The 72,089-nt window shown below is 36.9% G+C and overlaps 2 protein-coding genes and 1 pseudogene across 6 annotated transcripts; 1 reads left to right on the forward strand and 2 right to left on the reverse strand.

Annotated features, from left to right (window-relative positions):
* Positions 1–335: 335 nt before the first annotated feature.
* LOC149169363 (protein trichome birefringence-like 24) lies at positions 336–4,426 on the reverse strand (annotated as a pseudogene).
* Positions 4,427–9,454: 5,028 nt separating this feature from the next.
* On the forward strand, positions 9,455–17,984 carry LOC149169364 (pleiotropic drug resistance protein 1-like). 2 transcript variants are annotated; one of them, XM_089428677.1, is made up of 21 exons: positions 9,455–9,965; positions 10,084–10,204; positions 10,297–10,385; positions 10,532–10,616; positions 11,291–11,450; positions 11,548–11,624; positions 11,725–11,778; positions 12,195–12,587; positions 12,695–12,976; positions 13,217–13,533; positions 13,636–13,796; positions 13,895–13,998; positions 14,090–14,234; positions 14,352–14,611; positions 14,750–15,082; positions 15,197–15,487; positions 15,787–16,004; positions 16,211–16,438; positions 16,542–16,713; positions 16,805–17,059; positions 17,418–17,984. In XM_089428677.1, the coding sequence occupies exons 1-21, from the start codon at positions 9,607–9,609 to the stop codon at positions 17,685–17,687; spliced, it is 4,374 nt and encodes a 1,457-aa protein (XP_089284803.1). In that variant the 5' UTR covers positions 9,455–9,606; the 3' UTR covers positions 17,688–17,984. The 2 variants fall into 2 exon arrangements, with proteins under 2 accessions (XP_089284803.1, XP_089284802.1); XM_089428676.1 differs by having other exon boundaries at positions 13,217–13,796.
* Positions 17,985–22,430: 4,446 nt separating this feature from the next.
* Positions 22,431–27,545, reverse strand: LOC149169365 (uncharacterized). 4 transcript variants are annotated; one of them, XR_016259382.1, is made up of 4 exons: positions 27,159–27,545; positions 26,985–27,067; positions 22,868–22,964; positions 22,431–22,770 (listed from the first exon to the last, which is right to left on the reverse strand). XR_016259382.1 is itself a non-coding variant. In XM_089427075.1 (4 exons), exons 1-4 carry the CDS (start codon positions 27,293–27,295, stop codon positions 22,727–22,729), a joined length of 348 nt encoding a protein of 115 aa, XP_089283201.1. In that variant the 5' UTR covers positions 27,296–27,543; the 3' UTR covers positions 22,431–22,726. The 4 variants fall into 4 exon arrangements, 3 of the variants coding, with proteins under 3 accessions (XP_089283201.1, XP_089283200.1, XP_089283199.1); XM_089427075.1 differs by having other exon boundaries at positions 26,985–27,054; positions 27,159–27,543; XM_089427074.1 differs by having other exon boundaries at positions 22,431–22,964; positions 26,985–27,054; positions 27,159–27,543.
* Between the last annotated feature and the right edge of the window lie 44,544 nt (positions 27,546–72,089).

Consider the following 72,089-nt stretch of genomic DNA (forward strand, 5'->3'; position numbering starts at 1 on the left):
AAAAAAAACCCACTAACAATTTTACTAGTAGTTGTTTTCTACCATAAACATCCATACAAAGCTCTTTTCTACATAAGTTTGATACCTTATTATAGTGACAATATAGCATTAATAAATTCTTTGAACCTTCTAAATAGGAAATTTAACACATGTCCTAGGAACAAGATAATCCTAGAAGCATATTTCCATGAACATAATGAAATAATGGGTTCTTTGGAGTTTAGCTCCTATTGCTATTTATGGAAAAAATAAATGATGGACTAATGCTAAGGTAAAAACCATTTTAGATAGAATAAAGTCAAGGAAACATGGATAACATTTATGAAGGGAAATGATTAAATATCCTTTCTCATTTGTAGTAAAATTTCATTTCATGTATCAATTGGGATAGGAAAGCACCAATGTAGGCTTTTAGTTGCAACAAGTTGATTACTTCTGATGTTTGATATAAATCAAAGTCCTTGTATTTGTCTAGATGCCCATTTGACCTAAGTAGATTGCAGTATGTATCAACTAGATTTGTGATTGGGTCATTGGGAGCCTCTTCCTTTGTTCCACACTTGAACTCATCCATAAACATCTTGTGCTTCTTTCTCAACATCGTTGAGACTTACCTCATCCTTTTTGTAGGGCACTACCCTATTGCATGTGCCTCTTGAGTCCCACTGACCATTTTCAAAATGGTCTACTATGAAAGATCGCAGGAAGGAAAAGCCATTTGAATCTCAACAATAAGAAGATCCCATTGAGTACATATTGAATAACATGTATGAAGGAAAAATAAAAGGCCAACTGCTTGGCTTTAATTTCTTGACACTTGTGACAACCCATTACCTCATATTTCATAATGTAGACACCTGATTTTTGAAACCATTATCCAAAGGATAGAATGATGGCATTCATATTTGGTAGCACAGTCACCCACTCTGGGTCTAAAACATCCAAATAAAGCTTGACTACTCCTTGAGGGATGCCCTTAAACTCTGCCTCCGTGTTTTTAGTAGATATGGTGACTAGAGTACCATTAATGTTTTTTAATAGATATGGTGACTGGAGTACCATCAATGTAAATTTATATGATGCAAAACATCAGTGCACATTTACATTAGATTCATCTTTGTATGTGGTTTTAGGATGTTCTACATGCACAAATTGAATACATTTTCAATTGGACATCAAAGCCAAGAAAACCATATGAATATAAAGAAAACAACCCTCCGATTTTGTATGGGTTGCTTTGGTGTTCAAACATACATTAGAAAGCATACACACTAGAGATTGCATCTGATTATGAGCTACAAAATCGCCCACAAAAGCCCACAATTGAATCAGTGGTCTACGATGGACCCGCCTGAAAAAGGCAAATCATAGTTTACTGTCAGTAATGAGTTGGTATGCACATAATTAATGGTGATAAGTTTCCCCAATATCATTGTAGTGCTACGATTTAGGGTTTAAGATTTTAACAGGATGCAAATAATAATGCCTTATGTCAATTGAATGGATGGACAATCCACATGATGACCTGACAAAAACATTGATTCCACTAATTAGGAACATTACATGCATCATTACACACTTGCTAGATACCCATCAAAGAAGTATGACCCCTGGTATTTATCCCTTTTAGTAAGTATCAATCTTCATTAAATAATTGAGACTGTTAAATTAGGGGATTAGTTAAATCAACCTAGATCCATCTTCTTCTTTATGCACAAAACAAAGATACAATACATGCATGTTGGTGACTCCTTTATAAAAAACACAAAAATATTGTTACTTCAACTGCTTCCCCTCCCACCTCAAATGCTCTCCCAACAATGCAAACCAATTCACCTCACCTTCTTCAAAACCAATACAACCCCCCTAATGATGAGCACCATCACTTTCGTGAAAGGATAGGTAAACTTTCTACTATGCATGTTTGCACCATATGAAAAAAAATCATACCCATGTATCAAAACAAGACTTTTGCATGGTAATATTTGTTGCTTTCTTTATATTGGATCTAAGTCTACTTATCGTATTTATCTTTCAAACAAGGTGGACCTTGATGCACAAATGCTTTCCCTTTCATAATTTAACACAAATTGAAGAAATGCTCACTGCACTTGATCAGGTGCTCAAGTTTATGCTCAAAATTCAAAGTGTCAGAATTCTGATAAACACAGCTTCAGATCGAAGAGCTCGTCATTCTGATTCCAACAGTGTGAATGACACTCAATTCTGAGCTTGTATGCAGAAGTTAGAACAAGTCAAAGTTCCAGTTTGACTTGTCTACATGGCAGGATTGGATGACATGGCAAAGCCCTTCAGCGAATGAGGAGGCGCCAAGTGGTAAGCCACCATTGTCCCTCGCATATCAAAAATAGCAGTCGCATGTGAATTGACGTTTAAAATCGGTCCTAGAACAACCAGGGTTGTGATGCGATAAGGCAATCGCAAATCAGAATCACAATCGGCGAAGGGGAAGGTGTTGCAGAATCGACCCTCGATAGGTTGGGTTGCGATGCGATATCGTAATCGCATATCACAAGAAAAAAAATTCCCGCATATTAAAATCCCCGATACTTCGCCGATTGCAAAATGCAATAGTTCCAGGATACAATGCCACTATAGGTTGAGATTTAATATCCCATCGGGTCCGCGATAAGGTAATCGTAAATCGCCCGTTTCTATTCACAGACCATAAGAGCCTGCAACACTTGCCGATTGCGATTTGTGATAAGAACGACAAGTTATGTCCCACAACGTGACAAAATATTCACCCGGTTAGCGGATTTTGGAGTGGAAATGGGGGTTTTTGCCAGTTTTGGAGTGATAACTTCTTTAGTTCTTATCCAAATTGGATGAAAAAAGAGGATAGATATCCATTTTTTAGTATTTTGCACTCATGGAAACAATTTTCAGAGGCATTTGAGCATTGTAAACACACTTTTGTTGTAATTTTGAGAATAATAGAGAGGCCCAAGCATTGGAAGTTGGACCAAGGAGACATAGCCCAGGACAGGTGAACTCCTCATCAAATGTATGTATTGTGTGTTGTATTTTGATGTTCTTTGCTATTATTTTGCTATTGTTCAACATATGTTTTATGTTAAATTGTTTATAACATTTACATAAGAATCTCTCATGGGAATCAGTTAATTAAGCAAACATGGTGAATCCTTAAGCACTTGATACGTAAATGATAAGCATCTTGGGTTTTATTCTGAATGAGGAATTAGCACATCATTACTAATCTGCTCCATTTCATATCAGCACTCATGAACCCCATTCTACAAGTTACTCATGCCCATAGAGGTCAATACAAATACAATGGACATGCAATAAGCTTCACTAACATATCAATACTATTGCCAACTATTTACCTCATATGGTTTTTGAATTGAACATCCTCATGTCAAAATACACAATTCTATAGAAAAAGATTACAAATTATTTGTTTATATATCGTGTGTAATGGCAACATTGGAATACAAACTAAAAAACGATCCCTACTATGAGGATGTCCACCTCAGCTGATCTGCAATTTATGCTTGCCAGATCAACCTACAACTAGATGTCCAAAATATTATCAAACTCATCGATGGAATAAAGTGATCTATGATCTACTATGAAAAGTTGAAGATGACAAGAAAATAAAAAAAACTATAATTCTTTATGCCTAGTTGTTTTCACCATCATCATTGAGTATACTCCCCACAAGATTTATGATAAACAACATTAGATTTGAGGCTCATGGACAATTGCATCATCAAAAATTCAATCTTCCTTCTTTCTCCATTACTCTATGACCCTTTGGTTTCATGTGGGTTGTACAATTTCATTGATACACTTGGGTTTACCACCTCTAATGTACTACTCATATTCCCCACAACATATAAATATAAATATAATTATTTCAAAACATATAGATTTTACTAATCCAGCCTACCATGCACACTACACGTTCTTGCTTAGTACCTATCCACACATGCACACACATTTATATTTAAAAACTTAAATTTAATATATGAATTAAAGTATAATTTTTTCAATTCAATAATCTTGTCACATTCTTTGCAGCTTTTTTTTGAGCAATTGCTAATAATTATAGTTCACTAAAATCAATTTTGATAAAGATTTATTTGATATATATTTTTCTAAATAACACGTGACAATTGCATGGAAATTTGTATAAATGAATATGCTTGATAGACATTCCTCTATTAGAAATGAGCAGATTAATTATTTTCTTTTTTTTTCAGAGGGAAAATTAACATATGGCCGAAGCTCGCAGATAATTACATATGGCCGAAGCCAGCAGATGAGCAGAATTTTGGCCGAAGCCAGCAGATGAGCAGAATTACGGCATAGCTGTCACAAATACACCATAGCGCGGGGCCTCAACCACGCCGATCCTGGCTGGGGGAGCAAAAACCATCCACCGGAACCATCATGTCATGCACGTCACGTGCCGTTATTTTCCTAATTTCATATTCCAATTTTATAATTGAAAATATAAAATTTCGGCATATTCTAGTCGTTTCACGTGACAATTGCATGGAAATTTGTATAAATGAATATGCTTATAGACATTCCTCTATTAGAAATGAGCAGATTAATTATTTTCTTAATTTCATATTCCAATTTTATAATGGAAAATATAAAATTTCGGCATATTCTAGTCGTTTTTTCTAAATTAATAAGATTTCCAATATTAATTTGAAATTAAAAATTTACAAAATATATTTACCGTACTAGATTCAAGTGTATTGAAGTATGTAATTGCCATTTACATTCTTCCGTACTATCGATGGTTAAAGATTTTTTTTACTCCGTCATTGGCACTTGGATGAGTGGATCATCTTTACACTCATCATGGTAGATTTTAACAATATTTCATAGGTTTTAATAATATTAAGTTTTAATAATGTTTCATTAAATTTATAATAATATTAGATTTTCTTACTTTTGTTTCACAAAAAATATATTTTTATAATAATTTTAATTTTATATTACTTTTAATTTTTATATTAAAATAATGTTTTATAATATTATTATTTATTTATATTAATAATATTTAATATTAAATATTATTGATTTTAATATAACTTATTATTATTATGGTTTTACGGTAAGTTTTATAATAATTTTAATATTTATATTAAAATAATAGTTAATAATATTATTATTATATATTAAATATTTTTTCAGAAAAAGTTACATTGGTTAACGCGTTTCAACAAGTGTGGTTCATCTTCACGATACGATGTTTAATTTGAGCAAAGAGAGGAACAATCGACGAATCCGTACACCTCTTCAAAGAAAGCAAGATATGTCTTCATCTTAGAAACCTGCAAGCGTGCTCGTTCAAAAGTATGAACTAGTATGAACTTTAATAGTAACTGGCCCTCTCGTTCAAAAGTATGAACTTTAATAGTGACTAGTCCTCCTGTGCAGGGTAGTGATATTCGAATTCAAGCTTCTGTGATCCATATCATAATATATGAAGAAGTCACATTGAAGATTTGGGTGGACCCGTTTCAAACAAACAAGTGTGATTCACTAAAGATGAACCACACTTGTTGGTTCGAAATGCCTCAACCAAAATCTTCAATGTGTCTTTTTTCTGAAAAAATATTTGATATATTATGATATGGATCACAGTTGGATTATTATTATTATTATTATAATTTTCACTAATATTAATGTTAATCTTATATAATATTAATAATAATTATATAACACTAATATTAATTATTAGTAATATTTTCCTTAGAAAAATATTGATAAAAATAATATCAATATTGATAACATTAATAACAAGGCTACATAGCTAGCGTTCCTGCGGCTTAGTTCAATAAAATATTTTAATGTCATGATGTGTTGTATGTATTCCAAACAATAATAAAATTGTAAAATGAGTTATATGAATATTTGTTTAACTTTTTTTTATTAATTTTTTAAAATATAATTAAACATTTTTTTGGTAGATAAAGGTTATATATATATATAAAATTGATATTGAAGAGAATGATAACAAGTTAATAATTATTTATTTAATATTGAATGATAACATTTTTTTGATATAATGCTAATATTATAGTACACATGTCATGTCATTAGAGTATAGATTGATATAATGAGAGTTGTATAAATTGTGTGCATGTTATTTTTACATAATTTTTCCGAGTTTATATTTTTTAAATTATTTTTTTGTAAATTAAAAAGTATAACCCATAAAAATTGTCTATTCAATACTTTACACCAATGAAAAAATGGAATTTTTGAATTTAATTACAAATCATTTGTGTTTATGGTACATAGTAATTAATGTATATTGTTAATTTTCAAATTATTTACATAATAATTAGTGATATACTACATAGTAATTAATAATAAAGTAAACAAAAGTTAATTCTTGTCATCATTACACAATAAGAGGGGAGACATTTCAACCAATCATATTTGAGATAAATAAAATAAATTTTATTTAAAAATAATAAATTTAATTTCATAATGTTAAACTTTGAATAGATTTTAATTTTTTTTAGTCAAAAAAAACTAATAGCAAGTCAATGAAAAATTGAATCCCTTATAATAATAATATTATTAATAATTATAACACTAATATTAATTATTAATAATATTTTCCTTATAAAAATATTGATAAAAATAATATCAATATTGATAACATTAATAATAATATATATTTTTTTTATTTAGGCTTTTGTGATCCATAATGAATTAAGCAAAGTCTTTCAGCGGAAATCACATAAGAGAAATTTTCGGCCTTTGGAACCAAAAAGTATGGTTTATCATTAGGACCAGGATTCAAAAAACTTTCTCTTTGTGTGATTTCTACTTAAAGACTTTGCTTAATAAATAATAATAATAATAATAATAATAATGATGATGATATTATTATTATTATAATACATTAATTATAACATAGATATATTATTAATATAAGACTAATATTTGGCATAGTTTAACTAATAGAGGAAATGTTTTTTTAGACATTTTTTTTTGGTTAATTTTAACTAAAATCTTGCATAGATTTTTAAAAATTTGTGTTTAAATTGTTTAATCTCTAGCATTCTAGTGTTTCGGGGTTTTTCCAAGGAGTTGAATCCATTTATGCATTAAAAAGTGTATCTTAAATAACAAAAAATCACAATCTTTTGTATAGTATGATTCTAGTGAAAAAAATCATTTTGTCTATAAGTTAGAGGTCCCATTCATATGTAACAATCTATTTATTCATTGATATATATTTATTATTTTAGTTTTTTTGTATTATTCATTAATTTTTATAAAAAAATTTATCTCTTTAATTTCTTTGATAATTCATGAATGTTTTTAGACGTTTTAAGTAAAATAATTTATATTTTATATCTATTAGAATTTAATTATTATGATCCTAGCATCTCTACATTATTTATTTATAATCTTAGACAAGTCTATCTTTGCCTTAATGATGAACCACATTATGTGTTCGAAACACATTAACCATAAAATTATCTATGTGATTTTTTCCCGAAAAGTTTTTTATAATTCTTTTTTATATTAAATTAATGCTAATAATAACATTATTAATATGTTATATGGAAATTTTGGTTTTCAACTACTAGTAGAGTTTAGACAATTATAAACTCTACATACAATGGAAATCCAAAATTGACAATTATAAACTCTACATACAATGGAAATCCAAAATTTACATAAAACATGATGACTAACCGTCAAAACATATATGCACAAAACATTGTTAGTAACATTTAATAACGCTAATTTAATACAATTGTTAATAATAATAATAATAATAATAAGGACGAAAATAACATTCACATTAATATTAAAACCATCTTGATAATAATATGTTTATGTGATATAGTTTTTAATTGTTGCCAATATAATTTTTTAATGGCCTCCAATCTCTCTGAGCTGCATGGAGGCCTATTACCAAGTGTTAACCATAGTCAAACCATGGTTACCCATCAACAACCACCATTGCAATGATAACCATAGTCAAATCATGGTCAACAATAGATAAACCATAGCCAAAATATGGTCAATCATGGTCAACTATAGTCAATCATATTCAACTATGGTTGAACATAGTCAAATGATGGTCAATCATAGTCAAACCATGTTCAATCATGAGCAACCATAGTCAAACCATGGTCAACCATAGTCATACAATCATCAACCATAGTCAAAACATAGTCAACCATGTTTAAACATGGTGAACATGGACAATTATAGTCAATTGTGCTCAACTAAAGTCAAAGAAGCATTAAACATAACCATGTTCACCTATGGTTAAACCATGCTCACACATAGTCAATGCTTAATAATATTAATATTGATATGGTTTAAAATACATTAGTTTACTAATGTGGTTGACTATGTTCAACTGTGTTTGATCGTCAACACTCCTCAACTTCAGTCAAACATAACCACCTATAAATGTTATATATAACCATGGTTGAATACGATCAACCATGATCAAGGTATCTATGGTTGTGAATGTCGTCAACCATGATCAACCATGATCAAGGTCTCTATGGTTGAATATGGTGGGTGTATATCAACCACATTAGTAAATATAGTTGTGCTAGTTGACAACCCAAGTGTGGGGGGTGGATTCATTGACCATGGTTGACAAAGGTTGATGAGGTTGATCAAAGTTGATGAAATTGACCATGGTCATGCTTACATTAATGTGGTTGCTAATGTTATATTAATAGTTGAGATAGTTGACCATTATTGAAAAAGGTTATCATTATTGACCATATTCAACCATAAAAATCTTGATTGACCATATTCAACCATAGATACTTTGGTTAACTATAATTAATTAACCATTAAAATTCTATAAAATATAAATCTTTTAAATTCACTATAATGGACTAAAAATAATAAAAAATAATCATAATTAACTATGATTAATCTTAATTAACTATCATTAATCATAAATATTACAAATATTACATTATTAAATGTTTTATACTATTAATAATTTTTGATTCGATGATGCATGGTTTTGCCTTTTCTTTTTATATAATGCATTGGGTGAGCGTTTTGCTTTTGCCTTTTTATTTTCTTGGGTGGGTGAACTTTATATAAAGTGGGTGGGTCACTAGAACTTTATTTTTATTTCAAGTGGATTACTCGAACGTCGGTTACATTATTCACTACGCGTTCAAGGACCGGCTGATTCGGTATCGTGTGTTTGACCGACATGTATTTTGCCTGAAAGGGCGGATGAGAATCCCGACTCTGTTTTGACCGTCTTCACAATGCGACCGACGTTCTGGAAAGTGAACTCCCTACAGCAACGAAGGACTGACGAGGCGTGCCTTCCGAGACATGGAGACAACACGTGGTATTTTTCGTTTGTAGTTAAATGAACACATGTGCTATTTTTCGTCCCACCGTTTCTATATATAAATCTGAGTGTTACTAGCAAATACCCAAATAAGCCTCTGATAGCGAAGAGCCATTGCCAGGGATTGATTCATTCACAGCGCCTGAAAATCTCTAAGTGGAATAACAATTTTTCTAAGTTGTTAACAGCATTTGATCTGGAATCTCTTGCGGGCGGGGGGCTAAAATATGAGTTCGTCTATCAGCGAGGAGCCTGATGAGAAAACATGGACAGGCAGTCTGCGGTCGGCGAGTACCAGGTTGTTCGAGCGATCCGAGAGCGTTTTCTCTCTGTCTTCCAGTGTCCGAAAACGCCAGAATGACGAGGAAGCGCTCAAGTGGGCGGCCCTTGAAAAGCTGCCTACTTACGAGCGGTTAAGAACTGCGATTCTTGCAAATGTGAATGACAAAAAAGTCGTCGATCTTAATCAGGTCGACGTTAGGGGTATCGAACTCGAGACTCGGCAGCAGTTAATGGAGAGGCTTGTAAAAGTTGCAGACGAAGATAATGAACGCTTTCTTCACAGGCTTCGAAAGAGGATCGACAGGTTTGAGAAGCTTATTATGTTGTTTGTTACAGAACCCAGATCCGGGATTATTTAGCGTAGCTTTAGTTTGCCTTAAATTAGATGAACATTTGTGGATTTTTTGGGCGGAATTTTGCAGCGTTGGCATCCTTTTGCCCGAGATCGAAGTTCGCTACGAACATTTGAACATCGATGCAAATGCCTACGTAGGAAGCAGAGCGCTGCCCACGCTTATCAACTACACTGCCAACATGGTCGAGGTAGGTTTTGCATACGAAATGAACAGACTATCTACAGATTATTATGAGTTTTTCGGATTTTTGTAACATCTAGATTTTATCTTGATTTCCAGGCAGTTTTGGGGTCGCTTCATTTGTACAACAGCAAAAAGGCAACTATGACAATTCTTCATGATGTCAGTGGCATCATCAAGCCCGGCAGGTAAAACGAATTTCATTCTTGAATTCCTGCCAATTTCATCCCGATACCGCATTCTTTACCAGTTAGAAATAAACATGACTGAAATTCAATCTAAAAATCTTACCTGCAAATCTCTAATCCTTTGAAGTTTTACTTATATTTAACAGGATGACGCTTCTTCTTGGACCGCCAGCCTCGGGCAAGACGACTTTGCTTCTGGCTCTTGCAGGAAAACTAGACAAAAGTCTGAAGGTATGCATCGATTTTATTCTCGATTTTATTCTCTGTTTTTTTAAGTAATCAAAATTATTTCAAATTTATACAAGGTTCGTATGAATTTAGTAACACAGTGAAATTAAAATGGGCGCACAGGGGCGATATGTCACCGGTTCAAATCCTTCATTGTGATAGGTTTAACAGGTCACCTGTTTAAATCCCTCTAAATCCCTCTAACAGTCTCACCTGGATAGCATTAAAAATTTAACACAGTTAGGATAGATTAAGATCCAAGTCACTGGTTCAAATCCCCTGTGATGTCCCAGCTTCGTAGCATAAAAAAACTACAGTCTTCGTAGCATAAAAAAAAATTAACACAGTAAGATGGATTAAGATCACACTTATTCAAGAATCGTATGAATTTAACTTATCCCAGTTTAGATCTATTAAGCACTGGGTTGAGTTTTACAAGCAATCTGATTGGCCAAAGAATATTTTAAAGATACAACCACGGATGTAGTTTATACTCTGTTCTCTAAATTTTTTTGCCAAACTGTTTTAGATGTCACTCTTATTTATTTATATTTTACACTTCTCTTTCCTTTCTTGGCCGTAAGATGCACATCATTTCTGTAAGTGCAGTAATAGATCCAGAGACGCAAGAACCAAGTAATGCTCTGAAATAACCTAATTATATTGTCCGGGTGCAGGTTAGAGGTGGAGTAAACTACAATGGACATACCATGGATGAATTCGTGCCACAGAGAACATCCGCTTATATCAGTCAAAATGATTTGCACATTGGGGAAATGACTGTGAGAGAAACCTTAGACTTCTCTGCACGGTGCCAAGGAGTTGGGTCGAGATATGGTATGAATGCCTTTTCTATTTCCGGATCTTGTTAAATCTAATGCTATGGATTTTGAAGTCTACAATTCGAATAATCCGCTATCTTTCTCTTCTGTAGACGTATTAACTGAACTATTGAGGAGGGAAAAGGATCAGGGAATCAAACCAGATCGCGATATAGATATCTTTATGAAGGTACAGCACAGGCAGCTGCTCTGAAATCCATTAAGATTGAATAAAATTTTAAATGTATTTCAATGAATTTACTGAGAATGGTTGACTATTTCTTGTGCAGGCCACTGCATTAGAGGGCCAGAAAGCCAACATGCTCACTGACTATGTTCTGAAGGTATTTTGCTATAGCTGCTTTCTCAAATAAAATATGGTGTTGTTTTCCTGTTAACTAAAACGAGTCCTTTTATTAGAAAATTTCTAATAAAATTTTGTGATGAATCTGTTGTTCAGATTGTAACTTAACCTTTAGAATAAAAAGTCTAAATTCTAAAAGCAGGTTAAAGTTGCTAGGATTTTAACATTTAGAATTAACAAAAACCATTAGACAGCAATTTAAATTTTAAAATAGCAGTTTAAAGTTAATATTGCAGTATCAAAATGTTAGGAATTGTAAAATCCATTTTCAGACCCCAAAAAACGTGGGAAAAGAGGCCTTTTAGTTAAAATTTAACTTAGGCTTCAATTTGTGGAGAGGATTAGTTTTCTTTGGATGAACCAACAATATTGTATTGATATTGATGATTGGACCAGATCTTGGGGTTGGACATATGCGCGGACACACTGGTCGGAGATGCAATGCACAGGGGCATTTCCGGAGGGCAGAAGAAAAGAGTTACCACTGGGGAAATGATCGTTGGAGCTGCGAAAGCCCTGTTCATGGACGAGATTTCCACCGGTCTGGACAGCGCTACAACATACCAGATTGTTCGATGCCTACGCCAATATGTCCACGTTTTCAATTCGACGATGGTGGTGTCACTCCTCCAACCTGCCCCTGAGACCTTCATTCTCTTCGACGATGTCATTCTACTTTCAGAAGGTCATGTTATTTACCAGGGTCCTCGAGAAAACATACTCGAGTTTTTCGAGTCCATGGGATTTAAATGCCCTGAGAGGAAAGGTGTTGCAGATTTCTTGCAGGAGGTATGCTATTTTTTTCGATCTTCCTGAAATTATTATTGGTCAGCCGTGACATTAAAAAACAGGGTATCTGATGAATGTCATCGAATTGTATGGAATCGATTGAACAGGTGACTTCTCTCAAAGATCAAGAGCAGTACTGGGCAGACAGAAGGCAAACATACCGTTATGTTCCAGTGAAGGAGTTTGCGGATGCGTTCCAGTCTTTCCACATTGGGGTCGCATTGAATGCAGAGTTATCGGTTCCATACGATAGAAAGAAATGCCACCCGGCAGCTCTCACAACAGAGGAGTACGGTTTGAACAAAATGGAACTTTTCAGAGCATGCTTTGATAGAGAAATTTTGCTGATGAAGAGAAGTTCGTTCGTCTATATCTTCAAAACTGTTCAGGTAATATTTCATTGTTGTATTTTTCTTATCAAAACTATCAGATGTTTTCTAGTTATTTCAAAGTGGTCTTTTTGTTTTACTGTAGATTTTGTACTTTCAAACAAATACAACTTGTTATTATGAAATTGTTTTTTATTTTTCAAATAATCCTATGTAAACCGTTTGTCGGATTTACCTATTCTAAACTTCGTTATATTTATTTGGGATATTTAAAGCTGAAATATGATTACTCTTTGACAGATATTTATCATTGCTGGCATTGCCATGAGTGTTTTCTTCCGTACCAATATGCATCACAGAAATTTGGCTGACGGAGGCATTTACTTTGGGGCACTTTTCTTTGGTCTAGTGGTGGTGATGTTCAATGGCATGGCAGAATTGTCGATGACAATAGACAAGCTCCCAGTGTTTTACAAGCAGAGAGATTTCAAGTTCTACCCAGCCTGGGCTTATTCACTTCCAACATGGGTTATGAGAATTCCTATGTCCCTGTTGGAGTCTGTTTTGTGGATCATTATCACATATTATACCATAGGTTTTGCCCCAAATCCTCAGAGGTATAGTTTGATGACCTTGAAGCCCCACCTTCCTCTGTTCTGGTTGTGGTTTTTAATGCTCAAATCTAATGTCAATTTCCTTGGTATTCTCTCCCCCTGCAGATTTTTCCGACAGTTTGTGCTGCTCTTTACAGTCCATCAGATGTCTTTAGGCCTCTTTCGCTTTATAGCTGCCGTGGGACGCAATCGGATAGTGGCTAACACTTTCGGCTCGTTTGCCATCTTGATCATACTCGTTCTCGGAGGATTCATCATATCCAGGGGTATACAAGCTCTCAAGCTCAAATTGAATAGAAAAGCTGTGCAAGCCACTTAGTAACTATAAGTACTAATGTTTGGTGTTCGTGGTTTCCTATTGCAGATGATATTAAAGGATGGTGGATATGGGGTTACTGGATTTCTCCTCTCATGTATGCTCAAAATGGAATTGCAGTAAATGAGTTTACGGCAACTAGATGGCAAAAGGTAAGTAAATTGCAGACTAGATGGTGCTTGCAATTGAAAATCGGTCTTGTGATAGAAGGAACTAATAATTTGCTTATTTAAAATGTTTCAGCCAAATGACAACGTTGGCGTCAACTTAATGAGATCTCGCGGCCTTTTTCCCGATAGCTACTGGTATTGGCTTTCGATTGGAGCCCTCGTGGGGTTCAATATTTTATTTAACATCCTCTACACACTGGCATTGCATTATCTAGATCGTAAGTCCTTTTTAACTTCTGCACATGATTTCGGCTGATTTCAGTACTATACTTTGTATCTTGATCGGAATTCATATTTAGAAAACAAAAATAATGATGTTCTGTTTCTTTTTCCAGCTCTAGGAAAGCCGCAGGCATTAATTTCTGAAGATGATTTGAAACAAAAGCTGGCAGCTCAAACCGGGGTTGTGCAAAGAAACAGTATAAATGAAATGCAGACGATGCCAGGAGAAAACCATGAAGAGATTCAAGCTTCTGGTACGAACAATGCTGCTTCAAATTCTACACGAGAATCTGGAAAGAAAGGAATGGTTTTACCTTTTCAACCTCTGGCGATGGCTTTTGACAATGTCAATTACTTTGTAGACATGCCCCCAGTACGTTAAGCTTCCCATCACTTTGAATTAATTACTATAAGCAAATATTGGAAAACCTTTCTGTTTTCCATTGTAATGGCTGTTAATAATTTGATTTTTAAGCTTGTCAGTAATTTTTACTTGCTGTACATATTACAGGAAATGAGGCAACAAGGAATTGAAGAAAATAGACTCCAGTTATTGCGTGGAGTGAGTGGAACATTCAGGCCTGGTGTGCTCACTTGTTTAATGGGTGTGAGTGGAGCTGGAAAAACAACCCTAATGGATGTTCTTGCTGGAAGGAAAACTGGTGGATACATCGAAGGGTCCATCACCATCTCTGGTTATCCCAAAAAACAAGAAACCTTTGCTCGTATCTCGGGTTACTGCGAACAAACTGATATCCATTCTCCTTTCGTTACTGTTTATGAGTCACTGGTATACTCTGCCTGGCTTCGTCTCCCATCTGAGGTCGACACTGCATTAAGAAAGGTAATCCCTTTTCTCTAATATCGTCAAATCTCTAATTTAACAGCATTGTCAAGTGTGTTTATGTCGAAATGGAGTTCAATTTAACTGATGGGTATTGTGTTCGAACATAAACAGACATTTGTGGATGAAGTTATGGATCTCGTGGAACTGAATAACCTGAGACAAGCTCTGGTCGGGCTTCCTGGAGTGAATGGCCTGTCCACGGAACAACGGAAGAGATTGACAATAGCAGTTGAATTGGTTGCCAATCCTTCAATAATCTTCATGGACGAGCCAACATCAGGACTGGATGCAAGAGCTGCTGCTATTGTGATGAGAACTGTCCGGAACACTGTGGACACAGGCCGAACTGTTGTTTGTACTATTCATCAACCCAGCATTGACATCTTTGAAGCTTTTGATGAGGTATGTTCTGAAAATACACACTCTCAAATCTACGGATCATTATTACAGTCAAAGTTTATCTTTCAATCCACAATAAAATGCTAAATATTTGGGCGGTTTTTTACATCTTAAATTTCAGTATGTGATTGGTAAATTAAACCATATAACTATTCGGAATCTTCAGACACAAATGAAATCCCTCTTTTATAAATAATTTGTAAAAGAAACAAAATCCTTACAAAATAAGGAAACAGCTCCTTATGCTTATGATCGTTAGTGCTGAAGTGGTAATAAGAAGAATGGATTTGCAAAATTTGCAGCTTGTGTTGATGAAGCGAGGAGGGCAGATGATATACGTTGGTCCTCTTGGCCGCCATTCCCAAACACTGATCGACTATTTCGAGGCCATTCCAGGCGTTCCCAAAATCACGGAGGGGTACAATCCTGCGACATGGATGCTTGAAGTGTCTTCTGTGGGCGCAGAATTGCGTCTTGGAACCGATTTTGCAGATGTATACAGGAATTCATCCCTCTACCAGTAAGTCATTATCAGTACAAGTTTTTGAAAATAATAGTAACAGTTTTGTTCTCATTTATTTAAAAATGTGATTACTTATAATATAATTATGTTTTCATCTGCAAAATTCCCGTGTTCTTTCATCCTTATATTTATCCTCTATTTTTATCACTACCCAAATTATCTATTTTTCACATGACTTAACAAATTATCTATTTTTTACACAGACGAAATGAAGCTCTAATCAAGGAACTGAGCGTGCCGGGTCCGGGAATGAAGGATTTACACTTCGAATCTCAATTTTCACAACCTTTGATAATTCAATCCTGGGCCTGCTTGTGGAAGCAGCACTGGTCATACTGGAGAAACCCCGAGTACAATGCCGTCCGTTTCTTTTTCACTTTGGTCACTGCTGTGCTTTTTGGTACCATCTTTTGGAGAATGGGTCAAAAGATGTAAGAAATTATACCTTGCAGCCTTTACAACATTTGGATGCTTGTTATCGTTAGAAGCTGCAATATCATCTTTTTAATTTGTGATATGAATGCATTATTGCAGAGAGGAGCAACAAAAAGTTTTGAATGCTATGGGATCACTGTTCGCGGCTGTGTTATTCATAGGTGTGAACAATGCTTCTTCAGTCCAACCTGTAGTGGATGTTGAAAGGACAGTCTTTTACAGAGAAAAGGCAGCCGGGATGTACTCTGCTATGCCTTATGCCCTCGCACAAGTAAACCCCCAATTTCATTTCATCCCTCCCATTAATGCCTAAAAGCTTTCTGAATTCTTCTCGTCCCTAATGTGTCAATGATGTTATGCAGGTATTGATCGAAGTGCCATATGTATTTGTTCAAGCGGCGGTGTATGGAGTGATCGTGTACTCGATGGTCAACTTCCAATGGCAGGCAGACAAGTTCTTCTGGTTTTTCTTCTTCATGTTCTTCACATTTTTGTACTACACATACTACGGAATGATGACAGTAGCTCTGACTCCTAATGTCAACATAGCTGCCATTGTCTCCTCGGCTTTCTATTCCATCTGGATGCTTTTCTGCGGTTTCATAATCCCTCGTCCGGTAAGAATTCATGGTTTTAATCACTACAAATCCAACAATAATATTCCAAAGTATACAACGATTAATTAATAGTTAAAAAGCTTGATGTAACTTGTTTGTCAGAGCTAACCTGTTTCCCCGATACCTCACAAAACATCAAAATTCTACTTTTACAAAATTCCATCAATTGCATTTTTTTGCCAATCCAAGTCTGCCAAGATTCATGCAATACTTGTTCATTCAACTGTGTATATCTGAACATTACAACCATAACAAACATAGATGGACACATATTGCTTGTGCTGCATTCTATTACAGTTTTTTTGTCAGGATTCAATTCAATTAATACCTCTAACAATACTTAATAAATTTGATGCAGAAAATTCCGGTGTGGTGGAGATGGTACTACTGGGCATGCCCTGTTGCATGGACACTGTACGGTTTGATAGCATCACAGTTTGGGGATTATGAAACTTTCATGACTAGAACAGACGGCACTCGAGAGCCAGTGAAACAGTTTATCAAAAGTTATTTTGGATTCAGACACAGCTTCTTGGGACCTGTTGCAGTTGTGACAGCAGGATGGAGCATTCTCTTCGCATTCATCTTTGCCATATCCATCAAAAAGCTCAACTTCCAGTCAAGATAGTCACTGAAATATCAAATATTAATTTTTCAACGTAACTTGTATATCTTATTGATGGGTGCCAGTAACAAATGTCCTATCCGAATCGATCATATTACAGAGTACAAGAAGACGGATTATAGGTGTGTATATACATATGTATAATATACGACCATATGTCCTATTCTATTTAAAGATATTTCTTTTCCCTAACGGATATAGCTTGTCCCCCTGTATATAAAGGGGGACAGCATCCTGCAAAATCCTATGTCATCAGTTTTTTCAATCAATTTCTTAATGAGAAGACGCTCTATTGGACAATTGAGGGCATGTTTATTTATTCACTATTAATTAGTTAAATACATTTCATGACAATAAGATGATTGATGTCATTAATTTTATTTCGGTCCGAAGTCAGATTTTGACATGAAAGCAGATTATTGTTCAGAAGTCAGTTTTTACATGAAAGCAGATAACAAAATAAAAGTAGTTTATCGAGGCCGACGAGGGAGACGGGCAAAAGTGGTTGGAGACGGCAATAAGTGGTTGGAATCTGGGCAAAAAAATTTCAAAAAATCTTTAGACGTAGTGTTTGAATCATATTTTTGATGATGGAAATGGATTCAGCACCATTAAAAACTTCTAGGGCACCTAAAATTGTGAAGTTTGACCGCTTTTACTTGGATTTACAAAAATCCCTGCCGGATTTTTTCAAAATATGGCCCGAATTTCCATAACTTTCAAGGCAAAAAAGCATAATCTTTACACTACGACACAAAATAATAGACATGAAAGTTCCTTCGTGATGAATGCAAGTCAAATTTTGACAGCGAAATATATGTGGAAAACTTTTAATGGTGATTTAGTGTGAAACATCAAATTCTATATTCAAATGTCTACATACATTTTTTATATTGAATTTAGACTTTCAGCAACTAAAGTAGATATACGAAATATAGATATAAAGTTGCATAATAAATGAGTATAATATGTAGTGTTGCTGTTTAGTACCTGCCTATTATGCGTAATTAATAACAAAACTTATTGCAACTAGGAGAGGAATAATACTATTACTATGCAAAAAAAGCGTTTATATTTATAGTGATTTTTTAACCTATTTTTTAAAAGTATATTTCTATTTTTCACATCTAATGTAAAGTACTAACTCAAACTCAGATTTCTAAATGACACTAACTTCTATGGTTGAGCATAGTTTGTGATATACTTAAAACACAAATTAAAAATATAGATTTTGATGATCACAAAGATACATAGAACTATAGTAATTAGGAGTAATGGCACTAACTTCCATGAGGAACCATTAGGAGTAATGACACTAATTTCCATGAGGAACCATAATAAGAGTTGCACAAATTATGCACATGTCATTTTTACATTTTTTTTATATTGGAACCATAATAAGGGTTGCACAAATTATGCACATGCCATTTTTACATTTTTCTTCAAATTTATATTTTTTTTCTTTTTTCTTTTCTTACAATTCAAAAATAAAGCCAATAAAAATAGTATATTCAATAATTTAGACCAATAAATAAAAATTTAAAATTTAAAAAATGCTAAAAATGATTTTAATTTTGGGAAAAATTAATTTAATATAATAATTTTTTAGAAACTAAATAAATTTTGATTTTGATTTTGATTTTATTTTTTTTATAAAACAAAAAACTAATACATTTTTTACTATAAAATAATTACAATATAACCTTTCATAATCATATATAATAAACGCTAATAATAAACGGTATGTTTTAAAATTTGTTAATATGAAGGTTTAATTTAATTAAAATAAAAATATTTTTTTTAGGTGTTTATAGGAATTGAAAATTGGGTTAATGTCATATGTTTGATATGGGGTTTTTGAAGATAGTGAAGTTTCGTATGGGTGTAATATAAGTTTCAAATACGAAAACACGGATTAACGAGATTTTTTACACTCACATTAATTTTTTTTTTTTAATTTACATTAATTTATTAGTTTGTTAACTAGCATTTGCACCAGATGTTGCAAAAGAAATGTTGTAAGGCATAAATTGAGGACAACATGCCATCTCAATTTGAGAAATAGTACCATTTCATGTTCAAACACAAAACACTTTATTGATAGGATATCAATTTACAAAATCTGAAAATGAAGAAAGCCAACCAATTTGTAAATGTATGAACTTGATTTTACAATCTCAATAACTTGTACCAGATCATTTAATATTGATCTTGTCGCTTCTATAACAATATTTTTACCCTTCAATACTTTGAAGGTGGGCACAATCTTCAGTGCCAACTCCTTTGCCTAAGGCATAAATTGAGGGCAACATTGAGGAAAACATGCCATCTCAATTTGAGAGATAGTACCATTTCATGTTATAACTCCTTTGCTTAAAGCATAAATTGAGGACAACATTGAGGAAAACATGCCATCTCAATTTGAGAAATAGTACCATTTCATGTTCAAACACAAAACACTTTATTGATAGGATATCAATTTACAAAATCTGAAAATGAAGAAAGCCAACCAATTTGTAAATGTATGAACTTGATTTTACAATCTCAATAACTTGTACCAGATCATTTAATCTTGCTCCTGTCACTTCTTTAACAATCTTTTTACCCTTCAATATTTTGAAGGTGGGCACAACCTTCAGTCCCAACTCCTTTTCCAAAGGTTGTAACCAAAAACATCAATTGGAAAAAGCATTAGGGCTGTGAGTATGGTGGTCCTTGCATCTTATGATGTGCGCTCCCTTTTAGCTCCATATTATCAACTTCTTAAAAAATTTATCGACCCTATTGATACTCTTGCAAGGGACACTGTAAAATGGTCTCATTCTATAAGGAACATTATATAATTATCGACACCTAAAATGGTCACCTCAGTTAGTTTAATTTATTTGTCTCTTCTATTCCACAATTGACCTGTGTTTTCCCATTGAATGGTTATGAATTAAGCCACTCTGCTTTCTAATCGGGACAGATCCAACAGAATCTTTACTCATATAACAAATTTTGGTTATGAATTAATACGGATTTTTCCAGTATTATATCCAAAGTTGCGCTTGTTGGCCTCACCTTTGTTGTCCAGAGTTACAATGCATATGACTTAAAATATGAACCAGAGTGACATAACTGCTATGAATTTTTAAGAATAAATATACATCAAACATGTTTGAATACTTTGGCTTTTGAAGCTTTACAGCTTCATTAGCTGGCCGATAACTAGTCCATGTGTGTTCATCTTTATTGTGCAAAGTTTTTTTCCCCTTCATTTTGTTTTTGGGTTAAAGTACAACTTATGTAACTTATATTACTAGAAATATGAATACGAGTTACATACCTGCTATGGTTTTTGTAATAGAATAAAAATACATAAAACATGTTATAATACTTTGGCTTTTGAAGCTTTATAGTGATTGCTACTCTATAGTGTACAGTAAGCCTTTTTTTTCTTTTTTGTTAGTCTATTCCTCTTTTTTTCTTCAATTTTGATTCACTCTTTTTTTCTTCAATTTTGTGAATCAAAGAGATCTTATGAACCACTGAATGTTTATACAATTAGAGCATGTCTCTATATGATTAGTACTGTGGTGTGGAGTCCCCTGATAAATTCTTGGACTTTGTTGGGATATGCTAGATTCAGTTGACACAATTTAGCCTTTCAAGGTTAGATAATTGAAATAAATGGTTCATTTGTGGGAATGCCTTTTACATAGGGCCCAATATGTCCAAATCGCGAAGAACTTGCACTAGAAGAATGAATACATTCTGGGTAGACAATTCTATGAATAGAGGTTCAGAAATTGCATATTAATGAATAAATCAAGTAACTACAATTCTATATCATCTTAGAAATTGAAAGTTTTAGGTACTTAAAGTTCTAGATCATAGAAGACTTGAAATTTCCATTAGTACAAGAAGGTATGGATACCAGTGTCTTAAAACTGAAATACATGTTGTGCAAACAATAATCTAGCCATTCACTTTCCCAGAGAACGATTGAAGAACTGGAAGAGAGGACAAAAAATGGGAAGCAACAACAAACTACCCACCATGAGATAGGGATTATGTGATTCAAATATGGAAACATAGAAGGGGAATAGGGTAGTTAATGATGCCAACTAATTGAAACATATTTGCTGCCCCATGTTGCCCCTGCCAACTGTTTTAAAAAATTGAATGGCAGTAGCTTTTGGAGCCATTCACCAAGAGCAAGTAAACTTCAAATTCATGATGTTAATGAGTTATGTACTCATTTGGTTAATAGTATGATGTTTTTGGACTCTTGAGTCTAGAGGCCATTTAGAAGCTCAATTGTTTATTTATTTTCACTCAGATATGTAATTCCCAAAGCTTATATCATGATTCCATTTTAATATTTTCACCCTTTACCATGCACAAGCAAACTTTGAACATTTACTGTCTAATGGTTTAGATTGACATTGTTACCTGAATATATTTTTTTTAATTTAAATTTGAGTATTATTAACTCAATGATTTAAAAATACATTTCGCTCAATCTCTCTTCATATTTTAATCAAAATCAACCAAAAAAAATTCAATAGATTTCTCTGGAAAAGGCCCCAAAATATCTTCTTTGGGTGACTGTTAAATGAAGATCTTGATTAATGAAAATCTTGAGGAGAAGGATGTGACTAATCTCCAAATCCTGTGTGGATTTCAAGTTAAACAACATTTATTTTTTAGTAAAACAATTCTCTCCGCTTCCTCTCCATACGAAGGTAAGACAACAAAAAAGAAAACGCAAAGAAAGGAATCTGAAATTACTGCTTCTACAGTAGACATTGCCTCTCTTCACATGAGAAGCTACATGTAAAATTGAAATTTCAATGGTTTTTATCCATTGCATATACTAATGACTCTCCATTCCTATGCTAACAACTCTGAAGTTCTAAATCATAATTCCTGTATGATCCACAGAGGAAGCCAATCTCTCTGTCCATGTGCTAATAACTCTCTACCTTTAAATAATAATTCTTCTATGATCCACAGAGGAGGTAATTTCCTAAGTGAAAAAAATCCCATGATCGTCATCACAATCTCTGCCTCATTCTGTGACTGGGGCTGCTGATTTCACCTTCACCAGTGTTGTCATTGCTTGGGTTGGAGATTTTGTCATTCGCTGGATCATCACAATCTCTGCCTCATTCTGTGACTGGGGCTGCTGATTTCACCTTCACCAGTGTTGTCATTGCTTGGGTTGGAGATTTTGTCATTCGCTGGATTCTCACGACGTGCTCGGGCAACAGCCTCATGCCCTAGGTGACGATCCTGCAAAATCTAGGTTTTAGATTGTATTACTATGGCATGCCTCCAATGAAAATAATAAGCATTGGGCAACAGAGTATTAATACAGGTAAACAGAGTATAGATATACTATATACACCATTTAAATATATGTGTATACATATATATCAACATGTTTGGATTTTACTTAATACTGCCCACAAAAACACTATACAAGCCAAACTTCTCGATTCTCAAAAGTTAATTTACTGGAAACTATTAGCACAAATATAGAAATAGAAAAACCCTCAACAACAACCTCTCAATCACACTGAAAAAAACCTTAGAAGACAAACCAGTGCTACAACAAATTCCTAAATAAGACAATGAATGAAAATGAAAATTCAGATCATACCTTTTCTTGAGAAAGAAAACCCTAAACATATACAACAATGTTGAATAAGACAATGAATGAAAATGAAAATTCAGATCATACCTTTTCTTGAGAAAGAAAACCCTAAACATATACAACAATGTTGAAGTAGCCACTGAAACGAAATATCAGTAATTTCACAGTGAATGTCTTAGTTGAATAAGATTCCTTTTTGGCATTTTCAATAGATTTAATGACATGATTTCTGAATAACTCTACTCTAAAAAAAATTAAAAAATATGTAGATAGATGATAAATAGTCTCTAAATTTAATAGGTTTTAAAAATATATATTCTTTATTATTAAATTTAATGAAGAAAAATAACTTTTAAAAATTAATCATTTTCATCTCAATACTAATAAAAGAGTAATTTTGCATAGTGTGGTATTAGAATTGTTGTTATTGTGTTGAGAGGCATTTTACAACATAATATGAGGAGATGTTGTTACATTACCTTACATCTAAAAATAATAATTTAATATTTACATTAACAAATTAAAAAATATTAATAGTGGATAAAATCAATATCAACAATAAATAAAATACTTCAGTTTTCACCTTAATTTTACATTAAATTTTTATAGAGTTAAAGAAATTAAAAATGAAAAAAATAAATCACTTTTTATTATGGGGAGATGTATTTCCTTCACTACTTACTATGGAATTGACAATGACATCATAAAAGAATATTATTGATATAACATGATCTGTAGTTTATTCTATATTTAGTTGATATGTAAACATTTAAAACAAAAATGACTTGTAAACATAATATTATTGATACTAAGTGATTTGTAATTTGTTTTATATTGAGATATGTAACACTTAAAACAAAAATATATATTTTTCTATCAGTTATAAATTTCATAATTTTATATAGAGAAAAATAAAATAAAATAAAATAAAATAATATATATATATATATATATATATATATATATATATATATATATATATTCACTTTCCATTGTAAAATGTGTAATTTATTACATTTTACTATAAAAAACAGTGAAAATTAAAAATTTCTTTATTTAAAATGTTTTATTAAGTGTTGAAATACGAAAGATCCATGTTAACTCTAGATCTAACAAGAGCCAATAGGAATCAAATCTCTTGAGGTGCAAATGTTTCCTCAAATTTTGCACTAAAAAAATGTTGCATCTTGAGAGATTTGATCCATCTGGATCTATGCTAGCTATTTAAATACAAGTAAAAAAAAATATAGTCAAAATATTAATTAAATAATAAAGAACCATCAAATCTATAATATTTTTTAATTATTATATGTAATGAAATAAAATATAAAGAATAAAAAAGAAAACTATGTAATAATAACATAGTCTTGATTGTTCCTTATATTAATGTAATTGTATATATATATAAATATATAAAGTTTTGCGTAAATATAGATACTATTTGATTACAAGTATAATTAAGTGTGACGTCCATAAGATTTTCATGAATTCATGTTATAAATTTAACATTATTTACTTTTTTATGAACTCTGGGAACTAATTACAGAGACTAAATAAATGTAGTGACTCAAACTTGGTTAAGTTTTTGAATATTACAAGAAAAGTTTTTTTAATATATGTCACTGAATAAAGAAAACTCTCGAGACATTTAGGTTAGTTGGATCTCTTTCCCCTCATAGAAAAATGATAGTTCCAAGGAAGGCAGTGCTTCTTTTTTGCTTTTGGGGAGAAAAAGAATGGAGCTGGAGGAACAAGAGGGAAAAGGAAGAGGAAACCCAGACCTGATGGAAGAGGAAACCCATACTTGACATAAGACGATGTGTAGGTGAGAAGAATACTGTTGTTTCTAAGGAGTTCCTGAGCTGGACTTGGGCCAGTGGAACCCTTGAAGTAATCCTTGCAAGTTGGGACTCTAAACTGGACCGGGGGTCTTGAGGTTTGGAGACTAGACAACTCAGGATTGAAACCTATACTATCTGGATGAGTGGAAGCTCGGGGGGAGACTGGATGTCATTTCCGGTCTCGTGGTTGGGAGGAGAGACTTCCTAGTTCTGGTTGGTATAGTTAATACATTTACATCATTGTATTTGTTGTGTTTTTTTTATAGATTTGCAACTCTGACTGAGAAAGTGAAAGAAAATCAAATAGTATATGTATATATATATATATATATATATATATATATATATATATATATATATATTATTTGTTTAAGAACAAAATAGAACAAATCCAATAGTATATATTTCTGTTGAGGACAAAATTAGAATAGTAAATCCTTATATAGGAAAGAGTTGTGCAACAATATCTCACAGCAGTGTTTATGGTTTCTTTTAAAAAAATACAGAAGAACTGAAATAGATGGCATGCTTCTGTTTTCTAAATACAACCAAAAAGGACATATTTCCTGTGTAAGACTAGGGTCAATGTTTATTAATATTAAAACAAAAGAATCATGTTTCCTGTGTAAGAATAAGAGTTGCACAATTTGATATTGTGTGGAAATAACATGGAAATAAGCAGTAATTTTGATACATTCCCTTATGAAACAATCAATAATCAGTAAAGGGAAAATTGTACATGTATGTAACCTAAGAAGGGATCAACAATGCCTGAACTGTGTTTTATTAACAAAATCCTTGCCCACAGAAATGAACTAGTCTCAGGAACATCAACAGAAGGTTGTGCGAGATCATTTGGTCAATACAAAATAAATTAAGCAATATCTTGGTGGTGAACAGGATTTGGAAATTCCATTTCTGTTCACAACCCATTACATGCAAGGCAGTTGGGTAACTCGATAACCTAGAAAAATTACAAATTCTAGCAAAAACCATGGGGTCTTGGTCAAGACAGCTTGACGAAAAAAATAAACTAGACCCAAGGAGAACACTGTGCATTTAAATAGGACTAGATGTACTAAAACTATAAAAGGAATGCACTCACTACATATAGAAATGTGGAAAACCAATAACAAGAACAGTCCTGCCACTGAAGCAATAAATATAAGCCCCTTGTCGGAAGAAAATTGAATTATGAACCCAGATAAAGCACAATACTATCTGCGAAAAGAAGAATGAGAACCATTCGTAAATATAATTAAGAAATTTGATAGTCACAAATGTTCGGACCCATGTGAATGGGGATGATTACTCGAATAACCCCAGGCTTCTATTCAAAAGGATTCAACTCGACCTTGTAGGGGCCCGAGTGGTCCTTGTAACATGAATTTTCTTTTGCAGAAACCTAGAACGACAAAACTTAAGAGGATGTGATATATCTTTCTCTCTAAGTAAATAACAGAGCCATAAACTAAAATATGATAATTATGTAAACAATATCTGAGTATCTTTTACATACAACAGAGCTGCAACCAACGTAACCATATCAACACCGAAAACACTTAAAATGTATAGTTTGATTACAGTTAACAATTCAGTAAATTCAAAATCCTTAGCGATAATGCTCGGAGCCACCCTCTGGCATCTCGCCAGGGAATGCTGGTGGTAAAACAAACCCCAATGAAAAATTAAACAGGAAAATACCATTCTTGCGTATGGGGGTCTTAACCTAGAAGGTTTTCCCCAATCAGTTCATCTACCCAAGGTCCTCTGAGGACGGGTAAGCATAGAAACTAGAGTGACTAGAAGGCCAACCTGGAGATGAGCAACCAACATTTCGCGACAGTGTAAAGGAGCCGACGACCCTGGTGAATTCCCTTCCCACCTGCAGGAACAACCTATATGTTAGGGTCAGTCTAATAGCAAATATGTAGCCCAAAAAATAAGGTAAATGGGAATCGATGAAAAACAAACAAAATAGGAGCTTACCTGAGCCGGTGGTGAAGGAAGAACACCCCTGCGAGAAATATCATAACCGGATTGACAACACAACAACCAAGCCAATGGGAAAAATAGGGTTCCCTGAGTAGTTCGATGTCGGGTAAGGTCAGAATGCTGAGAAACATTAACCTCACCAGGTTTCCACACCTTTGTAGCTTGGGATAAGCAACTGGAAGATGGGGGTTTTAGAGCCGACGAAAAGGAGCCAAATGAGTTATGTCTGCAGTGACCCGACAATGTGGTTACCCTAATCCTTTCGTGGTTAATCACAACCGTAGGATGAATCTTGGGTGAGGTCTTCATCAAACGATTGTCGTGTGGCATCGATAATTGAAGCTTATCTGGAGGTGTGCCTCACAATTATCGAGAGCCGCCCACAACATACGAGTCAATACCATTATTTACTATGGCCTGTGACACCCATTAAATAGTTCTAGACTTGTTTAATAATCTAATTAATCACTTACGGAAGCATGCATTACCAATATAATTCTGTACTATGTGCTAATTAACAGTTATTTTTCAACAGACTGTAATTAATTATATTGTCATGTTGAGATTAATAATGTGTGGTGAAATTAAAAAAAAAATAGTTCATGAATCTACGTACATGTGACAAGTGGTATCAGAGCCCAATGTTCAACATTGTGGCCAAGTAGGGTAAACTAATTGTCAACATTGCTACTGTGCATAGAGAATAAATAAATATGCGGAGCGGAACCGAACCACGAACAAGGGGCCATGTACCTTATATGGAAACCAACCCAAAAATTTGGGTGTAGTTGGGAGAGGAATCTCGAGAGGAAAATGCAACATTGTTGGAGACAGTTCAACAACTGCGTGCAAAGATGACCAACCTCAGGGCTAACAATGAAAGACTATGACAGGAACAAGAAAGGATCCTAAAAAGTCTATCAGACTGACAAAATCACCGGGCACCCAACCCCAGTGCAGGAAATGGAAACCGCACAAAGACATTTCGTCATGAAGAATACAATGAGGAATCAGAAGGGGGACATAATGACGAAGAAAGAAGGTCGGATAATGTCTCGTTTGGCAGAGGTCCTAAGAAGCAAAAAATTGAACTACAAGGGGAATTCAAGAAGATAAGACCTCTGGTGTATGACAAAGAGGTTGAGGAAGTTGCTGAAGCTTGGCTAATTAATTTGAATAAATATTTCCAAGTATATGAATATGATAATAATATGAAAGCTCGATTGGCTATTTTTCAGCTACAGGGAAAGGCCACCCTATGGTGGGAGGAGGTCAAAGCTGTTCGGGGAATTGATGATCAAGAGGTCACATGGAATGAATTTCAGAAGTATTTCAAAGACAAATATTTAACTAAATGCTTCTACGATTAAGGTTGGGCCCATTAACTATTGATGAGTTTATCACTAAATTTACATCCTTGCTGAGGTACGTTCCATACCTTAGGGAGGAAAAATCTAAGATACAACACTTCATTAGTAACTTGCCTATTTTTATGAAGGAAAAACTGGAGTTTGACTACCCAAAAACAATGGATGAAGCCATTCAGAAGGCCCGAATTTGTTACCAACAAATGAAACAAAAAGGGGAAGGTAACAAGGGGGGGCTAAACAGAAAAGGTCAAAGGAATTCCCAGAACTTTCGAGGGACAAGACCCCCCAATGTTAAAAACATGAATCGGAAAATGCAGACAAAAGTGGTTGGGAGGAATCAATAGAGAATGGGACAACAGGCTGAAAACAAGCAATCAGAAGTGGCAAGTTGAACATAAACCATTTAGCAACCAAAACCACCTCTACAGTGTTGGGGCTACAAAAAACCTCATTATTTCAAAAATTGTCCTCACCGTACTCATATCGAGTAGGTTGCTAACATTCAAGAAGCTTCCACAGTTGGGGATGTAGCCAGGAATATTCCACGGATTAACGCAACTTTGGACGATGGCCAGGTTGAATATCAACCTACAATGATAGAAATGGAAGGTAAATTATCTAAACATTATGTTTCCATTTTAATTGATCCAAGTGCAAGCTTGAGCTACATTAGCCCAAAACTGGTAGAATTATGTAACTTACCAAAAATAAGATTTAAAACCCCTTGGCTGGTGCAACTGGCTACTGGGGCCAAGCAAAGGGTTGCTGCTAAGGTGGTAAATTGCTCCCTAGAGGTAGCAAGACAGAAAATCGTAGCTGATTTGAACATTCTGCCTTTAGGTGCATATGATATACTAGTTGGAATGGACTGGTTAGAGAAACCATTAGGGGATTTTTGAGGTCTAAAATGGGCCTCCTAAGGAAATTATAAAATAATAGTGGAAATAATAAATAAGATTAGATTACATCATCAAATTTTAGAGGAAAAATGACAAAATATTTTTTCAACTTATCTCCATATGGGTTTACTCAACTTTCGAGCAGAAACACTCGTTGGATACAGAATTTGATTCCGCATCCAAGGAGTACCCATGTTGCATACTTTCGATGGACCCTGCTACATGAAAAAAGTGTTAGAAAATTATATATTATGGAGCAATGGAACACATAAAATATTGCAGAAAATATAAACACAGAAAGCGCATAAAACAAGAGAGACACAGATATACGTGGTTCACCCAGTTTGGGCTATGTCCACCCCGAACAGCCAGTCCTTCCTTTCTATTATCCAGCAAAATGAAGAGACACAACCTACAGCAGATCCGCTGTAATATCCTCTGTTTTCTCTCACAGTCTCACCTCTCTATTTCTCGCTCACAAAATACACATCTATCACATAGCCTCAAATACAATGCCCTCATACAAAGAGAGGGGTTGCCTTCTAGGGAAAAAAAAAAACCCTAAACTAAACATAAGTTCTACCGTCAGATCATCCGCCTAATGAACGACCCAGATTGACTAGAAATTACTATACTTTTACAAGGCAATTTTACAGCTGTTTTTAGCTTCGGGGGTGCTGCCCCCGAAACCCCCTGCTAGGTGGGGGCTCCCAAAGGTCGCAGCCGCCCCCCCCCCAGACCCCCCCTGCAACGAATATTTTACAGGCGGCGTTGCCGCCCCCATTTCGAACTGGGGTCCAATGTGGCGATACCTTTGAATATAGAAGATAATCAGGCTCCACACCCAACAATCTCCCAATTGGAGACTGATTGTAGCAACTCCACCGTTGCTCCATTTTCTGAACAATGACTCCTCTTTGGACTTGGCTATTTCTCATCTTCATCGTCATCCTTGAAGACCAATTGAAACTGAGCATATTCTCAGTTTCTCCCTGGTTACAACTTTTGTTAGCATATCTGCAGGATTCTGGCTAGTGTGTATCTTTTCCAGCTTCAACTCTCCATCTTCCAACACTGATCATATGAAATGGTACTTGAGCTGTATGTGTTTAGTCTTGGAATGAAATGCTGAGTTCTTTGCAAGATGAATGGCACTTTGGCTATCACTGTATAACGTGCCCATATCATGCTCCTTACCCAATTCACCCATAAACCTTTGTAACCAAATCATTTCTTTACTAGCCTCTGTAGCAGCAATATACTCTGCTTCTGTTGTTGAAAGTGCAACAACACTTTGGATTTTTGAAGCCCAACTGACAGTTGTTCCTCCAACAGTAAATACATATCCTGTAGTGCTCCTCCTGTTACCTCTGTCACCTGCCATATCTGCATCAACATATCCTTGTAGGGAGATGTTTGAACCACCAAAGCATAATGCTTGATTTGTGGTACCTTTCAAATATCTGAGAATCCATTTCACTGCCATCCAATGTTCCTTTCCTGGATTGTTCATGTAACTGCTTACAACTCCCACTGCATGTGCAATATCGGGCCTTGTGCAGACCATTGCATACATTAAGCTTCCAACTGTTGATGCATATGGAACTTTAGACATATAATCCATGTCTTCTTGGGTCTTTGGGCACATTTCCTTGCTAAGTTTGAAATGGCTAGCAAAAGGTGTACTAACTGGTTTTGCATTGTGCATGTTAAATCTTTTCAACACCTTTTGTATGTACTCATTCTGAGACAATGTTAATTTACGATTTTTCATGTCTCTAGTTATTCTCATACCAAGGATTTGTTTTGCAGCTCCCAAATCCTTCATTGCAAATGAATTTGCCAATTTTCTTTTGAGCACATTTATTTCCTGCATGTTAGATCCTGCAACAAGCATGCCATCTACATACAATAACAATATAATATAGCTGCCATCATTTTGCTTTTTCAAATAAACACAATGATCAGAGTGACATCTAGTATAACCTTGTTCAGACATAAACTTGTCAAATTTTAGATACCACTGCCTAGGAGCCTGTTTTAAGCCATACAAGCTCTTCTTCAACTTGCACACTAGCTTCTCCTTCCCTTTCACCTCATATCCTTGTGGCTGCTACATATATATCTCTTCCTCCAAATCCCCATGGAGAAAGGCTGTCTTTACATCTAACTGCTCAAGACGCAAATCTTCAGCTGCTACAAGACTTAAAATAGTTCTGATTGAAGTCATTTTAACAACAGGAGAAAATATTTCATCAAAATCAATACCTTTCTTCTGTGTACACAAGTCTAGCTTTATACCTCTGTTTTCCTCCATCTTCTTCCTTCAGCCTATAAACCCATTTATTCTTCAATGTATTTTTTCCTACAAGCAACCTGACTAAATCCCAAGTCTGGTTATGCATTAAGGAGTCCATCTCTTCTTCCATGGCTACCTACCACTTCTTCTTGCTTTCAACCTGCATTGCTTCTTCATAACATTCGGGTTCACCGGAATCAGTCAACAATAAATAATATAATGAAGGAGAGTATCGTTCAGGGGGTCTACTTATCCTAGTAGATCTTCTAACACCACTTTCAGGTGGTTGGGTGCCTGTTGTTGTTGTGGTGGTTGCTGTTGTTGTGGTTGTTGATTATTATTATTTTCAGGCACCTTTACTTTTTCAGTGATTTCATCAAGAACTGCATATTCCTTGTTTTCCTTTTCCTGTTTCTTTTCCTGCAACTGATTCTTATACAAGACCTTTTCATTTAATATTACATCTCTGCTCCTAATGATTTTGTGATTTTCGTAATCATATAAGCGATAACCAAAATCATTAACACCATATCCAATAAAGGTACATTTCTTTGACTTTGCCTCAAGCTTCGTTCTATTTTCTTTATCAATATGGACAAAGGCCTCACAACCAAAAGGCTTTAAAATAGAGTAGTTTACCTTTTTACCTGTCCATGCTTCCTCTGGAACACCACCATCCAAGGAACTTGAAGGCCCTCTATTTATTAGATAAACAACAGTATCTACAGCATCTGCCCAAAACTGTAAAGGCAATCCTGCATGCAATCTCATGCACCTTGCACGCTCCATGATTGTTCTGTTCATCCTTTCTGACACACCATTTTCTTGTGGTGTTCTTGGCACTGTCTTCTCTCTGCGAATTCCATGCTCTGAACAGTACCTATCAAACTCTTTGCTGCAATATTCACCTCCATTGTCTGATCTAAGACACTTCAATTTCTTTCCTGTCTAAATCTCAACCAAAGCTTTCCATTTCTTGAAAGTATCAAATACATCAGATTTATTCTTAATACAATAAATCCATGTTTTTCTAGTTGCATCATCAATAAAAGTAACATAATAACGAGAGCCACCGAGAGATGATACCTGAGCAGGTCTCCATACATCTGTATGCACAAGCTCTAATTTTTCATTCTTCTTTTCTTTCCCAACTCTGAGAAATCTGACTCTCTTCTGTTTTCCATAAATGCAATTCTCACAGAAGTCCAAATCAACATTCTTCAAACCCGGCAACAAATTCCTTGAGTGAAGAATCTTCATCCCCTTTTCACTCATGTGTCCGAGCCTATGATGCCATAATGTTGCATCTGCTCCTTTGGAAGTTAAAGCATTAACAAAGTTAGAAATACCATTGCATAAATACAATGTACCAACCTTTTCGCCTTTTGCTATTACCAAGGCTCCTTTGGTGACCTTCCAAGCTTTATCTGTGAAAGTTGTCACACAACCTTCACCACCTAACTGCCCTGTTGAAATCAAATTTTTCTTTAGATCTGGAACATGCCTTACCTCCTTTAATAGCCATTGGTTTCCATTCTGCTGTTTTACAAGAACCTTACCCATTCCAACGATTTTATAGGGTTTATCATCACCCATACGAACTTGTCCAAAATCTCCTTGAACATAGTCATGAAAGTATTTCTTATCAGGTGTGGCATGGAATGAAGCCCCTGAATCTACCACCCAGGAATCAGTAATATTTTCGAAAGAAAGAATCAGAGCATCTTGTAACACCTCACCTGTCACATTTACTTCATGATTGTTTTCTTGCTGTGCATCTCCTTCTTTTCCCTTCCGAGATCTACAGTCTTTCTTTAGGTGTCCTTTCTTTCCACATTTCCAGCACACTATCGCCGATCTGGACTTGGATCTGCCTTTCCTTGATTTACTACGATATCCTGAGTTCTTTCCTCTTTCCATTTTTCTTCCTCTAGACTCTGCACTCAAAGCATTTCCCGATGTCTCACCGGAGATTTTCCGTCGCATTTTCTCGCTAAGGATAGCACCGACAACATCATCAAACTTTAAAGTACTAGATCCAGAAAAGGAGTTACTAATGGCCATTACCAAACCATTCCAACTTTCTGGTAATGAGCACAAGAATAACAAAGCTCTAACTTCATCATCAAAGTTTACCCCTACAGAACTTAATTGACTTGTAATTGTATTAAAATCATTTAAATGGTCCGCAACAGATCCACCTTCCGACATCTTCATATTAAATAACCATTTCATAAGAAATACCTTGATTGAGGCCGAGGGATTTTCATATAGTTTCGACAACGTCTGAATCAAATCCTCTGTCGTGGTTTCCTTCGAAATGTTGAAGGTGACTGACGCAGCAAGGCATAACCGTATTGTGCCGAGTGCCTTTCTATCGAGAAGGTTCCATTCTTCGTCTGTCATACCCGTCGGCATCTTTGATTTTCCGCCCAATGGTAGGTATAGATCTTTCTGATATAGATAATCTTCCATCTGCATCTTCTACAGCGAGAAGTTTTGGCCATTAAATTTCTCGACCCTAAACTTACCATCTTCCGCCATTGCTCCCACTCGAACCAGGAACCCTTCTTTCCTACGAGTTTATCAGCCAAATAGACCTTCGGCTTTGATACCAGTGGTTAGAAAATTATATATTATGGAGCAATGGAACACATAAAATATTGCAGAAAATATAAACACAGAAAGTGCATAAAACAAGAGAGACACAGATATATGTGGTTCACCCAGTTTGGCTACATCCACCCCAAACAGCCAGTCCTTCCTTTCTATTATCCAGCAAAATGAAGAGACACAAACTACAACAGATCCACTGTAATATCCTCTGTTTTCTCTCACAGTCTCACCTCTCTATTTCCCGCTCATAGAATACACATCTATCACACAGCCTCAAATACAATGCCCTCATACAAAGAGAGGGGTTGCCTTCTAGGGCAAAAAAAAAAACCCTAAACTAAACATAAGTTCTACCGTCAGATCATCTGCCTAATGAACGGCCCAGATTGACTAGAAATTACTATACTTTTACAAGGCAATTTTACAGCTGTTTTTAGCTTCGGGGGCGCTGCCCCTGAAACCCCCCGCCAGGGGGGGCTCCCAAAGGTCGCAGCCCCCCCCTGGACCCCCCCTGTAGCGAATATTTTACAGGCGGCAACATTTCGAATTGGGGTCCAATGTGGCGATACCTTTGAATATAGAAGATAATCAGGCTCCACACCCAACAAAAAGAGAAATACATGAAAAACATGATTGCAATCATGTTTTTTCATGTATTTCTTATTTTTTTGTGTAGTAGGGTCCATCGAAAGTATGCAACATGGGTACTCCTTGGATGAGGAATTAAATTTTGCATTCAACGAGTACTCCCACTCAAAATTTTAGTAAAAACTTAGGGAGATAAGTTGAAAATACTAGTTTATTTTTTAATCTTTGTACTTTTTTACTCCAAAAATAGTGAATCATCCCCCATGGTTGACATAATCATCTTGAATCCTATTTGTTCTTATAAAGTTTATTTTGGTTGTACATTTTTCTTAGGAGGCCCATTTTAGACCTCAAAAATCCCCTATTCATTGGTCGATAATAGAATGTAAAGGGAAAACTGTGAGCTTCCTTGGAGAGAACGGTGAGAGACAAGAAGTTCAGGGAATTAAAAGAGTTGTTAAACTACGACCTATCACCACTATTCAACTAGGGAAGTGCATTCAAAATGGTTTCCAAATTTATGCAGTTCAGGTAGGTTATACAAATTCCAAGGACAAAAAACTAGTATCGGAAATGTACCCATAATTCAGGTATTCACTCATGTATTCCCAGAAGAAATATATGGGTTGTCTCCTAAAAGATGTTGGAAATAATACTGAGAGGGGGGGTGAATCAGTATTATCAAATTCTTTTCAATATATCTTCCTTACTTATACTTTGAATAATTCTTCAAATATTGATCATTACTTTGTATGTCAGTATCATAAAATAATGAGCATGAACAAGAAAATCAAATAGTCACACAAAAGAACACCAGATATAAGGTGGAAACCCAATGTGGGTGAAAACCACCTGCTGCAATATGTCTCTATCTTCTTTCAATTAGAAACTCCTTTTACAATGATTTTGTACTAGTGCAGTCCTTTTCTAGTACGCAGGCTACAACCTGCAGAGAGCTACAACTCTCTCTCATTTTCCAGTCTCTCCTGGAAGGGAGCTACAACCCCCTACTTGTTTTCTTTCAAGGACCACTTTTCATAAATTTTCAAACTGGATCCAAGAATATCAAATAATCATCAAGTACATGCAAATCACCCAAACTCCTTATACAATCACCCAACTTCTCAGAATGCTGTAAACAGAAAGATAGTACCAGAAATATAAACCCAGAACTCTGCAACAATAGATAAAAGATAACCAACAAATGTTTTAAGATAGATCCGCAGTTTTTCCTTATCTGGACTGTGTGACTCCGTACCTCGCCTTCTGTTTCCATGCGTATCCACGCAGAGCGACTTCTGCTTCACTGCGTATCACCACAAATCACCTTCTGCCTTTATGCGTACATTTACTGTGCCAACGCACCTGTTCCTTCTATCGCGCCGCGTACTTCTATGTACCTCCGTAGGCTTTCCTTCTATCGCGCCGCGTACCTCTGATCTTGTTCTGCACTTCTTCTTCTGTCTTGCTGCGTGCGTCTGTGTTGTGCCCTTCTGTTACGCCGCATACCTCTACTGTATCTACGCACTGCGTCTTCGATCACACTACGATCCCCCACACTGTGCCTTTCTGTTAACCGCGTACCACCGCACTGGACCTTTCACTGAGCTGCGGTCCTCCGTACCTGAACCGTGAAATACCTGCGAACATTTGATTTGAACCGAATTAACAAACTTCCGATGAGCCACTGATAGTCAGATGCCCAGATCTAATCATGCGCCTGAGAGATCACACTTCATAGATTCACTTTCAACTTCACTTTTATATAGATCAAGCTTTTTAAACCGATAACCCAATATTTCAAATCTTAAGATATTCAATTTGCAAAAGGGACCTTGGCCAAGTGATCTCCTTCCCTATTTATAGTCAAGCTCTCATTCACACCATGGGGCAAAACCATCAAATAACCAAAACAAGGGATCCAAGCCGGGGCTAAATTAGATCCTATACCACGGGCCAAAACCATAGGATCATGAACGACGGGCCAAATACCACGGGCCAAACATAAGAAAACCCACGTGAGCGTGCTTCTCTGCCTTGAAGTGAGTGAACTGGGAGACCGCACCTTCTGAACGGGTAACCTGCGGGTATGACCGCATTTCCTGCACGGCGTGCCTGCGGGTCCGTACCTTTTGAACCATTCACCTGCGAACCTCTTAATTTCCAACATTTTGAGAGCCTGAACAAAACATTTCCACTAGAGTGAGTTGCCATCAAGTACAACACCTGTAACATAGAGCCATACCAGAATCATAATGCCAACAATCTCCCCCTTTGGACTTGATGGCAACCTCAAGATCCTCAACATCATTCTCCCCCTTTGACATCAAGTGCAAAGGGTTATGCTCCCCCTGACTATAAACCAGATCTGCAAAGAAGAACCATAATCCACCAAACACCATAAATGACCATGAAAGAGATAGAGACATATTGCAGCAATATTCAGACCAACATCCATGATCTCCTTCTGTACTTCCTCCATAATGCCAACAATGCATGATATGCTCCCCCTTAACCTGTGCCATTCGATCTTTGACCAATCCGCAACCCAGCACATGTATGCATATATTGCAAATGAACCTTGCGTACAACCAACAATGAGAAGAGATTCAACAGCAAGATGATGCATCAACAACCCCCATATTTTGCCTGAGGTATTCAAAGGTCTCCCTAGGCAATGGTTTGGTGAGTATATCAGCAACCTGTTCCTTAGAAGGAACATACTCCAACTTGACCTTTTCTTCAAGCACTTGTTCCCGGAGAAAGTGATACTTGATTGGTATGTGCTTGGTTTTTGAATGCATGACTGGATTCTTTGAAATGCTGATTGCACTTGTATTATCACATAAGATGGAGATAGGTGGTGTACAAGTGATTTGAAAATCTTGCAAGGTCTGCATCATCCAAAAGAGTTGAGTGCAGCAAGATGCAGCAAAAACATATTCTGCTTCAGCTGTAGACAAGGCAATCGAACTCTGTTTCTTGTTGAACCAAGATACTAATCTGGAATCCATAAAGAATGCACCACCACTTGTGCTCTTCCTGTCATCCACGCTTCTGGCCCAATCTGCATCAGTATAAGCATGAAGTGTGAGATCTGTATATCTAGGATACCATAAGCCATAATTTTGAGTCCCTTGAAGATATTTGAAGATTCTCTTTACTGCTTGAAGATGAGTTTCTTTTGGATTTGCCTGAAATCTTCCAACTATTCCCACTGCATGCATGATGTATGGTCGGGTACCTGTCAAATAAAGTAGACTTCCAATCATAGATCTGTAGGTTGGTTGATGTACTGCTGCTGATTCATCATTTGCACTGAGGCTACATCTTGTGACCATGGGTGTACATACTGGTTTTGCATCTTCCATGCCATATTTCTTCAAAATCTGCTTGAGATACTTGGTTTGAGACAAGAAGATCCCTCCTTCCTTTTGTTGGATTTGCAGGCCAAGAAAATATGTCAATTCTCCAAGCAAGGACATTTCGATTTCTTTCTACATCACCAAGGCAAAGCTTTGACTCATAGATTCTTCATTGCTGCCAAAGATAATGTCATCTACATACACAACAAGTATTAGCAATTTGTCATTTTCCATTTTTATATAAAGATTGCTATCTGCTGATCCTTTTGAAAAACCTTGTTGATGAAGATATTTGTCCAAACGATAGTACCAAGCCCTTGGAGCTTGTTTAAGACCATAGAGAGCCTTTTTCAGTCTGCATACAAGATTTGGATCATTTCCAAGAATGAAACCATCTGGCTGCTCAATGTATACTTCTTCTTCTAAGTCTCGATTCAGAAAGGCTGATTTCACGTCCATTTGAAATACTTTGAACTTTTGAAAGCTTGAGAGAGCAAGGAACATTCGGATGGCCTCAAGTCTTGCAACAGGAGCAAAAGTTTCCTCAAAATCTATTCCTTCTTGCTGCGCATACCCTTTACAAACAAGTCTTGCCTTGTTTCTAATTACTTCCCCATTTTCATTCAACTTATTTTTGAAGACCCATTTTGTCCCTATAACATTCTTATCCTTTGGTCTAGGAACCAACTCCCAAGTGTTGTTCTTTTCGATCTGCTCAAGTTCTTCATCCATTGCTTTGACCCAACATTCATCTTTGCATGCCTCTTTTACATTTTGTGGTTCAGTGGAGGAGAGTAATGCCAAATAGCTTGAAGCTTCTGCAATTGTTCTTCTTGTTTGTACACCTGCTTCTTTCTGCCCCAAAATCTGAGATTCTGGATGATTCTTCTGAACGTACCAGGATGGAGTCTTCTCTTCTATCCTTATCTGTTCCTCTGGTGCTTCTTGAGGTTCTTCTTCTTCATCATTCTGTCTTTGAGGGTAGTCTTCATCTTCTTCGATATTTTCATGATTTACTTGCCTAGGAATGTATCCCTTTTCATCAACCACTACATCAATGCTGTCAACAATTCTTCCAAGTCTTTTATTATAGCACTTATATGCTTTGCTGTGTGGAGAATAACCAAGAAGAATGCCTTCATCTGCTCTAGGTTCAAGTTTGCCAAGTTGCTCATCAGTATTCTTAATATAGCATTTGCTCCCAAATATTTTGAAGTGCCTTACCGAAGGAGTCTCACCATACCAGAGCTCATGAGGAGTTTGAGTGCTATTCACTCGGACATTTGTTTTGTTGAGAATAACAACCGCAACATATGCAGCTTCACCCCAGAAAGTTGCGGGAGTTCCAGACTCATCCAGCATAACACGAGCCATTTGTTGGACTGTTATGTTCATCCTTTCCACCACTCCATTTTGCTGAGGAGTTCTAGCTGTAGAGAATTCTCTTCTTATCCCATGTTCTTCACAGAAATCAAAAAATTCATTTGAGGTAAACTCCCCACTTCTGTCAGACCTGAGGCACTTAATTTTGTAACCTGATTCATTTTCAACCAAGGCTTTGAAGGATTTGAATTTCTCGAATGCTTCGTCTTTGTGCTTCATAAGCCCTAACCAAACAAACTTGGAGAAATCGTCAATGAATAATATCAAGTATTCTTCTCCTCGAGGTTTCCTTTTCCTAAATGGACCACATACATCTGTATGAACTAGCTCAAGAGGCATGCTAGCTGATCCTTCCTTCTCTGGAAAGTTAGTTCTGGTTTGCTTTCCAAACTGACATGATTTGCATATGGTGTTGTTTGGAATTTTGATATCTGGAAGACCACGAACTACCTGATATTTGCATGATTTCCTTATTTGTGAAAAGCTTAGATGCCCCAACCTCCGGTGCCATAACCAGTGTTCATCATCCTTGCTTAAATAGCATTGTTGTTGTCCTTCTTCAAATATGTATAGATTATTTGGAGTTCTTCTACCTTTGATCACTGTTTCACCTGTATCAAGATCACGAACACGACATCCATTTGATCTAAATATCACCTCGGTTCCTTGATCACACATCTGGCTGACACTTAGAAGATTATGCTTCAATCCATCAACATACAAAACATTTCCAGCTTTGACCTTTTCTTTTAACTGAGCAGTGCCTTTTCCTTTTATAGCTGCAGGAGTATCATTTCCAAAAGAAACTTTCTTTCCCTTTTCTAAAGCAGAATATGATTCAAGTTTTTCTTTATCACCTGTCATATGTTTCGAACATCCACTGTCAATGTACCATAGATTTTCTTGTCCCTCTGCATAAAATGCTATCCCACATCTTTCTGTTTGTGGTTCCTTTATTCTCCATGTTCTGGTGCTTGAGGCTTGTTCCTTTGTCTGCTGAAACCTGCTCCTGCATTCAGAATCTTCATGACCAAAGTTATTGCAAATAGAACATTCAACTTCATTTTCAAGAGCCGAAAAGTTGTTATAGGTCCTTTTTGTAATCCCGGTCATACTTCTTTGTTTTTGAGCTTCTCTAGTCATGATTGTTTTATATGCAACACATTGAGCTGCTTTGTGACCAAAGTTATGGCAAGAGAAACATTGCCCATTGAAGAAACTTCTGCGATTATCAAATCTACCGACCAAATGATTGTAATTTCTATTGTCATCCATTCTTGAAGCAAATTGAGAAGATTTTACCTGTGGCTGGTTGTAGCTTTTGTTCACCCTTAAGACAGATTGCCCTTGGTTTACCTAATAGTCTTTGTTCGTTCTTGATGTAATTCATCCCTGCTTTACCTGGTGATCTCCATTGTGCTTTTGCTCATTCCTTCTTGCTGCATCAAGATAACTCTTTGAGGTGGATGCTTGAGATGTTTCTCCATTATACCCCAGACCTGTCTTGTTTAGCGGAGAACGCTGTACATTGATGATCTCATCAAGAGTTTCATATCCTTTGACAAACTTAAGATTAATAGCCTTTGTTTTCTCAATTTCTTTTCTAAGGCCAACAATTTCACCTTCTAACTTTTCAAGATATTTTTCTTTTTCATGAATTTGAAATTGTAGAGTATCAATGATCATATTCTTTTCTTCTATACATGTCTTGAGTCTAGAAATCTCTTCATCAAAACTATCCACATCTATAGCATCCATGTAATCATCATCTTCAAATGCCATTAAAAGTTTATAGTCATTACCTCGTTCATCTTCATCACTATTTGATAGACCATCACTGTCTTCATGAGTGTAGTAGCTTTTCTTATTTGCATTCTGTTTCTTGTTCCATCTAGCAGGTTCCTTTCCTTTGTCAATCTTATCCTTATGAGGACATTTGGAAGCATAATGACCTACTCTTTCACAAGCAAAACATTTAAAAGGTAGCTTACCTCTGAACCTTCCAGTACCCCGTTGAAGATTTCTGACAAAATTTGATTCTTCTTCTTCTTCTGGCACGCGACTTGATTCATAGTAGTTTCCTTTGCATGAAGCCTTAAAAGCAGCTTCTCTCCTGTCTGATGGACCTCCTTTTCTCATTTCATAAGCAGTTAGAATTCCGTGTAGCTGAGACATAGTAAGAGTTCGTAGATTTTCCTTTTCTTCTATTGCAGACACTTTAGATTCAAACTTGGGGGACAATGATCTTAGGACTTTTTCAACCACAACAACCTCTTTTATTTCTTCACCCAAGTTTTTCATGCAATTAACAATCTCATCTACCCGAAGGAAATAGTTAGCCACACTTTCATCATTATACATTCTGAGATTCTCATACTGAATCCTGAGGGTTTGAAGTTTTGCACGTTTTACCTGTTCATCTCCTTCGTAGCTCAAAACAATCTTGTCCCATATTTCTTTTGCAGATTTATATTGCATAACCTTCACGAATTCAGATTGAGATAGACATCCTAGAAGAGTATTAACCGCCTTTGCATTTGTTTCATATTTCTTCTTCTCAGCTGGATCTGTAGGAGTAGCTGATGGAAAAGTATACCCTGTTTCTATAATGTCCCATACTTCTGTACCGAAAGATTGAAGATAGGCAGTAACTCTTACCTTCCAATATACGAAGTTTGTCCCATCAAAAATCGGTGGCCTGATTGATGCTTCCCTCTCCTAGTTGCTCATGATGCTAGATCTTCCTTCAAGCGATCAAGCGTCTTCAGAAGGACCTGCTCTGATACCAATTGTTGGAAATAATACTGAGAGGGGGGGTGAATCAGTATTATCAAATTCTTTTCAATATATCTTCCTTATTTATACTTTGAATAATTCTTCAAATATTGATCATTACTTTGTATGTCAGTATCATAAAATAATGAGCATGAACAAGAAAAGCAAATAGTCACACAAAAGAACACCAGATATAAGGTGGAAACCCAATGTGGGTGAAAACCACCTGCTGCAATATGTCTCTATCTTCTTTCAATTAGAAACTCCTTTTACAATGATTTTGTACTGGTGCAGTCCTTTTCTAGTACGCAGGCTACAACCTGCAGAGAGCTACAACTCTCTCTCGTTTTCCAGTCTCTCCTGGAAGGGAGCTACAACCCCCTACTTGTTTTCTTTCAAGGACCACTTTTCATAAATTTTCAAACTGGATCCAAGAATATCAAATAATCATCAAGTACATGCAAATCACCCAAACTCCTTATACAATCACCCAACTTCTCAGAATGCTGTAAACAGAAAGATAGTACCAGAAATATAAACCCAGAACGCTACAGCAATAGATAAAAGATAACCAATAAATGTTTTAAGATAGATCCGTAGTTTTTCCTTATCTGGACTGCGTGACTTCGCACCCCGCCTTCTGTTTCCCTGCGTATCCACGCAGAGCGACTTTTGCTTCACTGCGTATCACCGCAAATCACCTTCTGCCTTTCTGCGTACATTTACTGTGCCAACGCACCTGTTCCTTCTATCGCGCCGCGTACTTCTATGTACCTCCGCAGGCTTTCCTTCTATCGCGCCGCGTACCTCTGATCTTGTTCGGCACTTCTTCTTCTGTCTTGCTGTGTGCGTCCGCGCTGTGCCCTTCTGTTACGCCGCATACCTCTACTGTATCTACGCACTGCGTCTTCGATCGCACTGCGATCCCCCGCACTGGACCTTTCACCGAGCTGCGGTCCTTCGCACCTGAACCGTGAAATACCTGCGAACCTTTGATTTGAACCGAATTAACAAACTTCCGATGAGCCACTGACAGTCAGATGCCCAGATCTGATCATGCACCCGAGAGATCACACTTCATAGATTCACTTTCAACTTCACTTTTATATAGATCAAGCTTTTTAAAACGATAACCCAATATTTCAGATCTTAAGATATTCAATTTGCAAAAGGTACCTTGGCTAAGTGATCTCCTTCCCTATTTATAGTCAAGCCCTCATTCACACCATGGGGCAAAACCATCAAATAACCAAAACAAGGGATCCAAGCCGGGGCTAAATTAGATCCTATACCACGGGCCAAAACCATAGGATCATGAACGACGGGCCAAATACCACGGGCCAAACATAAGAAAACCCACGTGAGCGCGCTTCTTTGCCTTGAAGTGAGTGAACTGGGGACCGCACCTTCTGAACGAATAACCTGTAGGTATGACTGCATTTCCTGCACGGCGTGCCTGCAGATCCGCACCTTTTGAACCATTCACCTGCGAACCTCTTAATTTCCAACATTTTGAGAGCCTGAACAAAACATTTCCACTAGAGTGAGTTGCCATCAAGTACAACACCTGTAACATAGAGCCATACCAGAATCATAATGCCAACAATCTCCCCCTTTGGACTTGATGGCAACCTCAAGATCCTCAACATCATTCTCCCCCTTTGACATCAAGGGCAAAGGGTTATGCTCCCCCTAAGAACATGCTCCCCCTGACTATAAACCAGATCTGCAAAGAAGAACCATAATCCACCAAACACCATAAATGACCATGAAAGAGATAGAGACATATTGCAGCAATATTCAGACCAGCATCCATGATCTCCTTCTATACTTCCTCCATAATGCCAACAATGCATGATATGCTCCCCCTGAACCTGTGCCATTCGATCTTCGACCAATTCGCAACCCAGCACATGTATGCATATATTCCAGATGAACCTTGCGTACAACCAACAATGAGAAGAGATTCAACAACAAGATGATGCATCAACAACCCCCAGCTTTTGCCTGAGGTATTCAAATGTCTCCCTAGGCAATGGTTTGGTGAGTATATCAGCAACCTGTTCCTTAGAAGGAACATACTCCAACTTGACCTTTTGTTCAAGCACTTGTTCCCAGAGAAAGTGATACTTGATTGGTATGTGCTTGGTTTTTGAATGCATGACTGGGTTCTTTGAAATGCTGATTGCACTTGTATTATCACATAAGATGGAGATAGGTGGTGTACAAGTGATTTGAAAATCCTGCAAGGTCTGCATCATCCAAAGGAGTTGAGTGCAACAAGATGCAGCAACAACATATTCTGCTTCAGCTGTAGACAAGACAATCAAACTCTGTTTCTTATTGAACCAAGATACTAATCTGGAACCCATAAAGAATGCACCACCACTTGTGCTCTTCCTGTCATCCACGCTTCTGGCCCAATCTGCATCAGTATAGGCATGACGTGTGAGATCTGTATCTCTAGGATACCATAAGCCATAATTTTGAGTCCCTTGAAGATATTTGAAGATTCTCTTTACTGCCTGAAGATGAGTTTCCTTTGGATTTGCCTGAAATCTTCCAACTATTCCCACTGCATGCATGATGTCTGGTCGGGTACCTGTCAAATAAAGTAGACTTCCAATCATAGATCTGTAGGTTGGTTGATGTACTGCTGCTGATTCATCATTTGCACTGAGGCTACATCCTGTGACCATGGGTGTACATACTGGTTTTGCATCTTCCATGCCATATTTCTTCAAAATCTGCTTGAGATACTTGGTTTGAGACAAGAAGATCCCTCCTTCCTTTTGTTGGATTTGCAGGCCAAGAAAATATGTCAATTCTCCAAGCAAGGAAATTTCGAATTCTTTCTGCATCACCAAGGCAAAGCTTTGACTCATAGATTCTTCATTGCTGTCAAAGATAATGTCATCTACATACACAACAAGTATTAGCAATTTGTCATTTTCAATTTTTATATAAAGATTGCTATCTGCTGATCCTTTTGAAAAACCTTGTTGATGAAGATATTTGTCCAAACGATAGTACCAAGCCCTTGGAGCTTGTTTAAGACCATAGAGAGCCTTTTTCAGTCTGCATACAAGATTTGGATCATTTCCAAGAATGAAACCATTTGGCTGCTCAATGTATACTTCTTCTTCTAAGTCTCGATTCAGAAAGGTTGATTTTACGTCCATTTGAAATACTTTGAACTTTTGAAAGCTTGAGAGAGCAAGGAACATTCGGATGGCCTCAAGTCTTGCAACAGGAGCAAAAGTTTCCTCAAAATCTATTCCTTCTTGCTGCGCATACCCTTTACAAACAAGTCTTGCCTTGTTTCTAATTACTTCCCCATTTTCATTCAACTTATTTTTGAAGACCCATTTTGTCCCTATAACATTCTTATCCTTTGGTCTAGGAACCAACTCCCAAGTGTTATTCTTTTCGATCTGCTCAAGTTCTTCATCCATTGCTTTGACCCAACATTCATCTTTGCATGCCTCTTTTACATTTTGTGGTTCAGTGGAGGAGAGTAATGCCAAATAGCTTGAAGCTTCTGCAATTGTTCTTCTTGTTTGTACACCTGCTTCTTTCTGCCCCAAAATCTGAGATTCTGGATGATTCTTCTGAACGTACCGGGATGGAGTCTTCTCTTCTATCCTTATCTGTTCCTCTGGTGCTTCTTGAGGTTCTTCTTCTTCATCATTCTGTCTTTGAGGGTAGTCTTCATCTTCTTCGATATTTTCATGATTCACTTGCCTAGGAATATATCCCTTTTCATCAACCACTACATCAATGCTGTCAACAATTCTTCCAAGTCTTTTATTATAGCACTTATATGCTTTGCTGTGTGGAGAATAACCAAGAAGAATGCCTTCATCTGCTCTAGGTTCAAGTTTGCCAAGTTGCTCATCAATATTCTTAATATAGCATTTGCTCCCAAAGATTTTGAAGTGCTTTACCGAAGGAGTCTCACCATACCAGAGCTCATGAGGAGTTTGAGTGCTATTCACTCGGACATTTGTTTTGTTGAGAATAACAACCGTAGCATATGCAGCTTCACCCCAGAAAGTTGCGGGAGTTCCAGACTCATCCAGCATAGCACGAGCCATTTGTTGGACTATTCTCTTCATCCTTTCCACCACTCCATTTTGCTGAGGAGTTCTAGCTGTAGAGAATTCTCTTCTTATCCCATGTTCTTCACAGAAATCGAAAAATTCATTTGAGGTAAAATCCCCACCTCTGTCAGACCTGAGGCACTTAATTTTGTAACCTAATTCATTTTCAACCAAGGCTTTGAAGGATTTGAATTTCTCGAATGCTTCGTCTTTGTGCTTCATAAGTCCTAACCAAACAAACCTAGAGAAATCGTCAATGAATAATATCAAGTATTCTTCTCCTCGAGGTGTCCTTTTCCTAAATGGACCACATACATCTGTATGGACTAGCTCAAGAGGCATGCTAGCTGATCCTTCCTTCTCCGGAAAGTTAGTTCTGGTTTGCTTTCCAAACTGACATGATTTGCATATGGTGTTGCCTGGAATTTTGGTATCTGGAAGACCACGAACTGCCTGATATTTGCATGCTTTCCTTATTTGTGAAAAGCTTAGATGCCCCAACCTCCGGTGCCATAACCAGTGTTCATCATCCTTGCTCAAATAGCATTGTTGTTGTCCTTCTTCAAATATGTATAGATTATTTGGAGTTCTTCTACCTTTGATCACTGTTTCACCTGTATCAAGATCACGAACACGACATCCATTTGATCTAAATATCACCTCGGTTCCTTGATCACACATCTGGCTGACACTTAGAAGATTATGCTTCAATCCATCAACATACAAAACATTTCTAGCTTTGACCTTTTCTTTTAGCTGAGCAGTGCCTTTTCCTTTTATAGCTGCAGGAGTATCATTTCCAAAAGAAACTTTCTTTCCCTTTTCTAAAGCAGAATATGATTCAAGTTTTTCTTTATCACCTGTCATATGTTTTGAACATACACTGTCAATGTACCATAGATTTTCTTGTTCCTCTGCATAAAATGCTATCCCACATCTTTCTGTTTGTGGTTCCTTTATTCTCCATGTTCTGGTGCTTGAGGCTTGTTCCTTTGTCTGCTGAAACCTGCTCCTGCATTCAGAATCTTCATGACCAAAGTTATTGCAAATAGAACATTCAACTTCATTTTCAAGAGCCGAAAAGTTGTTATAGGTCCTTTTTGTAATCCCGGTCATACTTCTTTGTTTTTGAGCTTCTCTAGTCATGATTGTTTTATATGCAACGCATTGAGCTGCTTTGTGACTAAAGTTATGGCAAGAGAAACATTGCCCATTGAAGAAACTTCTGCAATTATCAAATCTACCGGCCAAATGATTGTAATTTCTATTGTCATCCATTCTTGAAGCAAATTGAGAAGATTTTACCTGTGGCTGGTTGTAGCTTTTGTTCACCCTTAAGATAGATTGCCCCTGGTTTACCTGATAGTCTTTGTTCGTTCTTGATGTAATTCATCCCTGCTTTACCTGGTGATCTCCATTGTGCTTTTGCTCATTCCTTCTTGCTGCATCAAGATAACTCTTTGAGGTGGATGCTTGAGATGTTTCTCCATTATACCCCAGACCTGTCTTGTTTAGCGGAGAACGCTGTACATTGATGATCTCATCCAGAGTTTCATATCCTTTGACAAACTTAAGATTAATAGCCTTTGTTTTCTCAATTTCTTTTCTAAGGCCAACAATTTCACCTTCTAACTTTTCAAGATATTTTTCTTTTTCATGAATTTTAAATTGTAGAGTATCAATGATCATATTCTTTTCTTCTATACATGTCTTGAGTCTAGAAATCTCTTCATAAAAGCTATCCACATCTATAGAATCCATGTAATCATCATCTTCAAATGCCATTAAAAGTTTATAGTCATTACCTCGTTCATCTTCATCACTATTTGATAGACCATCACTGTCTTCATGAGTGTAGTAGCTTTTCTTATTTGCATTCTGTTTCTTGTTCCATCTAGCAGGTTCCTTTCCTTTGTCAATCTTATCCTTATGAGGACATTTGGCAGCATAATGACCTACTCTTCCACAAGCAAAACATTTAAAAGGTAGCTTACCTCTGAACCTTCCAGTACCCCGTTGAAGATTTCTGACAAAATTTGATTCTTCTTCTTCTTCTGGCACGTGACTTGATTCATAGTAGTCTCCTTTGCCTGAAGCCTTAAAAGCAGCTTCTCTCCTGTCTGATGGACCTCCTTTTCTCATTTCATAAGCAGTTAGAATTCCGTGTAGCTGAGACATAATAAGAGTTCATAGATTTTCCTTTTCTTCTATTGCAGACACTTTAGATTCAAACTTGGGGGACAATGATCTTAGGACTTTTTCAACCACAACAACCTCTTTTATTTCTTCACCCAAGTTTTTCATACAATTAACAATCTCATCTACCCGAATGAAATAGTTAGCCACACTTTCATCATTATACATTCTGAGATTCTCATACTGAATCCTGAGGGTTTGAAGTTTTGCACGTTTTACCTGTTCATCTCCTTCGTAGCTCAAAACAATCTTGTCCCATATTTCTTTTTTGGATCTATATTGCATAACCTTTACGAATTCAGATTGAGATAGACATCCTAGAAGAGTATTAACCGCCTTTGCATTTGTTTCATATTTCTTCTTCTCAGCTGGATCTATAGGAGTAGCTGATGGAAAAGTATACCCTGTATCTATAATGTCCCATGCTTCTGTACCCAAAGATTGAAGATAGGCAGTAACTCTTACCTTCCCATATACAAAGTTTGTCCCATCAAAAATCGGTGGCTTGATTGATGCTTCCCTCTCGTAGTTGCTCATGATGTTAGATCTTCCTTCAAAGCGATCAAGCTTCTTCAGAAGGACCTGCTCTGATACCAATTGTTGGAAATAATACTGAGAGGGGGGGTGAATCAGTATTATCAAATTCTTTGCAATATATCTTCCTTATTTATACTTTGAATAATTCTTCAAATATTGATCATTACTTTGTATGTCAGTATCATAAAATAATGAGCATGAACAAGAAAAGCAAATAGTCACACAAAAGAACACCAGATATAAGGTGGAAACCCAATGTGGGTGAAAACCACCTACTGCAATATGTCTCTATCTTCTTTCAATTAGAAACTCCTTTTACAATGATTTTGTACTGGTGCAGTCCTTTTCTAGTACGCAGGCTACAACCTGCAGAGAGCTACAACTCTCTCTCGTTTTCCAGTCTCTCCTGGAAGGGAGCTACAACCCCCTACTTCTTTTCTTTCAAGGACCACTTTTCATAAATTTTCAAACTGGATCCAAGAATATTAAATAATCATCAAGTACATGCAAATCACCCAAACTCCTTATACAATCACCCAACTTCTCAGAATGCTGTAAACAGAAAGATAGTACCAGAAATATAAAACCAGAACTCTGCAGCAATAGATAAAAAATAACCAACAAATGTTTTAAGATAGATCCATAGTTTTTCCTTATCTGGACTGCGTGACTCTGCACCCTGCCTTCTATTTCCCTGCGTATCCACGCAGAGCGACTTCTGCTTCACTGCGTATCACCGCAAATCACCTTCTGCCTTTTTGCGTACATTTACTGTGCCAACGCACATGTTCCTTCTATCACGCCGCGTACTTCTATGTACCTCCGCAGGCTTTCCTTCTATCGCGCCACGTACCTCTGATCTTATTCCGCACTTCTTCTTCTGTCTTGCTGCGTGCGTCCACGCTGTGCCGTTCTATTACGCCGCGTACCTCTACTGTATCTACGCACTGCGTCTTCGATCGCACTGCGATCCCCCGCACTGTGCCTTTCTGTTAACCGCGTACCACCGCACTGGACCTTTCACCGAGCTGCAGTCCTCCCCACCTGAACCATGAAATTCCTACAAACCTTTGATTTGAACCGAATTAACAAACTTCCGATGAGCCACTGACAGTCAGATGCCTAGATCTGATCATGCGCCTGAGAGATCACACTTCATAGATTCACTTTCAACTTCACTTTTATATAGATCAAGCTTTTTAAACCCATAACCCAATATTTCAGATCTTAAGATATTCAATTTGCAAAAGGTACCTTGGCCAAGTGATCTCCTTCCCTATTTATAGTCAAGCCCTCATTCACATCATGGGGCAAAACCATCAAATAACCAAAACAAGGGATCCAAGCTGGGGCTAAATTAGATCATAACCACGGGCCAAAACCATAGGATCATGAACGACGGGCCAAATACCACGGGCCAAACATAAGAAAACCCACGTGAGCGCGCTTCTCTGCCTTGAAGTGAGTGAACTGGGGGACCGCACCTTCTGAACGGGTAACCTGCGGGTATGACCGCATTTCCTGCATGGCGTGCCTGCGGGTCCGCACCTTTTGAACCATTCACCTGCGAACCTCTTAATTTCCAACATTTTGAGAGCCTGCACAAAACATTTCCACTAGAGTGAGTTGCCATCAAGTACAACACCTGTAACATAGAGCCATACCAAAATCATAATGCCAACAAAAGAAACATTGATTTCACCATAGAATTAATTTTGGGTACGAGGTCAGTATCTAGAACACCATATCGTATGAGCATGCCTGAATTAACAAAACTTAAAATGCAATTACAAGAACTTCTTGACAAGGGGTATATACGCCCAAGCGTGTCACCTTGGGGAGCCCCTGTATTATTTGTATGAAAAAAGGATGGTACATTGCGGTTGTGCATCGATTATAGACAATTGAATAAGCTGACTATTAAGAATAAATATCCACTACCAAGGATTGATGATCTATTTGATCAAGTTAAAGGGGCCAAGGTGTTTTCGAAAATTGACTTAAGATCAAGATATCATCAAATACGAATTAAGGAGGAAGATATCTGTAAGACAACATTCAGGACTTGGTACAGACACTATGAATTCGTAGTGTTACCCTTTGGGCTTACCAATGCCCTTGCCACATTTATGAGCTTGATGAATGGTATATTCCATCCTTATTTAGACAAATTTGTCCTAATATTTATTGACGATATTCTCATATACTCCAAAAATGTGGAGGACCATGAAAAGAATTTGAGAATCGTGCTGCAAACTTTGTGGGATAACCAATTATATGCTAAATACAGTAAGTGTGACTTCTACAAAAATCAGATCCAGTATCTAGGACATTTTATTTCAGCAGAAGGAATTGCAGTTGACCCTAAAAAGATCAAAACCATCATGGAATGTCCTGTTCCTATGAATGTTGTCAATATTCAATCCTTCATGGGGTTAGTTGGATACTATCATTGATTTATTGAAGGATTTTCTAAAACTGCTTACCCAATTACCTCCCTACAAAAGAAGGGAAAGGTTTTCAAGTGGACGACAAAGTGTCAACAAATTTTTGAACGCCTGAAGCAATTATTGACTTCTTCCCTTGTTTTAAAAGTAGTGGACCCATAAAAAGAGTTCACTGTTTGCACGGATGCATGCTAAGAAGGTGTCGGGGGGGTATTGATGCAAGATGGGAAATTCATAGCCTATGAATCCCGTAAACTGAAGGACCATGAGAAACGATATTCTGCCTATGATTTGGAACTAACTGTTGTAGTGCATGCCTTGAAGGTATGGTGACATTATTTGTTGGGTAAGAAATTTTTGTTAATGATAGATCATAGTAGTTTATTTATTTTTTAACCCAACCGCATCTAAATGCTCGTCAAGCAAGGTGGACTTATTTCCTAAGTGAATTTGACTTTGATATTAAACATCTTAAAGGAAGGAGAACCAAGTGGCTGATGCGTTGAGTAGGAAATTATATTGCATATATGAAGTCCAGTACAGTCGGGTGGAATCAAAATTCTTAGAGAAAGTGGAAGAAGATGCCCACAATGACCCTGAATATAAGTTTTTATGGCAGCAAGCCAATCAAGCACAGAAATTAGGAAGACAATCTGATTATGGTTTGAACAGTGAAGGATTTCTAACCTTTAAGGGCAAAATATATGTTCCTAACCAGATTTATGTTAAACAATTTATGTTAGATGAGTTTCATAGGAGCCCATATGTTGCCCACCCCGGATATCAGAAACTATTTTCTACAATTAAAAAGAATTTCTTTTGGCCTGGAATGAGGAGAGACATCACCGAATATTTGGAAAAATGCTTGGAATGCCAACAAGTTAAGGTGGAACACCAGCATCCTGTTGGGTTGCTCCATCCCCTCCCCATTCCAGAATGGAAATGGGATACTATTACACTGGATTTTATAACAGGATTGCCTAAAACCAGAAAATTGAATGACTCCATCATGGTCGTGGTGGATAAGTTAAGTAAGACAACTCACTTTATACCTGTGAAATCCATGTATAAAAGAATTGAAATTGCTGATATTTTTATGAAAGAGATATTTTGACTACATGGTATACCAAGAGTGGTGATCTCTGACAGGGATGTAAAATTTACCTCTGCTTTTTGGAAAGCTTTATTCACGGGTTTGGGGACTCAAATCCAGTTTAGCACTGCATATCATCCCCAAACTGATGGACAGACAAAACGGGTGAATCAAGTGCTGGAGGATATGTTAAGAATGTACATAATGCAGCAACCAACTAAGTGGGAGGAGTATCTCCACTTAGTTGAGTTTGCTTATAATAATGGTTACCATGAATCTCTGGGAATGAGCCCCTTTGAAGTATTATATGGGAGAAAATGCAGAGTGCCTACCAATTGGAATAATCCCGAAGATAAGTTGGTATTAGGACCCGAGATGCTTGCTGAAATGGAGCAGACAGTTAAAAAGGTGCGTCAGAACCTAAAGGTTGCCCAAGACAGGAAAAATATTTATGTAGACAAGAAGAGGACCTACCAAGAGTTTTAGGTGGGAGACCATGTTTATTTACGGATTAAGCCTAAAAGAAGCACACTGTGGTGGGGTAGTTGCGCTAAATTGGCACCCAGATACTGTGGGCCCTTCCAAATTCTGGAAAGAATTGGACTAGTAGCTTACCAGCTAGCACTACCTGCCCACATCAAGATTCATGATGTGTTCCATGTATCATTATTAAAGAAATATGTTTATGACCCTAGATGTGATTAGTTGGAAAGATATGCAGGTAACTTATATATTGAATTAAATTGTGAAATAAACATTAGATTTTATTGATAATGATACCATAAACCTTTTGGTGTAGGTCGAACTGGATGGAGAACTGTTGGTAGAACCTCTGCAAATTCTAGAGCAGAGACAAATAACGCTACAAAGGCGAGCTATCACCCAAGTTAAAGTGCAATGGAAACACTTCAGCCTGGACGAAGCTACTTGGGAAGATAAAGAATTCATGCGACAAGCATATCCAAACTTGATTAAATAGTTTGAAATAAACACCAAGGATGGTGTTTCGTCTGGGGGGGTGGGAAGCTGTAACACCCGTAAGATTTTCATGAATTGATGTTCATTAGGGGATTTTTGAGGTCTAAAATGGGCCTCCTAAGAAAAATGCACAACCAAATTAAACTTTATAAGAACCAATAGGATTCAAGACGATGATGTCAACCATGGGGGATGATTCACCATTTTTGGAGTAAAAAAGTACAAAGATTAAAAAATAATAAAATAGTAAAACTACTTTTTCAACTCGTATTTTCAACTTATCTCCCTAGGTTCTTACTCAAATTTCGAGAGGGAGTACTCGTTGGATGCAAAATTTAATTCCTCATCCAAGGAGTACCCATGTTGCATACTTTCGATGGACCCTGCCACACGAAAAAATGAGAAATACATGAAAAACGTGATTGCAATCACGTTTTTCATGTATTTCTCATTTTTTTTGTGTAGTAGGGTCCATCGAAAGTATGTAACATGGGTACTCCTTGGATGAGGAATCAAATTATTCATCCAACGAGTGTTTCCGCTCGAAATTTAAGTAAACCCATACGGAGATAAGTTGAAAACACGAGTTGAAAAAATAGTTTTGTCTTTTTTCCCTCTAAAATTTAATGATATAATCTAATCTTATTTTATCATTTCCACTATTATTTTATAATTTCCTTAGGAGGCCCATTTTAGACCTCAAAAATCCCCTAATGATAGCTTTAACATTATTTACTTTTTTATGAACTCTGGGAACTAATTACAGTCTAAGTGGAAGACCAAATAAATGTAGTGACTCAGACTTGGTTAAGTTCTTGAATATTAAAAGAAAATTTGTTTTTATATATGTATCTGAATAAAGAAAACTCTCCAGACAATTAGGTCAGTTGGATCTCTTTCCCCTCTTAGAAAAAGGGTAGTTCCAAGGAAGGCAGTGCTTTTTTTTTTTTTTTTTCTTTTGGGGAGAAAATGAATGGAGTCGGAGGAACAAGAGGGAAAAGGAAGAGGAAACCTAGACCTGACACAGGACGCTGTGTAGGTGAGAAGAATACTGTTGTTTCTGAGGAGTTCCTGAGCTAGACTTGGGCCAGTGAAACCCTTGAAGTAATCCTTGCAAGTTGGGACTCTAAACTAGATTAGGGGTCTTGAGGTTTGGAGACTAGACAACTCAAGATTGAAACCTATACTATCTAGACGAGTGGAAGCTCGGGGCGAAACTGGATGTCATTTCTAGTCTCGTGGGTGGGAGGAGAGACTTCCTGGTTTTGGTTCGTATAGTTAATACATCTACATCACTGTATTTGTTGTGTTTTTTTTACAGAATTGCAACTTTGACTGAGAAAGTGAAAGAAAATCAAATAGTATATATATCTATATATATATATATATATATATATATATATATATATATATATATATATATATATATATATATAGATATAGATATAGATATAGTTTAAGAACAAAATGGAACAGATCCAATAGTATATATTTCTGTTGAGGACAAAATTAGAATAGTAAATCTTTATATAGGAAAGAGTTGTGCAACAATATCTCACAGCAATGGTTATGGTTTCTTTTAAAAAAAATACAAAAGAACTGAAATAGATGGCATGTTTCTGATTTCTAAATACAACAAAAAAGACATATTTCCTGTGTAAGACTAGGACTGTTTCTTAATATTAAAACAAAAGAATCATGTTTCCTATGTAATAATAAGAATTGCACAGTTTGATATTGTATGGAAAGAACACGGAAATAAGCAGTAAATTTCATACATTCCCTTATGAAACAGTCAATAATATGTAAAGGGAAAATCATACATATATGTAATGTAAGAAGGGATCAACAATGCCTTAACTTTGTTTTATTAACATAATCCTTTCCCACAGAAGAAAACTAGTATCAGGAACATCAACAGAAGGTTGCTCGAGATCATTTGGTCAATACAAAATAAATTAAGCAGCATCTTGGTGGTGAACAGGATTTGGAAATTCCATTTCTGTTCACAACCCATTACATGGAGGGAATTTGGGTAACTATAAAACCCAGAATAATTACAAATGCTAGCAAAAACCGTGGCGTCTTTGTCAAGACAGCTTGATGGAAGAAAGAAACCAGACCCAAGGAGAACACTGTGCATTTAAATAGGACTAGTTGTACTAAAACTATAAAAGGAACGCACTCACTACATATAGAAATGTGGAAAAACAATAACATTAACAGTCCTGTGACTGAGGCAATAAATAGAAGCCCTCGTTGGAAGAAAGTTGAATTATGAACCCAGATAAAGTGCAATACTGTCTGTGAAAAAAAGAATGAGAATCATTCGTAAATATAATTAAGAAATTTGACAGTCACACATGTTTGAACCCATGTGAATGGGGACAATTACTCGAATAACCCCAAGCTTCTATTCAAAAGGATTCAACTCGACCTGGTAGGGGCCTGAGTGGTCCTTGTAACATGAACCTCCTTTTGCAGAAACCTAGAAGGGCAAAACTCAAGAGAATGCGATATATCTTTTTCTCTAAGTAAATAACAGAGCCATAAACTAAAATACGGTAATTACGTAAACAAAATCTGAGTATCTCTTACATATAACAAAGATGCAACCAACGTAACCATATCAACATCGAAAACACTTAAAACGTACAGTTTGATTGTAGTTAACAATTCAGTAAAGTCAAAATCCTTAGCATGATCAGTCCGAGATAAGGCTTGAAGCCACCCTCTATCATCTCACCAGGGAATGCTGGTGGTAAAAAAAATGCCAACAAAAAATTAAATAGGAAAATACCATTCTTGTGTATGTGGGTCTTAACCTAGAAGGTTTTCCCCAATTAGTTCATCTACCCAAGGTACTCTGAGGACAGGTAAGCATAGAAACCATAATGACTAGAAGGCCAACCTGGAGATGAGCAACCAACATTTCGGGGTAGTGTAAAGGAGTTGATGACCTTGGTGAATGCCCTTCACACTTGCAGGAACAACCTGTCCGTTAGGGTCAGTCTAATAGAAAACATGTAGCACACAAAATCAAGTAAATGGGAACTGATGAACAAAAAACAAAATAGGAGTTTACCTGAGCCGGTGGTGAAGGAAGAACACCCCTATGAGAAATATCATAACTAGATTGACAACACAACAACCAAGAGAGTGGGAAAATAAGGTTTCCCTGAGTATTTCGATGTCGGGTAAGGTCAGAATGTTGAGAAACATTAACCTCACCAGGTTTCCACCTCTGCTGCCTGGGATAAGAAAATGGAAGATGGGGGTTGCAGAGCCATCAAAGTCGGTGGAAAGGAGCGAAATGAGTTCTTTCTGCAGCACCCCGACAAGGTGGTTACCCTAATCCTTTCATGGTTAATCACAACCGTAGGATGAACCTTGGGTGAGGCCTTCATCAGACGATTTTCATGTGGCATCAGTAATTGAAGCTTATCCGCAGGCGTGCCTCGAAATTATCGAGAGCCACCCACACCATACGAGTCAATACCATTATTTAATATGGCTTGCGATACCAATTAATAGTGCTAGACTTGTTTAATAATCTAATTAATCACTTACAGAAGCATGCACTATTTCGGATTATGTGCTAATTAACAGTTCTTTGCCAACAAATGTAATTAATTATATTGTCATGTTGAGATTAATAATGTGTGGTGAAATTAAAAATAAAAATAAAAATTGTTCATGATTCCGCGTACATGTGACATTAATTGAGAGAATATTTCATCCACATATTAAATTAAGTGTTAATTTAGCTCTCATCTAATAATTTTTGCATCAATAGAGGCTTTACAACCCAGTGTGAGAGAGTAGTATGGGAGAGATGTTGTCATGGAAAGTTACACTTAAAAATAATAGAGTAATAGTTACATTAACAAATCAAAAGTAGTAATAACCAAGAAAATTGATGGAAAAATATACTTTAATTTTCACCTTAATTTTACATCAACTTTATATAAAGAAATAAAGCAATTGAAAGTAAAAATAATTTACTTTTAATATGAAAAAAGTATATACTTTATTCATTATTTAACATGGAATTGACAAAATAATATTATTGATATTACATGATGTTTAATTCATATATATATATATATATATATATATATATATATATATATTACTGTCAATGAAATTAAGTAATTTAAGGTAAAAAAATTCTTATATTCTGACTTCCCATTACTAGGGAGATGTGTAATTTATTGCATTTTTAAGATGGGGTTGATATATAAGATTTAAAACAATAATAATAAATAAAAGTTTAACATGGGTTATACAAAAAATATTAATAAAATAAATATACAATGTGTGTGTGTGTGTGTGTGTGTGTGTCTATATATATAGGAATCAAATATCTCTAGGTGCAAACCTTTCCTCAAATTTTGCACTCAAAAATAGGATTGCATCTTGAGAGATTTGATCCCTCTTGCTGCTTGGTAGATAAGAAGTTAGATGGATCTATGTTGGTCTATAACCAATCAAGAAAGCTATTCAACTAAACATATTTTTTTACAATAATAAATTTACACATTACCACACAATACTAGTATCAATGATCTGAAATGGGGCACTAAAAGGCTTCTTGTCAGCTTACAAGAACCTCTCCCACTCCAAAGCTTAAATATTCCCAAAATCTATGCTTATGCTTGATAATTGCTGAATAAAAGTGCTTGAAAGAGGTGTATGTTTGCATTTGTTTTTTAATTGACCAAATGCCTTCATTTTATTTACTTAAACTGATATGCAACATATAACAGTGAGATAGTGCAGCAAATAAACATCATGCACATAACAATAAGATGCAACAAGTAAACAAACCATAAGACATCAAGTTTAATATGGAGTTCACCCTGATATCTTGGGCTACATCTCCTTGAGCTCTAGTCAACTCAACTAGGCTCTCTGTGATTATGGAATAAATTCTTTTACAAGCTCCATGCTCAACTCTATTGGTTCACAACTAAACCTATGGCTTTAGAATACCATCTTATCTCGTTGTCCATACTTTGCAGATAGATCTAGGCTTTTCTGGACTTTGACTCCTTCAATCAGCGCTCTGAGTTATCTTGAGCTCTAGCTTGCACCAACTCCCTCAGAATTATCTTACTGTCTTTGGAACACCTTCTTCTATCTTTAGCACACTTCGGACAACAGCAATACCTTGATCATTTGATCTCCTTGTTGTTCTGCAACTTCATTACAGCCCATGGCTCTTAGAAGTCTGCTTTGAGCTCTTTGGCTCTACGACTATGGCTCTCTAGCTAACTGGCTCTGGCTCTTAGCTCTCCGGCCAATCTGGCTCTGGCTCTCTTAGCTATCTGGCTCTGTCCGTCTGGCTTTGCCTCCAAGCCCTGGTGGCTCTGCCTCTGCTCGGCCCTCTGGCTCCAAAGCTCTCAGGATTTCTGGCTCTCAGCTCTTGCAGTGAGCTTATGGTTTCGCTTTACCTCCAAGCAACTCCCAACTTTCCGTTTTCAGCACCCTCTGTCAATTGTGCTCTTTGGCTTTTGAAAGGAATCCTTTGACTCTACGGCTTCCACAGCTGTTACTCTGTCCCTTCGATCATGAGGAATCATTCTTTTTCCTAGCTCTGCCTCTTCGCGCTTCAAAACGCATCCCTATTACAGAAATGCCCGCTTGCAGCGTGCAATAAGGAATGATGGCTGTTTCCAATGGAAAATGAACTGGCGGCCTCTTTTCGAATGAAATCCACGAAATAATGTATTTCTGGCTCGTAACGGAAATACATAGGAAAAACACTATCGGGTGCAAAAACTAGACTTCAAATAGAATGCAACCACATCTATAAACTTATCGGGTCCACCATTCCATCACAAATCGCAATTGCATGGCATATTGGCCAAAAAAACCCAATACACAGGAATACATTGAAAATATGACTTTCTGGATTTCAAATATTATGAAATTGCGTCTATAATCCCATCGGGTCCGCGCTTTTATTGCATATTGCAATCGCAACAGGCAGGAGCCCCTTTGTATCGTTGCGATCCCGATCGTCGATTGTGCTATCGGTGCATCGTATATCACAATGTCCAATGGCCCGAGGTCTGTACATCACCGATGCTGATCGTCGATCCCGCTTTATCGCTATCGCAAGTCCCAACGGCCCCGAGGGTCTTCCCTTTGACTATGCCGATCGCCGATCTGCCGATCCTCTGATTACCAATATCGCACATCGCATATCGCATTGGCGGGGTCTATGCCTCTGCTCCTCCGATCACTGATCATCACAATCGCTTCATCGCATTGATCACATATCGCATATCGCTCTGCCTGGGGTCCCGATATTGGGTGAAGGCCTGCCTCCGATGCGATAAGTTAGAGGTCGTAATCAGGGTTCCTTCTGCCTTTGCCTTGAGTCCTTCCCTTTGGCATATTTGCGATGCGATTTCTTCAATGAGCCTTTTAGGCCATTTTTATAAGAATTTTCCTCCTTTTCAAAGGACAATGGCAATCTTATTTCTGTGATAACTTCTTCATCCGAAGTCCATTTTAGCCCATTCAAATTGCAGTAGATTTAGAATGATGAGATCTATGCAATGGGACTATTTACAAGAGAATTCCTTGGAATTTCATTTTCCTCTGTGAGGAACATTTTAGACTTTGAAGTCTATTCTAGATCCATTTTGGATCAATAAATGACTTAACTATTCTAATACTACCCCATACTCATTACTTGTCTTATCTAGTGAGATTTTTATTATCCTTTAGTTTACTACACTAAATTCTTCTTCAAATATTGAAGATGATTGCACATTACAAGCTTTCATTTGCTCCAACTAATAATTTGTTTCTTATATCTTGAGTAGAGAGTCACCACCAAACTATCGAAGTCCATATAAAAGAACAACCATCCACGAGGATATATTTTTTAGAGGGAAAATAAAATTATAAATATATAAAAATAAAAAAAAGTAATTTTATTTTTTTTCTTACCCTCTTATAGGCTTATTCAAATGTCAAGTGCAAAAACCTGTTGGATGTGGAATAAAATTCCACATTGAACACGTATGCACACTAAAAAGAATTGAAATACATGGAAGAACATGTTTATTGAATCAAGAAACACAAATTTTCATGTATTTTTAATTTTTTTTCGATGTGGGTCTAATAAAAAGTATGCAGAGTGGGTACCCATTGGATACAAAATTAAAGTTAATTGTGCATCCAAAGGGTACTTAGACATTTGAGTAAACCTATGAGGAAATAAGTCGAAAATATAAAAAAAATGATAGTTTTATTTCTTAAAAAAATCATAATTGTTATTTTATTATTTTCCCGAGGAGGCCCATTTTAGACCTCAAAATTACTTTGATGATGTGCATACAACTCTACTAGTAATTTTCAAGAACTAATGCAATTGATGCACCTATTTCTCTACTAACATTTGCTCCTTGAATCTTGCTTGATTCAATTATGACATACCTGTTATAGACATTTTTGTGCCTTACAGCATTGAGCATAAAATGTCCATAATCTAAGGGATCCAAAGTCCCTAAACATGTTGTTCCTACCCCTAGAGGAACAAGGCTAACAAACCACAACAATTCATAGAAGTTCTCCACCAGAAACTGCTCAAAAACAAGTCAATTCAGGATCATTTCAGTGGCTCCATTAGCTGTCTGCACTGAATGTCAAAGCCAACACTGGCTACCTACGCTGAGCGAGAGTGGACATGTGGCAAGTTCATTTCTCAAGGTGTCAAAACCCAGGAAGCTTCCAAAATGACACTTGCCTCAGTGAATTCGACTGGTGATGAGTAAGAGGTTCCTAATCTCCAAGTGGAAGCAAGAACCTCCAAGTGGAGTCAATAATTGACAGAGGGAGAGGACACTAGTCAGATCTCAAGCTGACTCATCCTCTCTCCAAATATCTATATATGGATCTCTCCTCCATGAGATCTAGGGGCTGGAATTTTGTTATTGCAAAGAATTGCTGTTGGTTTGAGATTGGAATCATTGGATGGTTAATGCTTTGAAGGGGGCGAAGATAGGAATTCCATTTGCTGGGAAGGAGATGCTGGATTGGAGCCCTCTGGGTTGTATCTCTTCCTGAACCTTGTTATTCATCAATAAAGCTATCTTGGTTTCTCCTATATACTGATGTATTTTTGATGTATGATTGCATTAGTATGTTTAGTTTATTTCTAATCCTGAACTAGTTATGAATATGAATCCATGTCTTGTGTAGTGTTCTCTTCTTGTGATCTTGCAGAAACCTCTTGAAGCTGGGCGAGCGAGAAGGCAAGTAGCTGGGAACTCTCCAAGAGAAGAGAAGCCGGATCGAGGGACAAACGGAAGACACCGGTTAGTCCATCCATCTCTCTCTTCATTCTTAATTCATAAAGGAAGAATACTAGAATAGCTGTCTCTGTTTGTTGCTAAGGCACTGTCACACCTTAGGTGGATAGGATCGTCCTGCATAGGCATTTTTCCCCACAACAAATTGGCGACTCCGCTGGGGAGATCTGTTTAGTCATTTTATTTGTGTTTCTATCATTGTTTGTTTCATAGACTCGACAGCAACAATCGAACTGCATCTGCTATTCCCAGATGCAAAGTAGACAGTTGCTGCTTTGATCCAATCACTGGACTTGTCTATGATCTGAAAAATGGACTCACAAATGATTTGATGATCCTTTGTGATAGATCTTAGTACCCCCTCAAAGCATCCCTTTGATTGCACCTTGCTTGTTGCTTTTATTTGGCCTAAAACAGTAGATTAAATAGCAATCTGTGACCTAGAACCAGTGAGAAACGAGAGTTTCTCCTTCAGCGCAGATCCAGTGAAGGGATTCTGCATTTCAACGCAGGTCCCGTGAAGGCTACCTGCGCTGAATGTCAAAACCCCTGTGTTGAGGTTGCGCTGAACCAGTTTGCCCTTGTGCAGCTGGGGTTCTCTGCTTTGTTTTGCCTTGTTTTGATCTCTGATTTTTGTAGCCTGTAACCGGCATAGGTACCAGTCTGATAACTCCTTTTCTTTGCTTAGATTCCACCTCCTTTTGTACAAAAAGACTGTGAGTGTTTTTATATGTTTGTGGCATCATTTACAGTTTTCCTTTGCATGAGTGAAATAGTCATCCTGTAGCCCTTGATTCAGATCTATTGATTGTGATCTTAGAAGAGAGTTCATTGGCTGTTTACAGTTGATTATACGTTTGCTTTTGCTTATTTGGTTTGATTTTGTCTCTTTTAAGTGTCGAAACAAGTATTCATTTCGAAAATCGTTAAGTGTTGTAATCTCTTCTACCCTCTCTGATTTCGAAAAAGTAAACTTGTTTGTATTTGTCATTTAAAAGAAAATTCAAAGTTGTACAAAAAGCTTTCTTTGTAGGCATCAATACTAAGAAAGTGGAAAACAAACACCTGCATTGTGCATTTGCATTTGATAGTTTGCATGCTTGATTTAGGAAAAGTGCATTAGAGTGTGCTGATTGCTCTTTGAGAAAAGATGGTGTCTTTCTTTTCCCTTAGTAGCTAGGATTTTCAAAGTTGAAAAGATATAAAGCTTGCTTATCATCTTTAGACTGCATTTAGGAATTGTATAATACATCTCGTGGTGAACCTTGAAAGGCAAACTTCTAAAAAGATCAACTTAAAATAAATTGAATGAACTTAACAACGCTTTGCAACATAACGCACAACATAGAGGTCTAGGCTAGAGACGTGTTCCGGCGTCGTAAAGCCTGGTGACTGTCGATCTCGTGGATGGTGGGTGATTCCTCCTGAGGGACGATAGCGCCAGTACGGATTGTGCTCCCACGTACCGTCGCGTATATATTGGGAGACCCCTATAGGCATAAAACCTTTATCCTTAGCAAGCCGTGTCGGCTGCCCTACTGATCGCAATGCACTGAACACAGCATTCAGGAAGATCGACCGCCCGTACCCTAAAAAGTATTCTGCGGTTTTGCGAAAAGTTTGGCACACCCTTTGCCTAGAACTCCAGAGAAGTTCCTTTTGGCCTTTTTCAGACTCTATAACGGAAAAAGTCCATCCGAGCATTTGTCACTTCGGGCTCGTTAAAACATCGAAGGAGACTAGAGTCATCTTTAGCTTTTTCTCGACTCTTTAAAACTGAAAAAGCAAGTTGTGTCTAAGCATCGTTAAAAATTTATTTTAAACGGAACAATCACCCCTATTCCTGCGTTGGTCTTTAGGTTGAAAAAATGGAGCACACCAACCAAGGAATTCCCCTTGGTGGAAATCCTAGTCCCTTCTCCTCTTGGGGAGATGTTGGTGCGCCCCATATGGCCACATTGTCGCTTCCAGGACTGAAAATTGGCCTGCCGGTCTGGCTCTTTTCAACCAATGTCGTTCAGAACACCACTATTCTTGAACAGTCGAGTCAACAGTTAGACCAGACCAGAGTTGCCCACCAGCCTTCTACTTCATCTAACTCTTCCTCTCCTCCTTCCTCTTCGCTTGATGGAACTGGTAAAACAAAAAACCAAGTTCCTAAGGAGAAGAAGGAAAAGAAGAAGAAAGAGAAGAAGAAGAAGGAGCCAAAAGCGACTGGGGGCAAACAAGTGTCGTCTGACAAAAATCCACACACAGCACTGACCAGGCCTAAATCGCCATGTGTCATATGCAAGGGAGACCACTTCCACAGAGATTTTCCCTGCATCCCTTGGATACTAAGGGACTGGTCTCCCCGTTTGCACAATTCGGTAGCGTCGACCTCTGATAGCCATGTTGACAGCTCACCGTCGACTAGTGAAAGTGAAGTCCCAGGACAGAGAGGGAAAGCTAGATTTCCCTGCAAACTGTGTGAAGGCGACCACGCCATCTACCGTTGTCCCTTCTTAGATGAGGCTAAAAGAGTTTTGGAAGATCGCCTGATTTTACGAGCGCAACTTCCTCCTGGATATCAAAAACTCCTGCCAAGTCCTTCACTAGTCGAGAACCCGGCTGACCCGCCCAGGTGGTCAGCCGAAGCACCTATCATTGAAGATGAACCGTCTGAATCCATACCTGACGAAAGTCAAAAGGTTGAGGCGGCAGTTGACCCGGTTTTGCCTTCAGAGGCTCTATCTTCGAATGATATCATCACAGAGGAGAATAAAGACGACACCGTCCAAATTCTCTTCATCAACACAGACTCCGACGAACAAGGGGGCATTTTGCCCATTCCTTTATCGCAGGAAGGAACTTCGTCAGAGTCATACCCGGCCGTCTATTCGGTCCCACCACCAAGCAACCTAGTTGTCTCGTTCGACTGGAACCAACTAGGCAGACCCCGGTTGCCAGCAAGCATACCATTCAGAATTATCGTTCAAATATACAGAATGGTAATGGCTGGCACTATCATTGATGAGGGGGCATCTGTGAGTATCCTTTCCTCTATTGCTTGGAAAGTGCTTGGTTCGCCAGCGCTTTTGCCTGAAATGAGAAATCTATCAGGCTTTAATAAAGGAACCAGTCGACCTTTAGGGATCCTCCCCAATGTGCCCATAACATTGAAAAGGAAGACCGTTCAAATGAACGTGATGGTCGTTCAAGGACCCTTGGATTATAACCTACTCCTTGGACGAGACTATATATATTGCATGGAGGCCCTCGTCTCCTCACTCTTTAGAGTAATGTGTTTTCCGCACGAAGGAAGAGTGGTCAAGCTCGTGGACCAACTTTCATTTCCCGGATCACGCATCGCAAATAGTCATGTACCATCCCTAAATGGTCTATTCACACAAGAAGTGTCTCAACCCACGGTCCGTCCTCCTGATGAGCGCGAGTAATCCGGTAGGATATGAATGGAACCCAAGGGGCATGCGTCCTGGTCTGCTTCGGCAGGGAAACTTTGGGTATAGAGTAGGTTTCCGCGGGAGAATATGACTAGTCTGTACCCCGTCCGTCTAGGAAGAGGGTTATTCTAGAATAAGATTCTTTTGTCAAAGTTATGTGAGTTGGCAGGCTACGTCGCTCACCTTTGTCTATTTCGGTAGACATTGCCGAGGAAGTGTTTTGTTTGAAAGATTAACGAGACAATCTTTGGGTAACCTGAAAGAGGTAAGCCTCTCTCGTTAAAACAATTGTTTTGATGGAAAAGAAGTAGAGGTAACCTTGAAATCGTACTTTATACCTGGGGGCATGCAAACCTTTTGGAGTGCAAGCAAAGAGCAGTTATTTATCTGTTTTTTGGGTTAGTCGTTTCCTAACTTGCATAAAGAAAGGATGCGGGGCATAGCTTTGTGAGATGAAGCTCCATAAAAAATAGAATCTCAATGAGACACTCTTATCATATGACTGGGTATTCGAGCAGTTTTAGCACACAGTTCATGCTTGTTAAAAAATAAACGCAAGATCCGAGCAGTTTTAACGCGGACTTCATGCTCGTTAAAAAATAAGCATAAGCAATGAGCAAGTGTTCCCACCAGTGTTTAAGCTCATTTTAAAATAAAAAATAAACCTACCCGGTAAATAACCACTGTGAATGTAACCTTATCAGCCATTAAAGCAAGGAAAATTTTAAGGATGGAAAATTTTCTAGAAGTTTAAAAACATTGGCGAATCTCACTAATCCCTAATATGCAAACTATAAATTTTTTAATGATATATTTGCAAAATTATTCAAATTTATAATGATTTTATATATAGTCTCTATACAATGTTGGCGATTTTTAAGATAAAATAATTTTATATTCTAAAATTTGGGCGAATCATCTTTTATAAAAATTGGAAATTGGCAAATCATTTTTTGGAAAAATCATGGAAAATTAGCCCACTGGGCGAACATTAGCCCCTAAAATTTTCCATGCATTAAAGCCTTGGTCGTGTTTGCACCGTCACCTCCACTTTTCATTTGGCCGATCGTTCACCTCCATATGATTGTTTACCCATTTTGAGGAACAGCTGCGAAGAGTGATTTCACCTAGCCATCCTTGTGACACTGCCGTGATTGGAAAATTCCAACCTGTACCTGGAATCAGCTGCTAACCCTGTTTATCACTCGTTCCTCAAAAGACGAGTCTTCTTTAAGCTCTTTTCAACTGACTCGTAAAATATGAAAAGATTGCCGAGCCCTTGGCCTTCCAGCTCGTTAAAGGGACAGGAAGTGCTATCCCTCCTCTAGATTTTAATCTTTTTGGACCTGACGGATTATTGCACAAAAAGATCGAGTGCTTGTTTTATTCGGCTCGTTAAAACTATCGAAAACTCATCCCTTTTGTATTGTTTTATACTTTTTCAGACTAAAGGGATTAGATGATGAAAAAGGAATTTTGGAGTTAACTTTATGTACCTTTTCAGACTCTCTAAAAATGAAAAGGGCCGAGTTATCCTTGTCGTTAGACTCGTTAAAATCATTAAATAGCGACAAACTTGTCTTTAGACGAGAACGAGTTTCACTATCGCTAGGCTCGTTAAAACATAGCGATGGGCTTGCCCGAAGGGCAAGTTATAGAACAAGCATATGTTATCCTCCTTAAGCTTGACAAAAATAAAGAGGTATTGGTCAGCAATGACTGGGGAAAAATTGGGAGAAACTCAAGAAAACTTTGATGGTAGCAAGTCGCTCTTGAACATGACACTTTTCCTCCGTACCACAATTGGGTTGGGTTGTTTCATTCACCGGTCACATCCATGGTCTCGCCATACCATCCATATTTGGGGTAATGCTGCCGATCCATCACATCAGTGTCGCCATATGTTCAAGAGAAGTCGTTCAGAAAAGTCAACCGTGTCCCATCCACTGCTGTACATTATCCTTCATCCTTTCATGACCGCCACCCTGAATCATATGTCACAGATCGTTTTCACCTCCATTAAAATCATTAGCTCCGTTCCGTGTCACTGATGTGGGATTCATTAAGGCCCTCCTTTGACGGATCGCTTCTTGTAGACATCAGCTCATTATCCAAGAAGTTGATCTAGGAACAACCCCTTCAGTACTTTGAAGCTTGCATGCCTCAATGGCAAGTTTCTCACTTCCGGCGACAGGTATACATCAATGACCTTCGACCGAAAGATTTTGCGTGGTGTTCGACGCCAAGTCCTTTATTCACACCACGTGAATTGTACTGCAGTACCTTGAGGGTCATTATCATTATCGGTGATTCCTCTCGCGCTTGTTAACAGTTTACATCATTGACCGGTAATCAAGCGACGTCTTTCCATGTTCGACTTCAGAACATTTCTCACATGGATCGACTTGTACTTAGAGTGAAGATCGAACGAGTTCGAAGACCCCGAATCTAGTTTCATCCATCCGGGCTGCGATATATATTCAGGAAAGATAAAGACATTGACATGTACATCATTGCAGCAGATAATCATCCTACTCAAAGGATGATAATTTCATCAAAATTATCAGTCTACCATCAGACGATTGTCTGTTCTATGTACAGAAAAATGAATTTATAAAGCTGAGCATGGGAATGCCCGCCTCAGCTAGATCATGAAAGCAGTATGAAGAATAATGTATTGTATTGTATCTTATTACAGGTCTCCTCCCAGCATTGGATGAACTTCGGATCCCCCTGATAAAGCACTTCACCCGATAAACAACCTCATACTTTAGGGGGCAACTGTTATAGACATTTTTGTGCCTTACAGCATTGAGCATAAAATGTCCATAATCTAAGGGATCCAAAGTCCCTAAACATGTTGTTCCTACCCCTAGAGGAACAAGGCTAACAAACCACAACAATTCACAGAAGTTCTCCACCAGAAACTGCTCAAAAACAAGTCAATTCAGGATCATTTCAGTGGCTCCATTAGTTGTCTGCGCTGAATGTCAAAGCCAACACTGGCTACTTGCGCTGAATGTCAAATCCAACACTGGCTACCTGCACTGAGCGAGAGTGGACATGTGGCAAGTTCATTTCTCAAGGTGTCAAAACCCAGGAAGCTTCCAAAATGACACTTGCCTCAGTGAATTCGACTGGTGATGAGTAAGAGGTTCCTAATCTCCAAGTGGAAGCAAGAACCTCCAAGTGGAATCAAGAACTGACAGAGGGAGAGGACACTAGTCAGATCTCAAGCTGACTCATCCTCTCTCCAAATATCTATATATGGATCTCTCCTCCATGAGATCTAGGGGCTGGAATTTTGTTATTGCAAAGAATTGATGTTGGTTTGAGATTGGAATCATTGGATGCTTAATGCTTTGAAGGGGGTGAAGATAGGAATTCCATTTGCTAGGAAGGAGATGCTGGATTGGAGCCCTCTGGGTTGTATCTCTTCCTGAACCTTGTTATTCATCAATAAAGCTATCTTGGTTTCTCCTATATACTGATGTATTTTTGATGTATGATTGCATTAGTATGTTTAGTTTATTTCTAATCCTGAACTAGTTATGAATATGAATCCATGTCTTGTGTAGTGTTCTCTTCTTGTGATCTTGCAGAAACCTCTTGAAGCTGGGCGAGCGAGAAGGCAAGTAGCTGGGAACTCTCCAAGAGAAGAGAAGCCGGATCGAGGGACAAACGGAAGACACCGGTTAGTCCATCCATCTCTCTCTTCATTCTTAATTCATAAAAGAAGAATACTAGAATAGTTGTCTCTGTTTGTTGCTAAGGCACTGTCACACCTTAGGTGGATAGGATTGTCCTGCATAGGCATTTTTCCCCACAACAATACCTAGTCCAACATCATTTACAACAAGTGAATGATTTACCCAACACACAAGTGTTAACAAATTCTTATACCAATTACAACCTCCCTTTTGAAAATTAATATCAAACCCCCAACTTTGAATCTAATGCCACACAATCATCGTTGAATATTGAACCATAACCAAACTAAGGGTACACATGCATATATAGGGTTTACAACCATATGTTCAATTAAATTATGTTTGAAACTTGTCGCATATGCCATGGGACCATAATACTTATCTTGGTTGGTTTACTATTCCTTTTGTTCCTTGTATTTTTCATGAACATAATTGGTGTCTTAATTTTTGTCTTCAATGGCCTGTAACCTACAAAACAAACATGCCAAATATTTGGAGTGCCTAATTCCAATATGAATGAATCCTTGAAATAGTGAGTTAAGAGCTCAATACTACTTCCCATCATCGACCACTTCCTAAGAGCTATAAGACATTGACCCTTTCTTTACGATTAAGAACTATTTCTTGTTTGAGGTACTCCCTCTTACAACTCTCTCATTTTCAACTTGGTCAAAAGACATAAGAAGATATTATACTATGTCCCTTACTTTGATGTATGTAAGTCCTTATAACATTTTTTCTCTCAAATAAACATCACTAAATGATCATCTACATTACAACCAACCAATTCTGATGTGACCAATCACATTTTTACAAAACTCTTTCAAGACCTTTCAATATTATTGAATGATTATTTTAGGTATCCCTAGTGCCAACATATATGTGTATACCACTTATGGATTAATCCAAATTATATCATCATATTTTTTGTCATCCATCTCTATGCTTTCAGGGTGGAAAATTAGAGAAATCATCTTACAAGAGTAATTTTAGCAATAGGACCCATTTTGGGGAATTGGGGTTGGAAATTTAGAGCCCATTTGAAGCCTTAACCAATGTATTTTAGGAGAAAAAATTTAGTTTTATCATCCCTATTTCTATTCTACATTCGAATACCTTTTCAATAGGGCAAGAATTACATTAATCAAAGTTCATATGCAAAAGTTATGCCTCCCAAAAGTTGACCTATCGAGATTGACCACCATAATTCGAGAGAAGGCTATGTTAACCCCCATTACTCTTAGAGAAGGGGCTATCCATATGGGAACTATGAATAATAATATAGAAGGGTCGAGTTGTAACTCATAATGAGGGTTAAATGGGTCAAATTTAACCCCTAGTTGGCTACCAGTCTATGTTATAATTGTGCCACTAGGAGGAAAAGGGGTTTGATTCTATTTATGTGCATTTTGTTCCATAGTTGAACATAGTAGATAAGAGTGGATAGAGAGAGGGAAAAATAGAGAGTATTTGTATTCTGTAGAGCCCATGGGCCATATGTCTCACTCCTTTATATTTGCACCAATTCCATTTAGAGAAAGAAAGAGCAGAGCAACCTCACCTTCTAGCTGGGTTTTCTCTCAAAACAGTTTCCTAGGTCATACCTTAGTATTATTATGGTTTATTAGTGATTTTTTTATATATTATATATCTTTTGATTTTTTATATTGCTAGTATAAATGAAAAATAGTGATTTAGTAAATACAAGGAAATTATTTTTATTAGTATATATTTCATATTTTAGTATATTTTTATTAGATATATTATGACAAACTTTCCAGTGGTATATCTGTGGTAGTTTATGGATCATATTGGTATAATTAGATTCATGCTTCTTTGGGTTTATTGTGAGGAGTTGCAGGGTACTGCATCAATTTAATTAGAAAGTCATAAATCATGAGCCATGGTCAATGATTCTAGTTTGAATAACCCTTGAGATTCAGTAGAGGAGGGATTTAAAAGGTTGGAAGAGAAGGGTATAGATATCAATCGTAATATGAACTTTGTTATGGAAGCTTTGGAAAAAAAGATTGGAATCATGGAAGATAGACGTTCCAGCTCAGGGGTCATATTAGAGGGAAAATTTAGGGATTGGAAAGAAAATTTAGAGGAGTCTAAGAAATAACTCGAAAAAGAAAAATCCAATTTGAGTGATATAAACTCTTCACAGTCCCTATTTATAATGGAAGTGAATTTCGACATCAAGCCGTATCAAGGTGAGAATGAAGATTTGAAATTCGACTTGTACAAGGAGTAAAATTGTCCCTTTCTTTACACTTTCTTGACTTCTAGAATTTGGATTTCCATGTTACAAACCTATGAGGAATTTGTATAATCCCTCCTCTAGACTAGCTTGGGTGGTTGAATCTTCCCATAAAAACTAGTTTTGATAAGCTAGGGTGTATGATCTCAACAAAGAAATTGATCTATGCCAAAATGCTAAATGATCTCTCAAATAAAAATAGAATACAAATCACCACTCTATACCTCATGAGCAATCTCTATGCTTCCTACGGGCTACCAAAATATCATGGGTGATTACCATGGGTCATTTGAATACCATGGGTCATCAAAGTACCATGGATCTCCCCTTTTTACCTTTTTAATTTAGTCACTCAATATCACCTTAAATATGACATTAAATAATTAGTTGTTTCGCTTTTTCTAACTATAGACTATGAGAATTTGATAGGTTGATGAGTCATTCCTCTATGACGATCACTTGGAAAGATACATGACAATCCTCCCTTCTTGAGATTTCTTGTCTTCAAGTAATTGCAGAGTAGGGTGCTA

This window comes from Pinus tabuliformis, chromosome 4_2 (assembly GCF_031772625.1).
Source record: "Pinus tabuliformis cultivar Carrire ecotype Pingquan chromosome 4_2, CPIR1, whole genome shotgun sequence".
In the NCBI taxonomy this organism is placed as follows: Eukaryota; Viridiplantae; Streptophyta; class Pinopsida; order Pinales; family Pinaceae; genus Pinus; species Pinus tabuliformis.

Coding starts and splice junctions, on each gene's coding strand:
- LOC149169364 (XM_089428676.1), top strand. CDS start 9,607: ATGAGTTCGTCTATCAGCGAGGAGCCTGATGAGAAAACATGGACAGGC. Junction 11,625..11,724: donor ATATAGATATCTTTATGAAG/GTACAGCACAGG, acceptor TTTCTTGTGCAG/GCCACTGCATTAGAGGGCCA. Junction 15,083..15,196: donor TCGACACTGCATTAAGAAAG/GTAATCCCTTTT, acceptor GAACATAAACAG/ACATTTGTGGATGAAGTTAT.
- LOC149169365 (XM_089427073.1), bottom strand. CDS start 27,494: ATGCCACACGACAATCGTTTGATGAAGACCTCACCCAAGATTCATCCT. Junction 27,055..27,158: donor TTCCTTCACCACCGGCTCAG/GTAAGCTCCTAT, acceptor TTGTTCCTGCAG/GTGGGAAGGGAATTCACCAG.